We start from the raw sequence: 51,289 nt of genomic DNA on the forward strand, positions 1-51,289 counted from the left end.
ATGTATCCCGTTTGGATCAAACTGGGTTCAAGAGGAGGAAATGGATAAAATGAGGAAGAAAAAAGAGGTTAAAGAACAAGGGTGAAGCCTGGGAAAGCCATTAAGTGGTGTAAGGAAACGTCCAAGTGCGCAGCGGAAACAAAAGGTTGGTGGGGGTCGGACGGAGTGAGACCAAACTGTACTATGTGTAGTGCACATGTGCTGATGTAAGTATTTCAAAGTTCCCATATATTCCCCCGAGTGGCTGTCGACTCCCAGAGCTCAGCAAGGCTCTGTGGGGCGTGAGTGAACACTCAGAGTGACGAGTGCAGCGGAAAAACGGGAGAGAGAGAGGAAAGAGGTGAGCCTGAAGGGAACCTAACAATCGCCTCCTAACACTGGGACCCTGCAGTCTGCTCGGGGTCATCCCAGACTGTCATGGCATTCCGAGGGCCACCAAATCTTCGAGTATGAGTGTGTGAGCCCTTCCGTACAGTCTAGGCTGTTTGTACTTTCAGGCAGCCGATACAGATTTGACAGTGTGACCTCGCTCAGCTGTTGTGTGTTGTCACGTTGGATCCTCTCAGTGTTGATAACTGGATGAGATAAACGCTGTAGAAAGAGGGGGAGCATTTGGCTCCTGAGAAACTTTGATGTAAATCCCCCAGGGGGTAGAAGCAGGGCCGCCCTGTCCATCGACACCTTCTTCCTCAGCCTGGTTTGGACAGCTGAGAGACGAAGAGGTGGAGGAGGAGGTGGAGGAGGCCAGGCTAACAGAGAGCCGTTTGTAGAGGCTGATCCCTGGTACAGGATGCTGTTTTGTTGATGTTTAGGTAACACCTGCTTCATTCATCATGGTGTGGTTAGACTCCACAAGACTCTTAAATTACCCTTTTCTCAAATTAGATCCCATGTCCCTCCTCTATCTGTTATTTACAGCCACATTACTATTCTAAGAAGTCAGAAGTACACACCTTGACATACACAAGTGGGAGGTCAGTTTTATCCCTTGCTTGAAGGCTGAGCCTTCATTTGTTGTTAATTAGTGCTTTAACTTAGTGTGATATCAATGTTTTCATACGTTCAATATGAGCAGCAGTTTATAACCTATTCAACCAATTCTTATCCAAAGTACTACTTAACACTACTTAAAAATAAAACCCCATAGAAGGATCATAAATCGAGGAAGTTGGATTTAGTTGTTTGCCAACAGTCCATTTTGCAAGATAAGATGAGGTTTTGGCAGGCAGTAGCTCAGCTAGGGACTTGGGTTGGAAACCGGAGGGTTGCCGGTTCAAGTCCCGGTACGTACCAAAGGATGGAAATTGGTCTGGTTGCTGGAGAGGTGCCAGGTTACTGCTCGAGTTCTGCTGAGGTGTTCTTGAACAAGACAACGAACCTCCAACAGCTCAGAGGCGCTCCCTTATAGAAGCCCCACTCTGACATCTCTCCATAAAGCATGTCCACCGTGTGTGTGTGTGTGTGTGTGTGTGTGTGTGTGTGTGTGTTTGTGTTTCTCTCAATAAGGGTGTAAACTTGAGTTTCCCCTTGTGAATTTATAAAGTATCTATATATCTTAAAAATAAAAATACAAGAAAACAAGTCATTTGCATTTTGACTTCGGTGTTGGCACTAATCCAGAGGTCTAGATCTGTTATGGGGAAACAACTAAACACCAAAAAGAAACCAAAAACTAAAGTTAACCCAAAAACCATAAGAACCCAAGCAACAAATACATAATATTTAAAATTCTCGGTACCTGCATTTTATTCATATAATAAGTTGTAAGTTGTACAGACTAAATGATTGATCAGTTTATCGGAGGAAACCTTCTACCAATGAATCTATCTGTAATTTAAAACAAACAAATCAAAATCCGTTTGGAAATCTTTACCCTACATATCATACTAATCACTCATGTTTAACAGTCCCTGTCTGAATTAACACATTGCCAAAAGAGGTACAGCTGTCAACACACGATTCCATTTTATAGCCAACAGTGAGTCTATATGTGCCACGCTGAGTAGACTTGAGGATTAGTGATGTATAGTTATGTAATATGAGCGGGCCCTGGGAATAATGTCGACATTTTGGACTTGTGAGAGACTCCAGCTGCATTCCCACACGTCACTACACAGACCTGCATGTTCCATAAACTGCAGTAGACACGATGGAGTAACCTGGCCCTGCTGTTGTTATGGAACACTGTAAACAAAGTCATGTTAGATGATCAGTTGCTAATGTGTCAAACTTTCACGTCATGCACTCCAGATAGAGATTTTAGTGATGATGTGCAGAAGAAGGAGAGCACATTTTCTCTTTATTTGAAAATTTCCATTATTTTCCTCCTCAGGATTTCAACCAACAGCATGTCCAGGTTTACATTTGACCTGTTATATAAACAGATCAGTGAGTTATCTTTGAAGTCGCATGTGGAGGTCAGATGATACAGTGAGGCCAACGGGAGTTTGGGGACCACCTCGCCATGCATTCCTCGGAGGCCCCTCTGACAGGTGATCTCTCTACAGGGCACTGCGGGTTTGTGTCATAACCACAGAGAGCCTGTGTGTGTGTCACAGTCGTAGATTTAGAAAAAGATCTGTCTACTGTTGTCGGTGTGTCGCTGGTTCTCCCAGCACCTGTCTCTGCTTTCCCTAACGCCTGTTGCGGTTTACCCCCCTCCCACTATAAGCACAAATGGCAATCCTCTAAGAGGCTGCCTAATGTTTGTGTTTTGTGATTTATAATGTAAATGAGTAAATTTTATTGTCACAATGGAAACTGAGGACCTGAGGAAGAAGAGATTGGGCTTATGCTGAAGTTAATGGGGATCAAAACAAGCAGACAAAACATCCTTTATTTTGTTTCTTTGTAATAGAACTCCACATGAGGGATGGAAATTTGTAATGATTTTCTCTGTTCTCTTTTTGAATACAACTTACAATGTGAAAAGCTTTGAGGGCTTTGCTGTCAAACCTAAATCAAATGCAACCAATTTTCTTTAACTTGTGCATCCAATGGTTGCCTCTTTTGACTGTTCTTGTTTTACGTAATCAATCACTAAAAGCCTTCATAAGTCCATGTCAATTCCAGGTTATAGCTCGTTCAACAACTGGAAGATGATGAAAAGGTATAAAACGCTCTGACCATATGAAACATTCTGGTACTGGTACTCTGGTACTTCAAATCTTCTCCCTAGGTCCTTTGGGTGGAGTTGAAAAACATTTTGGCACACATTCATAAGCAGCAGTTCCTATCAAAAGTTGTTAGCTGTACTTGAAACCTCCCACCCTTATAACAAAATCTTCATACATGAGAAAATACCTGTCCTGCTTTCTGCATGCTGTGGTCCTCGTGCGCGACTTCCTCCCCTCCTTTCTCTTTTCCTCCGCGCGCCAACTCTCCGAAAAGAGGGTGTTTCATCTTTGTCAGCTTTTACCAACCAGATGCAAACATCAGCAGGCGTTTTGTTTGGCGTTTCTTCAGAGTTCTTAGAGTTGGTCGTCTGCGGTTAAACACATCACACACTACTGGTCTTCCTCACTTGTGCGCGCTCCACGACGCGCGCCGGAGCAGAGGAGCACTGGCGCACTGGAGCACTGGAGCACTGGAGCAGAGAGACGCGCGAGGAGGGAAGAGCAGGCTGATGTTAAACTACAGGAAACAGCTTAGTTGATCTTAATGACTAAATGCTTCTTACTGCAGTTATATAGCCTTTATATATTTTTTTATGGAGACATGACCATTACGCGCTTGCTTGTTTTGTAGCCTTGATAAGTGATTGAGAACTGCACGTATAGCACGTTTTAGATACTTTACCTGTTTGGATTACCATCCCTGCCAAGTAATGACAGGTTAGCAGCTCAACTTTGGACTTAATGCATGCGTAACCACTTCTCTGCACCCGGCTGATTACTTATCATAATAACTGACTCTTTTACAATGATCACTGAAGGTCAGGTTTTAGCGCGACGCACTTGTCCACATACTGAATGTTTTTTTCTTTTGCGACCCTGACTTGATTTACAGATAACATCTGAATTTATTAAACCGGGATTACAGTGATGATATTCACAAGTGGGTTTTGATCGCAAGCCTACTTTTGGTCCACTTTAAAGCCATGACAAACCGGAACATGACTTGGGCAAAACTTTGCTGTGCGCTCTCTCGGGTCATCTAGTCAGAAAAGTGTTTAATCTTATGTAGTCTAAAGAAGATGTTAGGAAGTCCGTCCAACAACGGCGGTATCAGAATGCTGGTGCCCCCGGCTCAGAACGACGACAGGCGGGTAGAGTTCGTGGCTCTCACCGCTGTCCACACGGAGAGGAGCGAGCCGTCCACACCGGAGCGCGGACACCCGTCTCACCGCACAGGGCTCCTGGGCACCCCGCTGCCCGGCCCGCCGGGACCGAGAGCCAACTCGTCCGCTTCGAGCAAACGCTACAGAAAGTTGCAGAACTGTCTCTACAACGTGCTAGAAAGACCAAGAGGATGCGCTTTCATCTACCACGCGTTCATGTGAGTAAAACTGTATAATAGCCTATACTGGACTGCACGTTTCTTTTCATGTAACAACTATTTTAACATCTCTTAAATCGAGAGAGTGAAGCCATATGTTACCAGACATGCTTCATTGGACTTGTTTCCAGTCATGTGATTTGATCAGTTAGGCTACATGCCAGCAGTCAGTTGATGAATTGTCCAATTAACCATGCAAAGTTGCATATGCAGCAGTTAGCAGGGTCCTATGCCATGCATCATCACAACAGGGGTCTTGTGTTCAATTTACACCTGACTCTATCTGATTAGATCAGCAGGAGGACCCAGAATGTTTAATTGAATTTGTCCATCTCCAGTGAGGGTGATTGACACTTTTAAAAATCTAAATACACTCGTAAACAATTACTTTCATGTGTGTATTTCTCTGCTTGACTCAGGGATTTACGTTTGTTGTAAGTTTGCAATGACACACATTGCAAACTTACAACATCAATTTTCATGTGATGTGTGGTTAAAATGTATTGACTGGACTTGTTTGTTACAGCATTTTTTTTCTAGTTTAACTAAATAATCCAAATGTAAACAGCCAGCACCCAAATAAATATCCAAATAAAGGATAATCTCACCAATGAAACCTATGCACTGAATCTAGCACTCACACTAAAGCAACTCCCCCGCTGTACTGTAGAAAGTATTTTGTCAGAGCTTTAAAGTACCCCTCCGTCCATATGCTCTATAATGTAAACAACATGTAAACACTGGAAAAGTGTGAGGTAACAGGACGCTGTGGCTGTTTATAATGTGACCGACTGACAGCAGAGGACTTACATGTGAAACATTCAGCACTCATCTGTCCAAACCAAATTGTACTATATTTCATGTGGTTGAAAATGCATGTGTTTCAGATTTAAAATTAACCTCATTCATAACTAACAAAGCACAGGAGTGCTCTAAAGTGTCTCTTTAAAAGTCAAAGTTCACTTAGAAAATATTTGCCAGTTCACAAGAGTGTCAGTATATTTCCAGACATTTTCAAGGACAGCCATGCACCAGCAGCTGTTTTCCAGTTGTGCCAGTGGACAGAGCACACTTGTGAGTGCTCCTTGGACCGGGCTGTGCTTTCCCCTGTCATCGTTAAAACAAGTACAGCAGTGTCCCTGCATGCCGGTGCCATAAAGTGTGTATAACAGAGGGAAATCCCGCCGCAGAGCCACGACTCAAATGTCTTCCCGTCCTTCAGCGGCTGCACATCCTTGACTTCGGATTGGCTAGTCTCACTTCTTCTCTTTTGAGGTTCTTCCTTCCCCATTACCACAGGATCACAGACATGTCTTTGCAGCTCATGCAGAACTACATGTCATGCACCTCCTCCACCCTGTTCTTCCTATTAAGAGCAATGGCCTTTGCAGGGTAGATGTGGGTGACATTCTCCCTGACATTACTGGCTGGCAGCTCTGCCACTATTGTTGTATCTCTGTCAGAGAAGGCAGAGCAGGCACTCTGAGGTGCCCAGATCAAGTTTCAGATGCCCCAAAGACGGAGCTGGACCTACTTTAGAAGTGAGCCGCGTCTTGACTCTCCTTTTTATATGGGCGGTCTTAACATTATTACAAAATAAAAGAGCCTCAAAATGTGCTTGGCTTTTGAAAATTCCTTGTCCTGTGTCGTGATATATGTTGGGTGAACATATGTCTAGCAGGTTGCATCGTTCCCATGATCACCCTGAGCTGTGCGTTTGTTTTGACTAATTTCATGTGCGGGGCTCACCATGCTGAGAGCTGCACCTCGTGAGGGAAATTCATTGTGTGATGAAGCTCAATTAAAGTGATGCTGATCTATTGTAATTAAATGAAACAGTACACTGCTGTGTAGGGAGCCATGCTAACCTCCCTTGATCCTTTAATTAGTCCTGTGTTGTAGCGGGGGGACACTGAAACAGATGCGTCGTTTCTAGAAAGTCTGTACGCAGGTGTTTTAGAGAGTGGGGGGGATAAGGGAAGCTCCCTTCTGAAATACCTCTCAATAAAAGCTCACTTTCGTCCCATAAAACTCTGTAATTGTTTTTGTTGCTGCACATGAGAGGCATCCCTTTAAATGGGTGTTTCTCTGTATGATAAAAGGTTTTGGGAGACTTTAACATCCTGCCTTCTAAAGGGTTCCTGTTACATTATTGTAATCTGTTTGAATGTGGACTCTCTTCTGTGGATGAGAAAACATCCTCACACACTCTCTCCTGCCTGGAACAGCTGTATGCTAATTCCCATCCTTTCCTCGCATCAACTGTAAGCCTGGCATTAGTTTCAGCAAGAGAACAGACTCTCTTTCTTAACTAACGAGAAAAGGGAGGGAAGGAAGCAACAACAAAATAGACAACAATGATGTTCCTGGAAACTTGCGTAAATCTGTAATAAAGTTTTAGCTACAAAAATTCCTCCCCAACCTCATTGGTTGCTTAGAGGCATCACCTCGGGTTTGAGCGTTAGCACAGACACTGCTTTAAACGGTGCATGGCCTGTTTAAAAATGTGAAGTGGCCCTTGTCTTGTAATGGTGCCCTCACACACTGACGGCAAAAGTGCAAGACTTTATTGTTAGATTTGAATCCCCTCTCTTTCTTCCACCTGAAGTAAAACGGTATTGCAAGTATGAGAACGGGTCTAAGTTTTCAAGCACCACAATTCAGAAAGAAAGTTTGGGTTTGAGAAGGCCACCCATTGTAATGTAACAGCTGTATACATGTTGTCTGCAAAGAGCATCTGTGTGATATTTTATTACATCTTTGGGTAGGAATCCAACTACTGTCATTTGTATTTTTTTGTATATAAAATGTAAATTTAAAAGTCATAATATCCTCTGACAGGTATACGGAAAAGAGTGGTCGTCATTGTCTTCTATCTCGCTTTGTCCGAACAACAGTAAAAGAAAAAAGGAAGTTAGTTTACATCATACAAAACACATTTTTTTAATTATTTAACCTCAATGTATTAATTGCTATCAAATAGTTGAAATGTCCTTCTCTGACCATAGAAAAAATGGTTCATTAAGGAATCATGTCAGCTCTATTAATACACCTGTCATCTGTGCATGTTTGTGTTTTTTTATGCATATGGAGTGTCTGTGTGTTAACCTGCTCTTTGACCGTAGTGGATGACCAACTACATGCAGGGGGATTGGTTACAGTGTTTCCCCTCACCTTTGACCCCTCACCCATTTCCACCATTGGCAGTGCCTCATATAGACCATCACATGAGGCCGCCTGTTTTTAACGTAGTAATTCATCCCCGCAGGAGTTCCTTTGGGGCCGTGGAGTTTGAGTCTAAAATCAGGCTGCCAGTCTCAGATCAGGCCGTTCTATAACTTTTACTGTTGCTGTGGAAATGAATGTAGTTGGTGTAGGTGGTGTAGGTGCTGTTCTCCATCTCAGTCCGGAGCTCAATGAAAAATACAGTGAATAGTGCATGTGGACGGACAGAAAAAGCAGTCAAGCCGGAGCACTGGCCAGCCAGAGTGATTGATTGGTTCTAAGGAGGTTGAAATTATACCGGTCATGTATTATATATGTCTTACAAAAGAGGAGCAGAGCTGTGAAGAAAAGTTATACAGAGTACTAGGACGAGAGCTGGAGCTTTACCATCTGTTTTAATGTGCTAAAGAGAAATGTAGAAATGTAGTTTGTCTCTGTGCTTAAAACGTTTGAAATGTAAATTGTTTTGAGAGTGTCAAGTATAGCTTCATTGGCTCTGCAAATATTAAATAGAATCAAAACTTAATGTAATGCATTGAAACTAATTGTGTCGTCATGGTCACCCTATTCAGTATATGAAAACAGATCTTTAAAGTCATTTGGACGAGATATGTCTAAGAGAATGGTTTACGATGCCATTGTGATGTCATCAACGTTATCTCAGCAGTTGTCTTCACTAAACATCATTTGTATCTTCCTTTAAAAAAAATCTTATGATTTGGTTTGGTTGGTTCGGACACTGAACTTTCTTTCAATTAATTTCATAACTTCTATTGATTGTGACGTTACACACGTTGTGACTTGTTACAGGGTCAGTGGCAACTCTGTCTTTCCAATTCCAATGCCAGGAGCGCTTGTTCTTGAGTGATTGTGATTACCCATAAGATTAATGTTTTTGTGTAGAGAAACAACGCAGGTTAGGGCGGGCGATAACACATTTATTGAGGATAAGGCAACGTTTGGTCACAATGGTTACTGTGCTAACCCTGCATGTGCTCAAGGTTTAGGAATGATTTTGATAGTGGCTGCAAAAAAGAAGTGCCTCTCGCATAAAAATCACATTCTTTGTTGAATCTGCCGTAAACCTCCTCTGTGCGGATTTTTTACATCATAATTCTGAAACTCATCAGACTTCCTCCTTTCATGTCAAAGATAGAGCACAATTAAAACCTTTGTCACTTACTCATTAACATATCTCATGTTGGGACAATGATTTTTTTGTATCTAAGAAGGACAGTCTTTAAAAAATGAAGCTGTAAAGTTACTGGAAGGTGCATTCTTAAGTGTTCATGGAGCGTAACTTATCAAGGCTGCTGCTGCAATCATTTTGGCCATTCTGCTTTGAACTTTTCCAGTGAGTTCACAACCTTAATGCATAATACTTCATGCTTTAAATAAACGCTCATTAGTCTTACAGGGAATTACTTCTTCCTACTTTCCCCCTTCATTCTGAAACAGTTTAACCCATTTACAAAAACAACTTCCCTGCGATGTGGGATTCCCTTCACTGAAACTTTGATGGCACAGGCCCCTGTGATGGTGTTCCTTTATGAGAGCTTGTGTCTAAAGCCACATTATTTATAGGCGTGGAGGGAGATACCCACAACAGGACTCACAGCCTAATGCTCTCCATAACCCCATAGCTGATGGTTTGGGCTACGAGATTAACCTTTCTGACATTATTAAACTCATTTAGCTCAGAGATCTTGTTGATTTTATGTGTCCCCCTTCATCTGTCTATCCTTGCATTTTTCCTCCCTCTGAACCCAGTTTCAACCAGCTTATCTGCTTTCACACCTAGGTCATAGAAACAGTCTGGTCTGCTTTTCTAGGTTCCAACCATGCGATACAAAATCCACTAAAATCACCCTCACGCCCCCTCCTGCATTCACCACAAAAAAAACCCTGACGTGTTTGTCGTTGGACCTTTTTTTATTATTGATGCTCTAAGTAATGAAAATCAGAAAATAGCTCTTTGTTTTGTGGTTTGCTTTTTTATTTAGCACATGAATGGGTTTTTATTGATGACTCAGTAAGAGAAAGAAGGGGGGAAGTGGCACCATAATGCAGTGAAGGGAGAAAGCCACTCTGCACTTTGTGTTGGGTTTTTAACCTTCTCAGGACTGCAGATCGGATGCTTGTTGTTCATTTACTGCTGCTGTTTTTTTTTTAATCAGTTCCCCCCAGCAGGTTGTGTAAATTCTGCTCCATTAAGAATCTTTTATGGTTCATGTGCCTTCACTCATCTGTCACTCTCTTCCTCTCCTCTTCTCCATCATTCACCCCCCACCCCCCCTTTTTCTTCCTGAGTGGGAATATCATCTCTCACTTGCTGCACCGCCTGCTATAATTGACTTCCCCTCCCTCACTGTCTCTCCATCTGATCCTCTGTCTTCCTCTTAGTCCTGATTGGCTGGTCTGCTATGTGTAAGAGTATTTAAGATCAGCTATGCGTTTCCTAGTTATAAACAGATATTGTCAATAAAATAATAATAAAATCAAACAGTTCAAATAAAACGTATCAAATGAATAAGATTTACTGAGTAGTGAATTGTTAGGACATTTAACTGTGAACTATTTTGCTGATTAATTAATCACATCTGTCATGTCTCCAGGAAAGAAAAAAAAAAATCTTACACATATTTCTTTATTTTTTGTAACATGATCATTTATGGCTTTTCTTTCTTTTTATATGATTGTATTCATGTTTTAGTTTGGCATGACAGGGAAACTATGGAGTTTTTTTTTCTGAGATTGACTTAATCCCTCCTTTAATATACAGATGGAAACCTGGTTAGGAAGGGATGATAGGAAGGATATAATGTAATATACTGTATAGATACATGCATGCATACATACATACGCACGCACGCACGCGCACACGCACACACACACACACACACACACACACACACACACACACACACGCGCACACACACACACACACACACACACACACACACACACATACATACTCCTTTTAAAAGTCTTCATGTTTGTCTCCCCTCCCGTGGCATGTCATGTTCAACCTTCAGGTCTCAGGACTCTCTTTTGTTGGCCTGCCACATTCTACAGCCCCTACACATCCTTGCCTCTTCCTTGCATTGGCTTTATTTCCCAAAGTATGGTTTGCTGTCGGCTAACACTACGATGTGACACAGAGGACAAGCAGAAAAAGGAGTAAGGAGTACGTGGGTGCCTGAATTTGGAGGAATGAGAATGATAACGTGATACTCTATTGATCCCTGTTGGAAATGTTTCTTTCCGCTTGTCTCTACAACAGAAGCACATAGAGATCCAGTATCTGGCTCAAGGGCAGGTTTAGCGGGGCGAATGGTTTCTAATGGTGGATTGCAGGATAGCCTCTTTAAGCCATCAAGAAGAGTAAAGGATGAGCTTCCAGAAAAAGCTAATTAATATGTAAAGAATAATCCCTTTTTTGAGGTGCTTATTGTTTTATGTCCTGTAAGAAGGGAAGGGATTTTTGTGTGTGTGTATCAAGGAGAGTACAGGAATGATTTGGAGAGAAAGTAGAGTAGAGGTTAGCTGCTGTATTAATTTCTCCTTTCGGGGCAAATTGTGTCTCATGGGGAAGCGCACTGTCTGTCCTGGGATGGCATGACGAGAATCAAGTTTCCTCCTCTGCAGATCCAGCCCTGCTCCCACTGCTTCCTTTCACCCTTTAGGACACATATTTGCCCACACGCCAATATCATGAGGGAGAAAATCAAACTATGTTGTTTATGTACTCGTTTGTGCAGAGAATGTAAAAAAAGCTGAAGGTCAAAATGGCTCTTTTTGTTTATCCTTTTGACAGGTGATCAGTACGATTTTATCTGCAGTTTATCCGTGTTTGTGTGGGGTTAATGTCGTTGAAGCTGGACAGAAACACCGATGCTCTTGGCTGTGAGGGTTGGTGAGTTATTCCAAGAGTTTATTTTGACTAGTCAAGAACTCCAGACCTGCTTTCACAGCCAGGAAAATCAATATGCAACCTCCCCAGTCCCCTCTCTGTTATATCTTATTCTTACAACTCACTTCTCTCTGCAATACAGAGCATTGGTTGTTTCTGTAGAGGTGGACAGACTGTAGTTGTAATACAGAAGCTGTATTCCCTGTGTTCTCAGGAGACATTGTTTAAGACGTTCATCTGAGCTGCTGATACTGTTTAAAAAAAAAGAGAGGTTCTTATACAGAAATGCTTTAATAGACAAGTTATTGACTGCTTTACACTTTTCCTCTTACACATTTTTTTTGCCTTAATTAATGTATTTTCTCATAGCAAATACAAGGAAATTCACTGGACAAGATTTTAACACATGCAATCAGTCAATCGATCAATCAATCTTTATTTGAACAGCACCAATTCATAACAAATGTTTTCTCAAGACACATTACAAAGACCTTACTCATTGTCCTATTATCTACAAAGACCCAACATTAATCCATCATGAGCATGCACTCGAATGTTATTTATTTAAAGTTGATTAAAGCTAAGTTATATTATTGCTTACTTTCAACCCCTATAAACCTTTCTGCCTGGCTGTTCTGTGGGATTTCTCTTGAAACACTTTACAGTGCTTTGGGTCTCACACTACCCTGCTTTGAATCAATGTAACACTGCACTCTTAAAGCCCTGCAACCTGGCATGGACAGTTAGGACTTAAGAGATGATAAAGTCTGACTCTGGTCAAAATCCTTTTGAAAGCAAGTTTGCAACCTCCCTCCCTCTGACAAAGATGGCTGCTCCATTAAACTCACCTATTTAAGTTTTGGTTCAAATGCAACAGCAGAGAATTGTTCTCAGCTTAGATACATGGTCACAATGTCTACCAATTGAGTGATTTTCTCAAGCGATCACAATTGATTGCTTCCTGAGTGTCCTTCATTTACATCCAGCTTTCACTAGTCTGTTCCTCTACAAAAAGTTTCAGAAATTCAACGAATGGTGTAAACAGGGTACATGTGTTGATCAAGGTTTAAAAGCCACAAGGCAAAGCAGAAAATAAATCAATACCTATTGTCTTTCCATTATCTCTTAGCCGCACACTTGAGGTTAACCCTTAATGAATACCTGCAGCTTGCAGGGCCAATTATCAGCTGATGCTTTAATGTGGAAACCCACTGAATCAAACCGCTGAGAAGGAAATTATTATGTTGATCACTGTATTAAAAGATCATTCATGATGAATTGAAAGGGCAATCTTTAAACCTCCGATATGACCATTTTAAGATTTGGAAATTGCTGTATTGACAAAACCAGGTTAAAACAGTTCAAAATAATGTAACTTTAATTATTATTCAGTATTGCTGTATTCCAATATTCCCTGGATTGTGTTTTAAAATAGTAAGAAGGCTTTTATCTGACCTTTGTTTGTTAATGAGCAGGTAGTCCATCTCTCTATTCTTAGCGGATAAAAGTGGACGTAGGCTTAGCAAGTTGGCAGACGTCCCTCTCCACAGAAACAATTTCCAGCTCCTCCTGTGGTATCTTGAGGTGTTCCTGGATGACTAGCCGAGGTCTCCTCCTCTAGCTCACATTCCCTGAAAACTTCAAAAGAGAGGCACTTGGGAGGCATCATACTCAGTAACTCACCTTCACCCACACTGACTCTGAGTCTTTCTCTGCAAGATAATTAGTTTCTAATTCCATGAGTCAATCTGCAATTCCAAAGATCAGCATCCCAAGGTTTCCTTCAATCTCTGTAACCCCTACAATGTTGCATTATTGAACTTGTTATAAGGGTAAATGCTCGTAAATAACGTCTTTAACTAATCTAAGCCACTCTGAAATAAGAGCAACTAATGGCTTAAACCAACTACCATATAACAAATAATGTGAACAGAAAAAAATGCAAATTCAGAAGTTTCTCAGCATCGACTGAACATTTAATTCAGTCATTGACATTTCTTCATAATTTGACAACTCTAAAATAATTTCTAATTTGTTGTTTTAACCATAAACTGTAGGTTATGGTAACTCATTTGGCTTATTATTCCAACATTCACATTAAAAGAGGCAATAAATGAAACAGTTGATATGGAGCAATCCTCAACAAAGGTATATGTTATTATATTACTTTTCATTACTTTTCATTTATATTGTGATATAGATATTTAATCAATTTGTATTTGGCTAATCCAGCATAAGAAATACCTGAAAAAATCAGTGTACTTGATCAAATTATATTATTGCAAAAATCCCTCTCATCACCTTAGTCCCACTGATTCATTTGAAGTGTTTTCCTACAAAGGCCTTACTTACATGGGGAGCTATCTAAGAAATAACTTCCTGGAAAGATCTCTGACAGCAGACATACAGCAGATTTCTGGTATATGTGTTTTGTCATATTGCACAAACCTAATTGTCAGAAGGGAATAAAGTTATCTTAGGTCGGAAAGCTTTAAATATCAATGAAATTGAACTTAATATAGTCCTAGTTCAAACAGGTGATCCACAGTGCATGTTTCCCCAGACTCATTGATGTGTTTAGGTCCAGCCCCAACCAGCTTCTGTGTATTGGACTGTACTGCTCTGGATTATTATTTTTCCCCTGTTTGATTTTGTGTGCTAACTTTATGCCACATGCACGAGAGTGCAATAGATAAAGTTTTCAGGATGTCTCAGCAGGCGTGTGAAGTGTTTTTTTGGAGTACTTTATCGAAAGCCTCTTTACATCTTACTTGCCTTTCTGTGCAAACCATGTCCCTGTCTTCTCTCTCTGTTTTCTAATCTCTGCATGCTGTGTGTCTCTCGTCTCTCTGGACTCTGGGATAGCCCACATGTCTCCTTGTCTCTTTCCTGTTGTCCCTGCCTGGCTGCACCCACAAGCAAGGCCCATCTTCAGGGGTTGTTAAGCTCATTTTAATTTATAACGGCAGTCACTATAAACATGTGAGGAAGCAGCACCATGGTGATGGCGCTCAAACACAATCACAACGTGGGACAGTATTTATAAGGTCTGCCCTGCATGCAGAGAGTGCTTTGCAACGTGTGTATATATAAGTGAGCTTGTGTGTGTGTGTGTGTGTGTGTGTGTGTGTGTGTGTGTGTCATTACGCCTGTGTCGCACTGTCAGAAAAGGTCTTGAGCGGCATGTGCTCAATCGCAAAATGTGTGCGCAATCATGCAGGTTTAGGTTTATGGTGATTGTGGGTGTGTGCGTGCATCTTTAATGCCTGGCCAGTTGCAGTGTTAGCAGAGCACAAACAATAATCAAATGTTAACGACGAAGCCATAATTCTGCAGGCTGCCTGCCACTCTTGTGAGATTATTTCCCCCCTCCTGCTCTAAATGTCTTATTTGCACAATTCCTTCAGGTCATTGTCATTGTGTCTTTCCTCTGCAATGGATACAATTGACATTCCTGTTGCTGTGATCTTCTTTTCTGCTCTCTTATCTTTGTTAATTTCCATCGGAACATTTTGCTTTCTCTGTCTCTTAGCTGCACCTATCTGTTTTTCTTCTATGTCTCTTTCCATGTGGTATTTATTTCCTATGATAGACCTTTTCACATCTTTATTTATTATTACCTGCTGATTACATTTACATGAAGCGATTTCTTCTCAACAGGGTTGTTGTTTGAGAAGCTTTGTCCATCTTTTCTTAGTCTGCCAAGAGCTTGTGCTGCTTTTATGCTGCCAATCAAACTGATTCACTCCCTTCTTACTTAATGGTTCTTTGTGATTAAAAAGTTTTCAGTTTATGTCGAATCATGTTTTCCTGTAGAAAGTGCAGAAATGTATTATCGTCAAGAATGAAATATTTTAGATCTGTTCAAAATGAAGCTGCTTACGCTGCTCCACGCACACATAAACAGTAAACACACCATTCATCTCATATGGAAACATCAACCATGTCCACCCTGCAACAGTGTGTGTATGCGTTTGCGTGTGTGTGTGTGTGGGCCCTCTCGTCTCTTCTCTTGGCCCTTAGATTAAAGCAATGTCAGCAAGTGTGGATGAGACCTTACAGATAATACCTCATCTCTGTCTTTTCCATTCTGGCTCTTCCAGTCTTGCCGTCCTCCCGTCTGTCCGATACATTATTCAGTCACCTCTTTCTGTCTCTTGTCCACTATTTTTTCTCATTATCTATCTCCATGTCTGCCTGATACTCACTCCTTGTGGTTATTGCGACTCCCTTGTTCCTATTTCTATCTCTGACTGAACTATATATAAATATTCTCTCTCTCTCTCTCTCTCTCTCTCTCTCTCTTCCTTCATATCTCACTCATTGCTACTTCTCAGTGGTCAATCGATTATCTTTTCCTGCCTATGCCAGCAGACCTTGTGGTGTCCTGTGATGGCCAGACAGCATCCTGTGACCTACACATGCACCTTAGAAAGCACCAATAAAACTGAAGACAGAATTCTGAGATTATTGCCCAAACTGTGTCCGTCAGCCCTCCATAACCACAGATGATGAAACTATGTAGCCAAAGCAATATGTAGTTAACATATATTGTATTGCCTTTTGCAGGACTGTGATGAATGCACATGGAATCACTGCTTTATGGCCTTAGAGGTGTCAGATTGATAATGATAACACAAATGTGGTCATACACTATGTGTGAACTGGTTTGTCTCAAGCATCCCTACGCTGTTATTGTCGGAAGGAGGGTTAAAAGAGAGATGGGAAAGACAGTCACAAGAAAGAATGTCAACAAGAAGAAGATCTAAGAGGTCTAGGCAGTGAGCGAGCTGAATAAGGGTGGATGTAGTCTGAGATTCAGCAGAGGGATGAATAATTCAAAAGAGTATTATCTCTCTGCTCTCATCCACCTTTCTCCTCCTCAACCTGTCACCTAATTGGTTATAATGAGTTAAAGAGGGGGAGAGGGTGTGTCTGAGAGGCCCACAAGTGGTCCACGGTTTTCCTGGCTCTGCTTCAGCTACACTAAAGAGGAGGAGGAGGAGGAGGAGGAGATACAACAAGTAAAGAATCTAGGATTAAAAAGGGGGAAGTGGACGTTAAGAGATAAGAAAAGGCTAAACTTAAGATCAAATGTTGAAGTCTGCAGCTTCATGTGGGAGTGACTGAGCTATGTCAGAGCGTTCAGTCCGGTAACATGAAGGAGGAATTGGTATGAGGACAGAGTTGTACACTTAATGAAAGCTAAAATAAAATAACTACTCTAGAGTCTGTGCAAAGATGAAATAACTATGACCGAAAACTTTAGCAAGCTTTGAAAACATACTTCCTGTGCTGTATTCAATAAATGAATAACAGTTTTTTCGGAGTGATCTAGTTGTGCTGTGTTTACGGTAAGTGGAAGTACCAGTATATTAGGACCTACTAAACTTTAGCCTACTAAGAAAGTCAGCTTTGATCTTTTGCCAGCTGTGTCGGGCCGTGATGTTGCCCATTGTGTAAGAAGTTAAAACTTTATCAGTGTTGGCGAACTTGTGTGTTATGTTTGTGTGGATGATGGTGTTGTTTCCTTCGCTGTCCAGGTGATGTAAGCTTTTCCCACCTGGCTCTGGACTCTGTCTCAAAATGACACAAAGCATAACACAAAGACAGTTGCGCAAAGAATCACAGAGACAGACACACAAACATTTATTCTGACAGGGAGGGATAGCAGCACTGACACTGGACAGTGCAGCCCCTTGACTCAAATCACAGCAGAGATAACATTAACAGACAGATAGTAAGGCCACTCCCCCACCAACGGTGGCATCACCATCAAAGAAGGAACCCCAGCCTTCGGGACAGGGGTCGCTACCTTGGTTACCAAGTGACAACTGACTGGAACAAATGCATTTTTTTCAGCAGGGAAATGTCTGTAGCTAATCAGATGTCTCCTTCCTATTCAGCCAATCACAGTAGCGTAGATTCAAGAGTATGTTTTAATGTGATCACTTTAGCGTTACACCTGCACAGACAGTGATGGATGGACATCTGGCCATGTTAACTTGTGACAGTGACCGCTAGTCTGTCATCAGAATGACGTTGAATGTGTGTTGATACATAACCACGCGCAGTCATATAGCCATGTCATATAACCACGATAAACAACTTTCCATATATAGTACGACAATCACAGAGAATATTTGTACTGGTCAGATTAAAGATGACTTAATCAGATTGTCTGATAGCTAGGCTAATCGCTTTATGCGCAGATGTAACGCTAAAGTGATCACATTAAAACATACCCTTGAATCAATGCTATACTGTGATTGGCTGAATAGGAAGGAGACATCTGATTGGCTACATACGAAATGTATGTAGCCAATCAGATGCTGAAAAAAATGCTCAGAAAAAGCAGCTTCAGAGCAACAATGCAAAGATTTGATTTGGTAAACAAACCTTTAAAAAAAAAAACACTGATACATTCATCTTAAATGGCTGAATCTGATCTAACAACAAAGCTAAAATTAGTTGGTTAGTTTTGAGTTTGCTAAAATCAGATTTGTGTCATAGAGCTCTGTCATCTTTACACAAAAAAAAAACAAAGGAAATTGTCAGGAAAACTTTTTCCATGTTGTTGGACTTGAATAAGAGGACATTTGGTTTAAAAAAAAAAAAGGAAACTGAATACATGATAGAGAAGCCTATCAGTCTAAAAAATCCATCATTATTTATTGTCCACTAATATTCTTTTGGGCTTAAGAGTTATCTCAAAATATGTTGCATTTCCCCCCACATATTGCACAAACAGCATCACATGGCTATTCAGAAAGGACTGTAGGTAGATCTTTTTTGCACTGTGCTTTAAATGTCCTCAACCCTAGGTATTAGTTACGGTGGCCTTAGCATTACTGCGACCATTGTGTCCTCTGTAAATCCTGTCAGCTCCTCCTCGAGATCCGCTGACCACCAGGGTTGTGTGTGACCCTGGCTCACTTTCTCACACCCTGCACTTCAAACTGCTTGGCCAATCCCATTACCCTGGGTTCAAATGTTACAGTCACCGCTTTCTTTTTTGTTGTTTCTCAATCCTGCAGAGATGCCCTTGACCCTCTGTAATCCATCACTGGAGATCCCTGCTGCCATGGTTACGAGGTTAGACCTGTCACAGAGTAATGATGATTGGCCTGAAATTCAGTCGTACTCCTGGTCAAGGAGGGGGATGTAACAGAGTGTGGTGTGTACATGTGATTTAGATCGTGGGGAGTTTCACTTCCAATTAACCTCTGGCAAGTCACATGGTGGGGTCATGACTTCTACTTGGGTGTCTTCTGGTTGATTTCTGAAACTTTTTCAGTGTGAAATACTCTGAAACGAACAGGAAGACATTCAGAAATCCCAAGAATTCTCTCTGTCTCTCATTTGTTATCAACAACGATCTATCCCCAACCTCCTGCCATGCGCATCCGAGCTGTGTGAAGGTTAACTTGCTCACTGGTTCAATGGTGAAATGTCAGCGTTTTACAAGCACTCTGGTACACCTAGTAAGGGGTTTTAGACTCCTTGCTAATTGGTTAGCTGCTGCTAACAATGCCACTGCTAAATGTCAGAGCTCTCTCAGCACTACGTTACAACCCTGGATGCATCTTCAGGCTCTGTTAGGAACAGTTCACTGAAGACAAGTCCACACATATGTTGCAAAGAGCAGGAATATAAAAAAACCCCAAAACCCTCAGTGTGTTGGGCTGAAGTAAAAGGTTATGCGCGCGTGTCCATGGGTTGGTGCCTACACCAGATAATCGGCTCATTTAGCTCTTTACAATGTTGGCCATTTCTTCACACTTATTGGACGACTGATGTAAATACACTGTGCCTATAATTCTCACAGCTTCACTCAAACTGCCTCTTCTTCCTTAATTACATACATTTTCTATAACTTATGTAGATCAGTTGACACTGAATTGTCACTGAACCCATCTATTATTCCCGCCTAGTTAAAGCTGCAACAATCACCAAGAAATTGCCTTCAGTTACTATTAATCAAGTACTCGTTAAACAACACACACACACACACACACACACACACACACACACACACACACACACACACACACACACACACACACACACACACACACACACACACACACACACACACACACACACACATAGTGAATTTAGAGCCTTTCCCTGTGGTTATATTCTCAGTTTGTTAACTCACTGGTGGTGAGACACAGGAAACCAGCAGTGTCAAGTAGCTCCCCTTTTAATAACAATACACTTATTTCATACATACATCATTTATGTATCCCCAAAGAGATAAATATGAAGGTCAACTATATGAAGAAACAACAAACATTCTGCTTAATGAGCAAAAATCTATTTAGTAATAGAATAAAAGCTTTTGTCTTTTTAGTTCAATGAGGCTGAAATGAAAGACTGAGGTTACTGGAGGAGAAACAGTTACAGCAACACCTGAAATAACAGGTCTACGTTGTGTTACGAGTGTACACGTAAACAGAAACCATGTTCTTATTCTTGCATATATACACTGTAAGCTGCTGCCGTCTTATTGAGCTTATTCATAAAGGTTTCCCACAAATAAGTGAAAGATATTTTATCTGCCTACTTACTTTTCTTGCAACATTTTCTTTGGTTACTCACTGACTGATGTTCTGCTTTCAAAGACAACTGTAACTTGTTTCAAGAAAACGTTAAATGACCAAGTGGAGTTCAAGGTCAGGTACTTTCCCCCAAAATGTACAGGTGTGTGATTATTATAAGCCCTGCTAGTTGGTCATTGTTCTTAGCATCCAGGCAGATCAATGATGAGTTCCCAACAAATCAACACTTTCAGACACTCTCTCTCTCAAATGCATTCATGGTGTCACTGCAGTGAGAATAGTGAAATCCTTTTATATGTGTTTATTGGAAAGCAGTTTGCCCAACAGAGGGAAGGGTAGTTTGTGCTTGTTGGTTTTCTGTCCTCTTTGTGGATGAATTAGTCTAAAAGTATTGCTATTTGATTGAGGCTTGAGGTTATTTTAAAATAACGGGCACAACCTCTTCAGAAAGAAACATTACATAGTGTCACTGGAGAATTGACTTTCACATCATTTAGCTTTGTTCTCTAGAAAACTTAAATGTATCCTGTATTGGACTAAGGGGCTTAGGAATCATTTAATCTTCACAGCTGATTATGAGACTGCAGGAATTTCATGTTGCTACACTTAATGCATTGTGAGTGATACTAAAAAGTCACAATGTGCAGTTTCAGGGCATTTCTGTGAAACAGAGAACAAGGGGGAAAACATCAAAAGAGCAAAAGTGCATTTGGTGTACCTGCTCTTATTTACAACAACAGGAAACGTTTCAATGAATCGAACACGGGGAACAAAGGACTTGATGGTGATATGATGTAACTTTGGCTGACAAAATATGTGTGTCACTGTTTCTGCTACCAGGACTGACATTCTCCAGTGAGGAAAGTGTATCAGTCTAATTGGCACTTTGTTTGAAATGTATAATCTGTGGACCCTCAATGGAACAGCAAGGGGCTCTTCAGTGTGTGTGTAGTGGACTGTGTGTGGCAATTGTGCGTGTGAAGGTTTTCTGTATGTGATAAAACAAATGATTTTGTATTTAGGTTTCCGTTGGTGCCGCTTGTGATACAAACTGCCAGGTTGCAACTTTTGTATGTGACTAATAATCATTGCATGTCACTGTTTCTCTCCATCATGTAAATAATTGATTCACATGTAATATTCCTGAAAGTCGGGCATTCAGAGGAGAACATTTTTACACACACACACACACACTCTCATGTCAGGTCGCTCCCTCCCCCCTTCCTCATGACCAGAGCCTCTGAATTGCTCCGTCAGCTTCTTTCCTTGTGACAAAGCACTTCTCATCTCTTATTTGTGTTTTTTGTTTTTTTTGTTCCTGCCTTGAAAAGTTTGTAGTCCCAGAAGAAGAAGGAGCAGGAGTAGAAGGAGAAAGGAGGAGGAGGAAGGCAGAGACCTGCCTGTTCTGATCAGTGCTGCGCTGTGCTCTGCAGCCTACCTGTGCATATTTCGCCTGCAGTCGCTATTTAAAGGCTGAGAAATGCTATTAATATCTTTCTACTGTTTCCACCTTTCCCTCTCTTTTTCTCCTCTCCCTCCTTTCTCTTTCTCCCCCACTCACGACTCTCACACTCCACCCTCTCCCTCACTAACGTACATATTTGCTCCTGTTACCTCTCTCCTGACAGGGCTCAATACTTCCTCCCTTCTTTTGCTTATTTGTAAGCCCCACGTTGTTGTTGGCATTGTGTGAGGAGTTGTGTGTTTGCTATTGACTTTCACTTTTCTAGACAGTTAAGTAGTACAATGCTTCTACATATGAAGGACACAGGTTCACACGTCTGTCAGCCTCTGCTACAAAAAACATCCCATGTTCTATTTTTGTTTTTTTTCATGTGTATTTGAGCAGCTCTATAGGTTTCCTAGTGAATGTCCTTGTGGAAGGTGTCCCTGTTCAATGATTGGACTCTGTGTGTGTGTGTGTGTGTGTGTGTGTGTGTGGTCTCTTTGTATTTGTGAGTTTGTTTAACTGTTGTGTGTGTGTACACACAATTTTCTGAAAGCTATCGTCAGCCGCATTGATCACTTCTGGCTCCATACACACACCTGCACTTACATGCACATTATTCCCGAGTACAGGTATAGGTATAGGTATGGTCACATGACCCCTGGATCCATTCACTTTCTCTCTTCTCCTCACTCGTTTATCTTTTACATCAACACACATCATTCCTCACAATGTTCTACATCAGTTTCCTCTTATTTTTTTGATACTGCATCCTCCCTCTTCGTCTTCTTCATCGCCCTCTCTTCTCCCTCCACTTGCACTGTTGTGTGTAACTGATAGCTGCTTTATCACATAGCAGTTATTCAATCAAAAGTGCACTTCAGGTCCGCTTCTCTCTGACAGGCATGCTGACTGGGACGGAGCAGAGAGCGCTAACCACATAAACACTTCCAGAAAAACACACAGTATAACACAGCATTACTATATCTCTTATTTGTTTATTAGCACTGGTAATACCTATTTATCTTTCTAATATTTTTACAGTCCAGTCAGAGTAATGTGATATCTCCCTCTTCACTTATGTATGCTTACAGGAAAAGTGCAGTAAAAGCACCCTGCCTCCCCTCCATTAGATGCAATCTGGTTGCCCTGAAGGCTGCTGTGCATTCATTTGTTGTCTGGCCCAGCAGAAGCCTGACGGCCCTCTGGAGCTTTACCGGCTGGGAGCCAAAGTGTATGCACTCTATACACAGAAGCTTGTGCTGCGTAACAGTGATCAGTCACAGTGTACAGATACCAAACCGAGATAAATTCTATGGATAAATATGCAGAGATTTATGTGTTTAGTTTCTTAGCTGCTTTTCTTGTATTTGTGTAGTTTGTTCTTTCTTTCTGTCTTTCTTTCTTTCCTTTTTTTCTTAATTTCCCTCTCTTCTGTTCTTTCCTTGTTCCTTTTCCTTTTTATTCTCTTCTGTTTTTCTCCATATCTTTCTTCATCTCTTTATTGCTGTCTTTGTTTCTTTTTTTTCTGTTTCTTTTTGAAGTTTTGATGTTAAACTTCTTACTTAATTTGAATTTTTCTTTCTTTCTTTCTTTCTTTCTTTCATTCTTTCTTTCTTTCTTTCTCTCTTTCTTTCTCTCTTACAATGTCCCCCTGTGCTTGCAGTTTTCTTGATTCTCCACAGTGTCCATGAGACAAATTGCACTTGGTCGGCTTTTGGAGAACAGTCAGATATTGTGTGTACATTATAGCAGAGCATGCAATATTCTTTGTAAAAGTTCTGGGGCAATTACTTATGCAGACAGCCTCACAGCTCCTGTGCAGCCGACGCACATAGATTAGATGATACATTAGATCAAAAGGGCCTTTGTGATTGGCTACTTGACATGTAGTGCATCTTTACATTAGCGTCTTGATCTATGAGTATAAAGAGCCTGTACTGTCTGGAAACATGTCCAGGCTGTGACATAACCGCAAGGCCATCTGCGCACCCAGCATGGTTATTTTTTAACTCAAAAAATATGCTCTGTTATTTTTATTTTTCCTTACATATAAGAAGAAAATATTTTCTTTAATCAGTCTGGGTTGAGCCGTGTCCTTAGGAGACTAATCCTTTAGATTTGGTTAACTGAGACTGCTGTTTTGCTGTTAATTGATTCTTTCCCTGAAAGTAAAGAGAGACAGTGGATGGTGGTACTTGGGTGGATAGTGGATGGGACAGAGGGAGAGTGCTCTCAGGAATAATATGACCATGTGATCCATATCAACACCAGAGAGTATTTGGTATAGGTAGTATTAAACATTCATGTATGGCTTTGGCAGATATTGAGGCCTGCTTGTGGCTTGTGGTCTGGACGAGAGGAGGTTTTCATGGGTTTGTTACGCGACACTCAGTAAATTCTACATTTTGATTACGCAAACAGGCTGCATAGACAGATATGGTGAGTTGTTGTTGGCAGTCACTCATTGCAGTGTTTTTTGAGATACTGTATGTGAGTGATAGTATTATATTCAGATAAATGCAGAGTTGCTTTCAGAACCTTTTTATAAGGAAATGTTGTGTTTGCATTTTGTAAAAGCAAAGCTGTCGATCCAGCGATCCGTGCTGGAGCATTTTTCCTGTCATAAAGCACCAAGTCAATGAAAAGAATCCACCTGAGATGCTGCCCCAACTAATCGCCTCCTTATGGAGACGCACACAGCGCTTTGAGTTAATTGAGGGGGAAAAGACAGACAGTTTAGTCAGCACATTACTCTGGTGATGAACGATCCAAAATGCTTTGTTTGATCCATCTGGGTATTTTTTCAAACTTTGCTGTGGCTGAAACACAAACTCTCCTGCGTGCATGCATCAGTGGGCTGAGATGTATACAGCAGTAATTTGGGGGTGTCTGTTTATTCACGCTTGATCCACCTTGTATTTAAATTTGCTGCGTCTCTCCTTCTGGAAACCCACGACTGGGCAGACAGACGAAACAAAAACAGTCAGGGAGGATGCTCATTTTCTGACTCCACTCACTCAAGGTGACAAAAGAGTGACCTGTATGAGCGTGATAAGGAGGAAAGACCTCTACAAAAAGATGTTTGCCCAATCTTGTTGCCAACCTTTGATTTATTATTCCTAGCCCTCTGGGTTTTCTCTACTTTCAACATCTTAATTGCAACCAACTTTCAATTTCTTTATGCTTTCATTTAGTTTTTCATCCATTCATTCTCACATTATTTTGAACTTTCCTTTTCCTTGCTAACTAATTTTCCTAACTATGTGATTCATTTGTTTTAGTAACATGATTCTTCAAGATATTACACGGGAGTGAAGGTTGCTGAGAGGTGTGTTCAGTAAAGTCAGTCTAATTTAGTAGGTAGCCTGCTGCTGACTTTTAAGGGGAGATTATACAAATCAGCAATCATTTGGATGGTTATTCCCCTCTTACATACAAACATTTGGATTTTTTAAAAAGTTAAACTTTTGAATTTATTGGTACTATCAGGAAAATCAGTCAACTGGTAGGTTGCAGGACATAATCGCGAATCATTTCCACCATCATTTTCGCAGCATTTCTTCTTCTACACAAAAATTTGTCTGTTTATTATGAGATGCGAGAAGATTATCATCATTGGTCCCCCATTGGGCGAGATCGTCCTCAACAATGTAGGTGACAGTGGGTGATGGAATCCACAGTGGGGAGGCTACTGAAAAGATATTTTACACCTTCTCGAAAAATTGAAACTAAAACCACTAATTTCACTCCAGGTTCACAATTGAGGCATTGAATCAGTCTTGTGCTGCTTGTGTTAGATTTGTTATCAGATAAAAGGAATGTACTCTATTGCCTATAGGGGTCTAACTGAAACAGACCATTGACCACCCGCAACATTCACCACAATGTTAAATGTTAGCAGAATTCTTCTGGTTCGATTGTGAACACATTTGTATTTCACTGCATGCCACATTCCTGAACATGGAGACATGGTGTGTACATGACTGCTTCATCTCATGGTGCGCTCATGTGATCCCTGATGAACTGATGATAGCAGTTACATGCTTGGCATATTGATATGATGTTTTCAAACCCAATGAAATCATCTGTCTGACCCAGCAGTTACCATCTCCACCTGATGGTGAAATGCTAAATGCTCATTAATGCACATACATAAGCAGTTTTCACAAATTCATACTAACATTCATGCTAACATTCATCAACATCCAACACGTGAGGTTGGTGCCTTGCTCAAGGGAACCTAGGCAGTGCTTAGGAAGTGAGCTGGCACCTCTCCAGTTACCAGACCAATTTCCAGACTTGGTCTGCACCAGGACTTGAACCGACAACCCTCCGGTTCCCAACCAAAGTCCCTACAGACTGAGCTACTGTTGCCCCAAATTATCACATTTTTCCAACAACTTCTGCATTAAATATTCAACTTGTTCATTATGCAGTATTACAATTTAGCTTTTTCAGCAAGCAGCATTCGTTGTTCAATTTCTTCTGAAATTGCATTCTCTAGTTTCTGATGTTATGTTGATGAAAGAGTCTAAAAACTCCTATGAACTTTCCAGAATTTGCAGCCACAGCTGTATGCCTCTGCTCCCATTTTTGTTTAGCAGCTTTTAAATTTGGACCCTTAAAGTGCATTTAATTTCACACAAATGATCCATGGTGTGAGACTTGCTTATCGCATTACTAATCAAAGAGAAGGGGCACCATTGTGTGAGACCACGAGTATTTCAACAAGTGTTGTGTAACTGTGGATTCTGATATGTAGACCAGCTGGGCCAGCAGCTGCCACCTGGATAATCCTGCCCTGCTGTTTTCTATTTTCATGGCACAGAGGGCATGTTGGTGTGTGTTCTCACTTTTGTTTCTGTCCATGCTCTTATTATTTAAGTGTGTATGTTGTCATACAATAATTATCTGGTTTCATATTTAATGGGCTTTGTTTTTTGTCACCGAGTTTCATTACATATGTCATACACAAGGGTTATTTTTATGACAATTACCTTCCAGTTAGGTTGGTCAATTTACTTTGGTAACCTCTGTCTGATCCGTTCAGCAGTTTTCATGCATATGACTCTATTATTTCTGTATTTTATTGTTGTCTATTTTTTTTTTACCATATCTTTATTCTTGACAAGAGGTTTTGGACACAATTTGAAAAACTCAAATCTTACCAACTTTTTTTTTGAGTGGATAGAGCTGTAAACAAACACATGTATATTCTTAAAGTAATTAAACAGAAAGTTAAAAATGTTACCAAGTTGAGTTTTTTCTGTGATCAAATGAAAGGAAACATATTAAATAGCTGTAGATATGCTTTTCCTAACGTGTGCGTTGTTTACAGTATGGAATTAAGTAAAATGTTTTTAACTGTTCATACTTTTGGACATGCAAGCTGAATTATCTGAACTATTATTATCTATATATAGTCTATATAATTATTTATATTATTATTTGTCTGATGTTATATGGTTTCTTGAAACCTTCTCTGTAGATGACATAAACACATCCTCCTCTTAAGATGGTGTTCTGCACATGTTATCCCATTCCTTATGTTTCTCAAGATAACTTCATAGTTGTAGAACAATCTTGTGTTGGTAGACTAAATTATTTGTTGAAGTTGTTCAAATGACTTGATGTTTTAAACACTTGGGGGATATACTGTATATCGATCATGTTTCCAATGACCTGGTTGCTCTGTATATGTTTCAGTTTCCTCCTGGTGTTCAGCTGTTTGGTGCTGTCCGTGTTCTCCACCATCCCCGACCACCAAAAGTTTGCGAACCAAGGCCTCTTCATCCTGGTATGACCCCTGCCCTCTCTGGCATGCTTAAACCCACACACACAAACACACATATAACCACTTCAGCATCCAGTTCCACTCGCTGACCTTCCGTACACAGAATCTGTGTATCCATATGTGCTTGCGTACATGTTGCTTTGTTGGCCAGTTGAAGCACAGACAGCCATGTAAGCAGGTGGAAGGATTCAGGTGTTGTTGACAGCACAGAAAATCACAGACATGATCCACTAATCCTAATAGCCATCATATAATCTCCCCTTCTTCCTCTGTGCTCCAGCTGCTTTAGTGAAAGGTAATGGACACTAGCTTTCTCCTTAGCCCCCCCCCCTTTGCTTCCCACCTTGCTCTCCCTTACGTGTTGTTTAATGGCCGCACTTTTGACTTTCACGTTCCCTCCATTCCCTCTTTGGATCAATCAGCCGCCCATTAGTGGGCAATCAGCCATTAGTGGACATTACTTACACGAACATCTGCGCTAATGACTGATTGGCTCAGTGCACCTTAAACTGTCGTGAAAGCAAGAAAGACAAGAGATAGACAGAATAAAGACAGAGTGGCCTGTTAATAGGCTGTAATTGGTGTCATATTATTTTTTATAATTTGGGACCTTTTATTTAAGGTTTTGAACATGTAATTCACATAAAACTTTCAGCCTTCTTTTCTACTAACAAAGACGTTACAAGTATGACATGGCAGATAGTAACTTATAGAGGAAGGAACATTCAAGTCATGTAAAGAATTTGACTTATGAGTGTTTTCCATAAATTGAGATAAAAGTGTGTCTGATGTTTTCATAAAGAGAAGAAAAGATTGAAAAATCAACTTCACAACTTCTATTTCCAACACACATGACAAAGTGTACACTTTCAAACCCTTTAAACTAAGGAATTCAAATGATTATCTTTATTTATTTTTAAGATGTATTTTGGGGCTTTTTGCCTTTATTGATATAGGACAGTGGATAGAGTAGGGTATCTGGAGAGAGTGGGGAATGAGATGCAGGAGAGGAGCCACAGGTCGGACTTTGTTCTAGTTTATGTCTATGTCACACACCTTGTTGTTCAGTGTATGACTTATATTGCCCGTGGCTCACATGGTCTAAAAATGTGTGTATTTAACCAGATGGATGAAAGTGAAAAATACAATTTTTCATTTTCGGGGACTGTTCTTTTCAGAAATTGATTACCTATTTAAAGTTACTAATACATACAAAACTCTATGAATAAAAAATTGAAGTTTAACATTTTAAATAAAAGAATTATCCAGATGAAGGACACTCAATAATGTTGGAAAAAATGTTCTGGGCTAAGTTGTAAACACATAAAGATATTTAATTGACAAAATACTAGATCGATAGTTAAAAGAGGAATAAAAAGGTAAAAAAAGGTTCTTACTTATCTGGTGCATGACACTGTGTGTGCTTGTGTGTGTGTGTTTTGATTTGTAGGAGTTTGTGATGATCGTGGTGTTTGGGTTGGAGTACTTCATCAGGATCTGGGCGGCTGGCTGTTGTTGCAGATATCGGGGATGGCAGGGGCGGCTGAGATTTGCCAGGAAGCCCTTCTGTGTCATAGGTTAGTGTTGGTTTGTGTGTGTGTGTGTGTGTGTGTGTGTGTGTGTGTGTGTGTGTGTGTGTGTGTGTTTGTGTACACAGCACGCAAACCCGTGTCAAAGCCCTGCATGTGTTTGAAATGGTATCACCTTGTAATGAATGTTCTTCATCTCTTCTCTTGGTGTTTTCTCTCCACAGACTTCATAGTATTTGTGGCTTCCCTGGCAGTGATAGCAGCCGGTACGCAGGGGAACATCTTTGCCACGTCAGCCCTGCGCAGCATGCGATTTCTGCAGATCTTGCGTATGGTTCGTATGGACCGACGGGGAGGCACCTGGAAACTTCTGGGCTCAGTTGTTTACGCTCACAGCAAGGTTGGGACAACTCACGGCTAAAAATAGTAACTTTTACTACAAAAACAACCTTTTTCTGGTTTACATCTCAAAAAAACTCACAGTCTGGTAACCTGTGCAGATATTATACAGAATACTGCAAAAACTCACATCATACCTCATATGTAGTCGAAAATATGTCTTACACTTAATATACTGTATCAAATGCCCCATTCACCTGACACCCAGATAAACATCGTATTTCAAGATATTACAAGCGAATAAATAAGGTCTTAACTGCTTGCAATGAGTAAAAATAGCTGCCAGAAAAAAATGCACTTGTTAAGTTTCTTGAAATGAGATCATTATCTTACTTTAAAAGATGTAACAAGTACATTTTGATATTGATCTCATTTCAAGATTTCAAGGTTTAACGGTGGGGAGAGTTATTCAAAGAATGGAAATAGTGGTTACTGATACGATAAATAACTTCATAATTCTCTGTTTTGTGGAGTATGTGGGTAGATCTATTTGATAACCAGCTGTTACTTAATAACATTTTCTGCCCTCAAACACTGAACTCATTTTTAGCTCCTACAATTAGTTTTTGTGCTGACCCAAACACCACACACCCGCTGGTCCACACCAGAACTCAGTAAGACAACATTGATGAAGATGAATTGATGTATCAGCTGTCTAAGCAGAACTGCACAGCCAAGTCAAATTTGAAGCCAAATGTGATGATGGGAAATTGAGTCAATAATGATGATAGTGATATGGTAATGACAGCAGGGACTGTGTTGTTAAAGATGCTGTTGTTACTGCTGACAGGTGTGATTGATACCTCTTCTCTGTCTCACTCTCTCACAGGAGCTGATTACAGCGTGGTACATCGGTTTCCTGGTCCTGATCTTTGCCTCCTTTCTAGTTTACCTGGCAGAGAAAGACATCAACTCAGACTTCAACACCTATGCAGACTCCCTCTGGTGGGGGACTGTGAGTACTACAGTGCATACTACACACAGCGTCTTAGTGGCTTCACAAATAATATTTGTCAAAATTGACAATTTGTTGAGATTTAAGCATTTGTGATGCCCATGCAGAGAGATTTCCTATTGGTTTTGCTTTATATGATCATAGTTGTAGAAAAACCGACTTGAATTATGAGGAGAAAGAGGAAAAGTATGATGTGCAATAAGGATCCCTAATCCAAAACACCACTGTTATGTGGCCTGCACTTTAATGATCTAACCTAATCATTGCTGACAGGGAACATCAAAGATACAACATTTAGCAGTAGGAAAGGAGCTTATTTACACAAGATCAACTTATTAACAGTAAAATGATTTTAAAAAGTAACTCTCAACACAAGAGGAAATAGTTCTGTAGAATTTTAAAGTACACAAATCTAAAGAGTTGTGCCATTATTTTGTACCCAAAGTTTATACAAGTTAAATTATTTTTGTAAACCACAAAGAGCTGTTAAATCCTCTCATCAAAGAAACTACCCTTAAAACAACATACCTGGCAGTACACGGGAGTTGCTTACATCCATTCGTTTGTTTTATTCTGAAGGTGTAGGTGTTCATTCAAAATATTTTGAAAGGTGTAGTGTGTGCTCTCTAAAATAACCCTTGTGTTTTTTTTGGCTTTTAGATAAAGAACTGCACATAATATTGTTTTTTCTCCCATCAAGATTACTCTAACCACTATCGGCTACGGTGATAAGACCCCTCGTACCTGGCAAGGACGGCTCCTAGCTGCCGGCTTTGCTCTGCTGGGAGTTTCCTTCTTTGCCCTGCCCGCTGTAAGTCTCCCACATGTTTACATCTTTATATTTACTCACAACCCTGTTTATGGCGCCGCTCAGCCCCAGTCATCTCTCTTTGATTTGCCCTCTGACCCTCAGGGAATTCTGGGATCAGGCTTTGCTTTGAAGGTTCAGGAGCAGCACCGACAGAAGCACTTTGAGAAGAGGAGGATGCCTGCTGCCAACCTGATACAGGTAACGAGTCATAGAGGCTCTTTTAATATGAAATAGGAACTTAAGTGGAAGGTCAGGTCAGGTCAGGGGTTAACTTTTACTTTGTGTCTTTCTTTAGGCTGCATGGCGTCTCTACTCCACAGATGCCAAACACTCCTATCTAACAGCTACATGGTACTTCTATGACAGCATGCTGCCTTCGTTCAGGTAGGATTTCCCATGAGTCCAGCACTCTGTGGATTCAACCTTAAGATTTCTGTGGTTGTCTTTGGTCCTTTGTTTAATGTGTTATGAATGCAGACAGAGATTCCAGAGGAGCACCATAAAATAGTGAACTGTTCCTGCTCATACATTGAATTTGTCAGAAAAAACCCCCACAAATTAAAAAAACAAATTGACCATCGAGAACCATTTACACTTTAAAATAAATAAAAGGAACAGTGTTTCCTCTCACGTTAAGACATTATTTGAAAATGCCCTTTTCAATTTATTTGCCACCACTTTTCAAATATATTTTCATTCATTTTGTTCTCACAGTGGTTTCTTATAATTTGTATTTATGTATTAATTTGACTAATTTGTATTTTGCTTGAAAGGAGGGGAACATGTGAAACACAAAAAAAGAAAAGTGTAAACTTTCACATTGCATTTTATAAATGATCACATTTTCACTCAAGTATCCCTCTTCTTTGAAGTGTTTGGACCATTATTTTGGCCTTTTTGTGAGTTTTCTCTTTTTTTTGTTCATTTGTCATGTTTTTATTTTTATTTTTGCACGTGGGGGTGTCAGAGAACTGACGCTCCTGTTCAGTCATCTCCAGCGACAACGTAACAACAAGAAGGTTCTCCACAACTCCTACCACGCGCTGCTGTCTGGGCTGCGGCCCTACAGCTCCCCCTACCTTTCGGGGGACAGGTACGCACCTCCACCTCTCTCACAGCCTCACACTACATCCAGACAGGTGGCTGAAAGTCCACCTCCCCTTACAGTCAGACACGCAAACACTATCAAAAGAGTAAACGCAGGACATAATACTTCCCTCAATCTGACAGAGCTTTCTACACGGACATGTGTGTGTGTGTGTGTGTGTGTGTGTGTGTGTGTGTGTGTGTGTGTAACAATGTGTTACTAATGCTGATCTGAGACCACTGTGTTGCAGGCCCCCCCACTGCTTCTCTGCATCTTTGTCTGCTCAGTTCATACACACGCCATCTTCACCGCCTCCCACTGTTCACTCACTGGTTGCCTCTATCTTTCTCCTTCTTTCTTTCCCTTTCTGCCCATTGTGTCTTTTCAATGCCATCCATCCTCCATCCTTCATCTGTTCTCAGGAAGGCAGAGACTCCATGCAGGTTTGTTCCTCTAGTCAAGAGCTGTGCTTGTTGATATAAAAAAGTGTAGTAGAAGTTAGAGCAGTCTTGCTGCGTTTCTTCATATGTTTCTAAGCTTGAAGCCAGGTCTACAAAGAGACTACTGGACTTTTGCATGCAGAAGATAAAAGGAGCATTGGATACGAGTTCATATGGTTGAAATGTCTTTGATTTAAGGAGCTCCTGTCACACCGTGATGTTTAATGGGCTGTTTGGATGAATATACTCAAGTTAAACCTCCACCTTTGCATGATCCTACAAACCCACCTCTTCTCACGTCACACTGTCTCCATAATCCAAATCTGCCTCTCCAAATTCAATTGACCAATTTTAGGTAAGAAAAGAAAATCAAAATGAGGGCTTTTTGGACTATTGAGATGTCACACCTCGCCCTCCCCCCCTTTTATTTTACTACGTTATTCTTACGGGCTTACCATGTACCCAGGACTTCTCATCCTCCTTCCCCTCAAACCCTTCTTCCACTTCCTCTCCTCCCCTCACCCTCTTTCCCTCTGCCTTGTGTGTCTCCTCAGTCAACTGCTTTCTAAAAAACGGGGTCTCTTCCGGATTCATGGTGGCCGCAAGCAGAGGTATCCACGGCAACGATCCTGTGCACGGGGCACGCTAAAAACATCATCAAAACAATAACAACACTCCTACTGGTCATTAAACCCAAACAACCTGCTCATCTTTCCTGAAACACTCAGAATTTGTGGACTGGTGCAACAGCTTGCTGACATCTTCTTTTACGGAGGCATTAAAAAAGAATTAACCTTTTTACAAAACAAACTTTTCTGTAGTAGCAGTTCAGCCATATTCTACATTCTCTCATAAAATCATTGAGCAAGCCGTCAACTCTTCTCCACAAATCTTTTAGTGTTTCCTTTACAGTGACATTTTCTCCACATCATTTCTAAAATGATGGAGGATCTAGTTCTGATCTTACTTTGTCTGCTTGAACGTCATGATAAACCATAATGCAGAAAACACAAAACAAGTCAATATGGTTTATTGCTATGACTAAAGTACATTTTTCTTTTAAGCCAGTCATGAATGTTTCATCAAACTTCTTTGATGAAATGATGAAATAAAATATCCACTCAACAACTTTCCCTCAATCGGAACAGAATAAAAAAAACACACACAAGTTGGTTTTATGTTTTCAATTCACTTGTTTTTCCTCATTTATAATGTCTTCTTGGAGAGGTTTAAATGATTCAGCATGCTCTCCCATGTCTTAAAAGTCATATAACCTTTTTGACAAAATCAGTGTGTTTGTGCTGTATGTTTAAAAGGTTTTTAAGTGCGAACATGTTTCAGTTGGCATGCTATATTCTTCCAATGATTTGGACGGCTTCAGTAAGATTTATGGTCCTGAGTGCATCCAAATCGTTCACAAGAGCATGCAGAAGTCTTTCACTCCACCTTCCTCACGTTCTCCAGTCTACCTGAAGCATTTCAGCTTGCTTGTTATGAAATGCTATTTTCCACCAACCTCCCTTAACTATTTAAATTTTAATTTAAATAGCCGGCTGTAACTCACGAACAAAACAAAGAGTATATCATCGTAAAGAAATATGGGGGTGAACGACTGGCCTGGAATTGATGTGTGGTGCATGATGTTTGCATTTCCTTATGGATCCGTGACAGTGTGTAACATGTCAGTGACTGCAGAGCAGGAGTGCTACCCAGAGCATGCTATAACAGAAGCGTTAAGGCGAGAATGGCCGCCAAATAGCTCTCCTCCCGCAAATAGACGACCTCACATACCAGCCTGCCTTTGGTAGTGGTGAGTGGTACGGAGCACTAAATGAGGATCCTTTTGTGCGGCTGCGCTTTGAAGCCGATATTTCGATGCTTATTTACTCTGCTGAAGGGATTAAGGAAGCGTGTCTTTTCATTCTGATGGCGGGTGGAACATTTTTTTTTTCTGCCATCCCAGCACTGCTACAAGACTTGAATCAGGTTTCAGTCATATTTTGCTGATTCAGGTGCTACGATAGGCACATTAAATAAGCAAATCCCCAGGGCAGAATCAGTCTTTAGAAGTATATTGAGTGTTCCTTGTGGTCAAACTGCATGCATGATAAGTCAGCTAGTCTGCTTCGCTGAGCAGCAAAAACAAGAATGTTTGTGTCTCTGTTTTGTCTGTTGGCGGTTGTTGTAAAAGGCCATATTCTGTATTTTGTGTTGATTAACTAACAAACTCTTTTCTAACAAGCTCAAGCTGCCCTTTGCCACATCTCTAAACTCCCAGGATAACACAGCTTAGTTTGCCATGGAGGTCAAACGCATGGACTTTTTGATTATATAAAAAAATGTTGCCTACCATGATCCGCAAAGATGACTCTGCCTTCAGATGTTTGACTCATTTATCTCCACTGTCAGCAGTAAAATGGGATTCCGGGATCGGATCAGGATGAACAATTCCAGATCGTCCCAAACCCTTAAGAACAAGACGTCTCCACTGCCCCCGGGCTCAGGTGTCCGCCGCTCTCCCAGCCAGGAGAACGTCCAAGAGGCCACCAGCCCGGGGAAGGTCCAGAAGAGCTGGAGCTTTAACGACCGCACACGTTTCCGCACCTCGCTTCGACTCAAACCACGCCCACCTGTCGATGGTAGGAGAAACAAACGCACTCGAATACTGTCACACTCATGGATTGTCCAGCATCTTAGTTTGTCTCTCTCTGTCTGGGCCCAGTGGATGGTGTCGGTGAGGACAGTGTGGAGGACAAACCATATTGTGACGTGGCCATGGAAGACGTAATCCCTGCAGTGAAGACTCTCATACGCGCTGTCAGGTGAGTCCTGCTATTAAACAGACTACTAGATACCCTTACAGTGGACCTCTTTACTCATATGTACTAATATGTCCATCCTTCTCCAACCCTGGATTGGTTAAAACCAGGGCTGTCAGTGTTAACGAGTTAGGCGCGGTGTGATTAAGGTCTGAGATTAATGCATTCATTGAGCTCACAAATGACTAATTTCACTTAAAAAAAAAAACCTCCCTGACAGCTCAGCTGACAAAAGTGAAACGCATCTTGTGTCAAATGGAATCTAATCACCAGTAAATCAAAAAAGCATACAGTTGCAGCTAATCCGACTGATGTCAGTGGTCAACCGCATCACCAGCAGAACGGGTTCTCTCCGGGTACTCAAGCTCCTCCCACTGTCCAAAGACTTGCTCCTTACGTTTGTGTCTTTAAACTGTCCCTTGGTGTGAATGTGAACATGAATGTCAGCCCTGTGATTGACTGGTGACCTGTCCAGGGTGTATCCCACCTTTGCCAAATGACAGCTGGGGTGGGGGGGGGTGAGGGGTAGTCCAGCTCCCCTGGGATAAGCAGTATAAATAACTGATGGATAGATTCATCTTGTTTTGAGTTACAAAAAGTGATGTTGTGCTGTCTGATAAGAAATGCAACCTTTGTAAAACTACATTTGACCTTCTCACTTGTCTTTGATACTACACTGTGAACGTTGTCAGTCCTTGTCTTGTCTTACCTTATGTGCACTGAAAAGACTATAGACAGTTGCATTTAACTGAAGTCATTTCAACCTTTGCAAAAATAAAAAGAGAGTGAAGTCTTAAACTGTTAATGTGCATATATATGTGCTGGTTTTGCAAGATTATGACTACCTAATCAGTGAACGTCATTTCATTAAAGAACTCTAAAAAAGTCAAGGAAAATTATATTCACTAGAACATTTCAACAACTTCTCAATAAAATAATGGTATATTTTTGTGTTTGTGTCCAAAACGTTTTGATTTTTGAAGCAGCATTTAAATCTTTAACAATACTTTCATAATTCATCAGATTGCTGTTTTAGGCAAAACATCAGCGAATACTGCTCATAACTGTCTTCTCATGTGGGCTGCTTTACAAACAGATGAGGATAGTTGACTTTATTGTAAAGCAACGTTTCATCAATTTAAATTTCTTTGTGGTCTGTTAAAAAACTGCGCATGCATAATGAAATGTACTTCTTCAAAATTCTAGATTAGGAAACTTAAAGCAAAGTGTTATGAGCTTGGTTAGGGAAATGTTAGCTTTGTAACATTCATCATTCCAGTTATGGGCATTTCTTCTGAGTCATTAACAATAAAAACAGATTAATTTTTACTGCATTTCAAAACAAAAGCACATTTTCTTTATAAAGGCCACATGTCACGTCGAAAAGGCCTGCTTCTGAAAGCGCAGGGTCCCTTAGTGTTTTTGTGTTTTTATTTGATATTTTAATGCAATAACTCACATCTAAGATCTGAGATCATCAGCCAAACATTTTTTCTGTGCATACATGCTTACATTAGCTGGTATACTTGCAAGGCACTTACTTTACATGGCATCTCATCACTAACACTCACCAGACCTGCTGTGCTGCAGGTCACTGATTGAATAAGGTCATTTTGAGTTATGCCAGATAAACAGCTCAGGATCTTACATGGTATTTACAGCCTGCATTAGCGGGTATTTGGCTGCTCGTCCATCTATGCCGTGTGCATATTCAGCTGACAGAGCAGTAATATTCACTCAGGGGAGGAAATTGAGACCAAGTCATTTCCCGTGAGTGACCTTGTCGCTCAGCTCGTGCAGGCCAGTCATGTGAAAGGTGACTTGATAGGGTAGCCTTTTTGTACACTCAAGCACACACACTTGCACACACAAATCCTACACAGACAGACGATCACAGTACATTATGACAAATGATATGGTGCAGTTCAAACAAGGACAACTGTTATAACAGTTGATGAAAAGCACTACAGATATTGATATTGACTGCTGTCATTGTGTCCTCTCGCCTTGTAAATGTTAGACTTTGCTTTGATGTAATGTCACTGTGGTATGTCAGTGTCAGGTGTTCGAACACAACATGTGCTTAGAGACACTTGAAATGAATGGGCACTGCCTTCTTTCGCTTACAGTTCTAGAAGAAGACAAGAAACAATGCATAACCCATGAACAGTGTGTGTGAGGTAAAGCTCTGTAGGCAAATTATAACAATTAGTAATTAATCATGATGTGTAACAAACAAAACACACACATCCCTCTGTTTCACAAATGTCTAGATACCCCCAGAGAGTTTCCAACAATATGTTGAATCAGACACATAACATATGCACAACCTAGACACACACAAACAAAAGCACACTTAAGCACACACACACACACACACACACACACACACACACACACACACACACACACACACACACACACACACACACACACACACACACACACACACACACACACGAAAAAGCTACAGCTGAAATACAGTTTTTCACTGATGGTGGCAGAAAAATCTACAACTGCAAGCGAACATCTGGTGTTGGGGCCCGGCTGGTCTCCAGAGAGGTGTGATGAGAGCGGATTATAAAGGATCTCTATTTGGTCCCTGATGTCAGAGCTGCTCCTTTCACAGCATTTCTGACGTTAGCATGATGCATAATGTGTCATATGCACTCTGTAGAGCTTCTGAATGAAGTGTGTGTGCATGTGACAGGAAATACACTGCAAAAAAGTCATTCTTGGCAAGTGTACACATCAAGCAAATAAAACTTTTCACATTTATTATAAATCACATTCATCCGACAGGTCGAGATAAAGAAGATATGAAAATTGAAATAAGTACAAATATCTGCTAATGCAGCAAGCGAATACTAATTGTTAAGTATCTTGAAATGAGATGTGCTAACTCACTTAGAAAGTAGAGATTGTGAGGCATTTAGGTGGCTGACTTCTAAAATTTCACTCCATTTTGAAAGCATCATCCTGTGTTCGGTTCCATCAGCGGATCATTATCTGTAAACTGAAACCCCTTTTTTTCACTTCCCATGTTAGATGTCCGTGTCAGCACTGTTTCTTTCATATAAGTCCAGAATACCCCAAAAAGTCTTTAATTATCTTCAAATTGTTTACTTTTTACTACATTAGGATACTAAGTTAAAGTGGTCAGTAAACTCAGTGTGTCTTAGAGACATTAATTATACACTGAAAACACTTTTTTAAATATTCACAAGTGTTTTCACCTAATCCTGTATGATTCACTTAGACGTCATCACTTATTACTATTTGTTCTTTTCAATCTATCCTTATTTGTTGCATTTCGTTTTTTTTCTTCATAATCTTTACACAAATATAAAATATCATGACTAGGAGTATTGCTATTATTAAATTGATAAATACATTTTCTTATGCTGAAGGTTTTATCTGTTTTAATAAACAGCAGTTGCATATTTCCAGGTCTTTAATACAGCATCAAAAATAAAATGATGTCTGATATCATTATACTGCTGTTTAAGAGGGTATTAAATGACCCCGTCTTAGGTTGCACTCGACTCAGCAGAACTCTGACCTTAGCTGCTCTGTGCCGCTGCAGACAAGGGAAATGAGGGAGTACCTATAGAAAGCACAGGTATGCATACAGCAGGTGCTTCACCACACACACTCACACTCACGCACACACACACACACACACACACACACACACACACACACACACACACACACACACACACACACACACACACACACACACACACACACACACACACACACACACGTCCACAGTTTCACACATGCACACTCGTGCAGCATCTAGGCCAGGTTTACAACTGATGTCTGTATAGCACAGAGTATTAGTGCTGATTCTTCCCTTTGTAGAGATGCATGTGGTTTATCAGTGCCTGGCTGCATCTTTTTATGTTCAGAGGGAGAGGAAGAGACAGCGAGGGATGAAGTAGAAGAAGATGAAGAAGAAGAGCGGAGGCCTGATCATTTTCATATTAATCCAAAACTGCTCAGAAAGCTCACATTTTCTCCCTTGGACAAAAATCCTGCTTTATTAAATCACTTGTACATGCTTATTTTTATTAATAATCATTTCTTCTTAAGTCATCGTCATACTGTAGGCAAAATATTTCTCCAAAGAATGATTAAATGTTCTGTATATTGCAGCTTGTGCATTATATTTTGTTTGCTTAGCAGGTAATAGCATACTCTGGCAAAGCACCAGACTTGCCCCTGCAGTTGCCCACTCTACCTGGCCCACCTAGGATTAGTGTCAGCATAACAGTCATTTTTAAAAGGTCTCAGATAAAACCTTGCTGTCGTCGACTATTAGGTTTCCACCTTTGCTGAATTGCAATAAAATATTTGGACTAGCTGTGCAAGTATTTTTGGGCCACGGATGACACTTCTCGTTCCTGCCATCATCGCTACGTTTTTTAAGCCTCCTTGTTCCCAACATAAGGATGGTAGCATACATTTCAGTGAGCAGTGCCAGCTGTCCTGTACCTCTGCCAGTGACTTTCTTTCTGGCGTGTGTGTGTGGGGTGCACTCAAATCTGACCATGTATTTTGAAAGCTGCTCCATTGACAGAGAAAAAGAGTCAGCATTTCAAGGAAATCCTTGGAGGATACAAATCAAAAGTCCACCCCCCACCCTTTATCCCGTTTCCCCAACCTTTTCTTGCACCCACACCTGAGACCCACCCTGGCGGAAAAAAAAATCTGCATCTACCTGCAAAATTAGAAAAGGACTCCTGCAAAAAAATACCCCAAACGCAGGAGTCATCAAGAAACAGAGAGTGCTGCGTGAGAAGGAAGAGTGCGCTGATGGCTGCTAGGCCACCAGCTGCAAACCTGCATCTCCTCCTCCTCCTCCTCCTCCTCCTCCTCCTGCTCTCTCTCTCCGCTGCTCCTTCAACTCACACCTTCTCTTCTTCTTTGTTGCAGCAAGTTGTCTCTGCACAAAACTGTTTGTAGCTGCTGTAGTGCAAGCGCTGCAGACCTCAACAAAGGTTATTTTAGAAAATGACCCGCTGTGTCTAAGTTCAAATGTCACTTTGCTCCTGCTTGTCCCGGGTGTGTGCGTAGTTGTGTTGGTGTGCACATGCTTCTCACTATAAGAGTGTGTAGGGGAATGCTATAGTGTTAGTATAGTTTTGTTTTTTTGTGTGAATGTGTGCAACGTTTATCTCAGAACAGCTGAGTGTTTCTGATCTTTCGCTTCCCAGACCTTTGATCTTTGAGCAAAAATAGACAGGAATCATTGTGGACTCAGTGGTCTGGTTTTTTGGGATAGGACTTACTTAAAAAAAATGTAGGACAATAAACTTCTCCATTGTCCTCACACTCTCTCTCTCTCTCTATCCACTGTCTCCATCATCCTGATTTGTTGAGAAATCCATCAACAATTGAGATGACAGCTTGACTCTCTGTATTTTGTCTGGCTTACATGTGATGTTTCTGTATGTTCTGCAGAGTCGGCATCTCTGAGCTTCTAAACGCATAAGTGATAAGAGGGGGAATTGAATGACCCGCCAAGAACAGACACACACGCACACACACACACACGCACACGCACACGCACGCACACGCACACGCGCACACACACACACACACACACACACACACACACACACACACACACACACACACACACACACACACACAAACTTTCTTCTTTGTCCTTTCCATTATCTCCTGCACATCCTGCTCCCCCACCAGCCAAACGTCCAAACAGGACACAGGGTGTTGTCAGTGATGTGTTCAGCAGCGCTGGGTCGACATTCCTCCTTGTGATTCCTCCACACATTTGGATGTGGGTGTGGATGAGTGAGAGCGGCTGTGGAGCAAAGGTAGCACCAACACGGCTGCTGTACTGACAAAGTAGCAAAAAAGCAGGGAAACCTCTACAGATTTCTGTGTGTTTGTGTGTGTGTGTTGCCTTTTACTATCTGTGGGTTTGTGCTAATTGCTGATACAGCAGCATGTAAATGTCTCCTGGAGATGTTGTCATCACCACAATATATCCACATGGTTTAGTACAAGCGTCTCTTCTCTCTTTATGGGGCTGTTTGTGAACGATAAGGTCACTCTGGCTGCAATTAATCTTCTTATTCTCAGGGTGTCCCCGGATTGTTCGATAGCTGTCCTGCCCCTGCTTTTTTCTAAAGGTTTACAGTACGCCCATGTGTGCGTGTGGTGTGTGAGGCTCATTGTGGGGATTAACAGCGAGTCTGGTTTGTGTGTGTGTGTGTTTGTGTAGGATCCTGAAGTTCCTTGTGGCCAAGAGGAAGTTTAAGGAGACGCTGCGCCCGTATGATGTGAAGGACGTCATAGAGCAGTACTCTGCAGGACACCTGGACATGCTGGGACGTATTAAAAGCCTGCAGATGAGGTGTGTGCTGCTCTGTTGATGAAAACTGCCTCTTTGTGGAGAAAAAAGTCTGAGTTAGAATAATGGTTTTATGTGTTTAGGCAAGAACTGAAGGGTCCCTTGCTGGATCTTTCCATGAGTAATTGTTGTTTTTATTCTCATTATAATATTGGTTTACTTCACTTTCTTGTTGGCCTTCAGAGCTACCTGTGCCTTCCAGTAAAATGTTTGACATTTTGGAAAATACACAGAATTCTTTATCTGTTTTTTTTAGGCTTGTTCATATTCATTGTAATGTGTTGTTTTTGTAAAAAAAAAAGGGTCGACCAGATAATTGGGCGAGGAGCCGTCCAGCCTGATAAGAAGGCTCGTCCTGAAAAGGGAGAGAAGACACCGCCAGAACTGGACCCACTGGATGAGCTGAGCATGATGGGCCGTGTAGTCAAGGTGGAGAAACAGGTAACAGAGTCTGATCTGAGAGGTGTTCTCTAAATGGATTGCATTCGTTTACCGGTAATCTAGTAGATCAGGCAAAAAGCGGCTCGAAAGAACAATGGAAGCGCAAATGTCACGGGTGTGGGAAAACAAGGAGGTGGACCCAAGTGCAGAATAAACTCATAAAACTATTTATTTAAACAAAAAGACAAAAACTTCCTATCAAAATGTCCAAACTGATAAAATCCAAAAACTGATAAGCACTTAAAAACACTAGGAAACATTGACACTCCAACATACGACAAACAACACTGGCAACTTACAACAATGATCTGACAACACGAGGGAAGGAACACAGAGTGAGACTAATAACACAGGTGAAGACAATGAGGGTAATCAACACGGAGGAAAACACACAGAGGCAGGAATACAATACAAGAAACACTGAGGACAACTACAAACTAAATCATGAAACACTAAAGACACACATAACTCAAGAATGTAACATTACCACTAAGAAACACAAGGATAAGAAACTACAAAAGGAAACAGGAAACACTAAAGACTAAACTATGAAACATAAGACAAAAACACACAAGGGAAACAAGCCACACTTGGATGGACAGGAGAAATTAAAACATGGAAACCTAAACGCTGAAATACAAAATGAAATGAGACCAAATCATGACAGCAAAAAGCAGCAGGACAGAATGCCATTAAGTGTTTGGAAGAGAAAGTTGCTGTACAACTTTTCTTTTTGTAAAACTTCCAAGAGGGTTTGATTAACAAAGTCACAAATGAAGAGGTGTTGCAATGCTACTAGAAAAACATACAGTATATATACATTTATTTGGACAGAAAACAGTCTTTAGGTGTCATGAAAAACAGGATAAAAGACAATGCCAGAGAAAAATCACACATTCCTACCTGTATTTGTGTGTGTGTGTTTGTTCAGGTCCAGTCTATAGAGAACAAGCTGGACCTCCTTCTCAACTTCTACTCCCAGTGCCTAAAGAAAGGCTCCTCCAACTTCACGCTGTCCTCCCTCCTGGACCCGGACCTGACATCCGACTACCACAGCCCCACGGACCAAAGAGACCTCTTCCCCTCCGCAAACACACTCAACATCTCCATGTCAGAGAGCGGAAACTTGGAAGGACATTGACCTGAGCAGTCTTTGGGGCTGTTCGAATACAAACCCTTTACAGAACGTCCTCCTGCAGCTGAGGCCTCAAATGTCTGCTCTTCACTTGATTTCATATCAGTCTGGGATATGTCTTTTTTCTTTTCATACCTCCTCTCTCTACCAGAGTGAATGTGTTGCCAGAGCTGATACAGAAAGAGGCCACTAGAGGGCTTCACCTGTGAAGGAGCCTCAGCCAAAGCGGACCTCACACAAGCCTCTCAACTGAACATGAGAAGACATTAAAGACTTGAACCACTACTGAACCACTTTCACCCACCAACCTCAATATATCATTATAATGTGTATTTACATATATATATATATGTTTATATGTATATATGTATATTTATATATATATATATTTATATGTATGTATATATATATATATATAGATATGGAAACCTTTGGCTGTGGCTTTTTGTAATTTTTGAAGAACATCTTCCCCCATTGTCATTTATTTTTTTCTTGGCTGCTTGAATGAACTGACTAAGAATTGCCCACTTTGTGATGTGAATGATGAAATGGGTTCCTTGCTCAACTGTGCATTCGTACTGTAAAATAAGAATTTTAAAGAAAGTGCAGAAGAATCCCTCAACATGGGCATCTGCCCCCTCAGACTTGGACAGGCAGACTGGACACACACACACACACACACACCTCAAATGCAAGCAGGAAAAATGTGTTGAAGTGCGCGATGTGTACAGTGTTTTGTCTTTGGTCTCATCTTTTATGTTTCCAACAAGCCCACATGCAAAAAAAAAGGGATGCTATTCCCCGTTTGCCCATTCATTTGAGTCCTATTTATTTAGGATATAATAGAGTTAAATGTACTTTCACAGGTCCAAAATCCCTTCTTCGCTTTGTTTAAAGGCTACTTTTGCTTTTTAGTACTTCAGTAACCTTTTCATAAAGACACCCATTAAGCCTCTCTGTCTTGCAGCCTGTCCTCCAGATTTGCATGTCCCATGAACTAGTTCTATAGATAAAACCTTACTGATCCTTAGTCAGAATTTAGACATTTAGAGATCCAGCCTAATATTCATCACAACCTTTCTCTTAGTCTACTGCAGTCACCACCTGTAGAGACTCCTCGGCCAGTTTTGTGCAATTTTGATACCATAAAAAAAACTGTAAAGCGTCCTGGTCTAATGCATGAACTCCAGGCCTTTGTCCTCATGAATGCAAAAGTCTTAGGAAGTGGATCCAGTCTTACAGCTTCAAAAAATTTGCAAGGATTCGACTATCCTTTCCGGTCCTTTTTAATCAAATTTGTGGTTCTTTCCTCAAGATTCTTGATGCAAATCTGTGCTTTTGGACAAAACTGGAGAGTGCAAAATGCACAAACACACACACAAAATACACATTGAAAGCAATTGCTTTACTTAAGTTCTTTGGCACTTGATATAAATGACATGTTTTTGTCTTTGTTTTGATTGTTTACTGTAATTCTGTTCATGCACTCAATTCTGTGTAACCTATGATAGTAAAAATGTTTTTTATGATAGATGGTTTATGAATGATTTTGGTTATTAAAGTGAATGTAGGATTATAAATAATATATTTAAATAAGTCAAATATGATCTTTTAATAAATGTAGTATTTTTTGTCAAGTTGAATCATGGTTGATGACACAACTTTAACCACACACAGCTGATCCGACTCACACAAAGAGATGTCTGTTTTTAATGTCAGCAACAAATCATTGTGCTGCATTTGGCCAGAGAAAACATTTCTTCTGCCCCTGCAAGTGATTCATTTAATTGAATCAGTCAAGCCAGTTGACTCAGGAGCTCCACTTTTCCATTATAATCAGAACTAAACTTCATAGCTCAGTCTATTTAGATATATGTATGATCAGACTCTCTTGTTACCATAGTGAACAAAATATCACTAGAGAGTTGGCATTATGTCATTTCTGAATGTTTTCCAAACAAAATAATAGATGGCTTTGGCCTAAATTATAGAAGAGATGCTTACTAATCAGAGGCATTATTAGATATGATGTCATTGTCATTTGAAATGTCGAACTTCATCAAAATGTATGGCAGTTTGCATGTTGTTGTCAGTGTTGGCCCCAGTATTATAGGAATAAAACAACGTTAGGATGTCTCCTGTAAAAGTCTCGAGTCAAAACATGAAAGAAAATGACCTGTGCCTTCTATTTCCTCATTCTAAAATGTTTAGTTCACAGAATATCCATGCTTTTTTTGATCTTTTCTAGATCTAAAATCAAAAATTGTTTTAAAACGTGATTTCTAAGGTACAAGTCTTAAATGAATGCTGCAATCTTTGATATTTTCTGAGAATATTCTCTATGTTCTGTGACTCTACCGGGACCTCCTTGCATCAACACCCTCACTGTACCTAAACACCAGGAGGCATGAACATCTGTTAGCTCTGCGGGCATGTGTGTCCCTTCATAAGCATGTCACCTTAGAGAAATATGGCTTCCATACAACTACCTCTAGGGGGAGCTAGTCTAGAAACCCAAGTATGAAACCCAGTAACTGATTGTCTCACCGACTGAATGCTACAGTATGCATGCCTCGATGTGCACGTTCTCCTCTTCTCGCTGTTAATCTTCATGATGTCCATCCATCATTCACTGACTTGCTGCCATTTTGACATTCCAGCTCGTTGCCCTTTAACCGCTCTTGTAGGTTTTTTAAATAGTTGTTAAAATGAAACAAAAACTGATCAAAGCAATAAGCAAACCCAGCAGAGTCTTCCAATTTTAAGTCATTTAGCCGTTGAATAACTTTGGAGCTTATCTTGTTTTCTAGTCTAATGTACACCTGTATTGGATCTTTAAAGAGATATGAAATATGTGTCTGCAGTTAGAAATAGCTCAAATTACTAACTTATTAATTTATTTGTTTTAATAAAGCTCTTTGGACTGTATGCTGGCTTTTGTCTCTTTTTTGATTTAGCATTATAAGTGTTGTCATGAGCATATTGTTTGACATTTACAAAAATTATAATTCATTTTACTTCTATTGGTGGAACTCAGTCAGAAAATTCAAAATATTTGGACATACCCAAAATAATAAAAAGGTAAAGTGGTTCATAAAGAAAAAAGGTAAAATGAAAAGTTTAAATAATCAAAGAGTGAGAAGTGGAACAAAAAGGAATGATGTAATCTGATATTGAACTTTTATTGCCTTTTTGTGTTCAGCAGCATTAAACTAAAGCATTGATGTTAGGTGTTTAATGTAGGCCTGTTATGGACACTCACACTTACCACTCATTGGACCTTTCTCAAACAGCTTCCTACATCCTCTTCGCTCAAATGCATGGTCTGCAGTGAGTTTGCAGTGAAGCTGACTTAACAGGTGAAACGCCTACCTGCCATTGTCTGTCATGGAAAAATCTATGAACAGGAACATGCTGTGTTATCACCCGCACAAACCTAAAAGCCTTAAAATAAAAAAAACATTTTTGTCAATGCTCGATCCCTGAACCTCTGGGAGGCTGCAGTCATAGCCACTATACCACCATTCTTTTATCTTGCAAGTTGAAAGTGAAAGTATTTCCTTGAAAGTGTAGTGTCTAGTCGGCGGTGGTCTAGATCAAGGGTTCACAAACTTTTCAGCTCACGTCCCCTAAAATACACCTACTGTCCCTGAAGGTGAATGAGGCATATAATGTAGCGCATCGCACCGCCACGCACCGCCACGCCACGCCACACAAACTCACTAATAGGCCTATCTTAACACTGTGTACAAAAAGAACACAAAATAATAAAATAGCCTCAAAGGCATTAAATTATTATAAATAGTAATTTTATTGCAAGAAAGACTAGAATCAGAATACAAGTAAATACCATCATGTACGGGTATATAAACTCGATAAATAGACACACAGGTTTGTGCATCTTTATGTGTAAATAGCAGCAGACACCTACATCCCTATCTGACGTTTTGTTGATACAAAAAAAGATTTCCAAAAGGAGTCTAGTAAGTTCTACATGGGACAGTTTTCCCCATGTATCTGTTCTTTGCTATCACAGTGAGAAATCCCCGACACCAAAGCAGTGATAAAACAAAGTCACATGTCTTTTGAAGGGGTCAATAATCAAATAGGCAAATGTCTGCTCCTCCTTCTGCCCTCCAGGGTAACAACATCCAGAGTCATCCTAAGAGAAAAATATAAAATGTGTGCAAATAATGAGAAGAACTATGACTCCTTTCCATGTGAAAGATAAACACAAAGTGTGACATTCTTGTAAATCTGGAACGACAGCTCATATGTAGATCTCCTAATATAGAGCTTCTACACAGCAGCATGATCATTATGTTTTCCTAATGGTGTGGTTGGTAAGGTACCATTAAAAAAAGTCTTAAATGCATAACTTACAGCTAATTCAATAAAAGGAAAAGTTTATGTCTTACACTCTATGGTGACCAAGTTACACTGTGAATGAATCAATATAAGTGCAGAGGTTTGGTAAACAAATTAAATATTTATATACAAGATATATTACAATTGCTTTGTATCATTAGCCAATCAGAAGTAGTCATTGTTTTACTTGTGAATGTTACTCATTTTACTGAATGATGTTATTTTTGTTTGTTATGGTCTGGTCTTTGACGCTGTCTTAGCCAAGACTCCCCTTGTAAATGAGATGTTTGTATCTCAATAGGATAACTCTGGATGAAATAAAGGTTAAAATAATAATAATGTTTTTCTCTGACTCTGTAAGTCAATCCTTAAACATGTTTGTATATGCATAAAAGGTGACAAAAACAGACATTCAAGCAGTTACTCACAAGGGCACAGACTTTGAGGACTGTGGAGATGACACTGATTTTCTGAGACTCTGGATCCTTCTGAACACTAAGCATTAAAGGGTACAAATAAAATATTATAACAAATAATAAAAACAGTGATTATAAGGTCAACCTATTGGATACTTCAAGCCCAACGATAAAGATGCTCACGTTCTACCTACCTGATCAGATCTTTGTAGATTCGCTTTGTGGTGCTGATGTATGAATCTATGACGTCCTCGTACTGACAGAGCTCTCCTCCTAAACACAGGTGCTTGAAGAGTCGAAACAGGAACTCCCCTCGCTCCTCTCTCCCGACTACATAGTAGTGCTCAGAGTCTTCCTCCTGCAACATCTGGAGGAACAGATAAAGATATGATCTCACTCAATGTCAAAACAACAACAAAGACAAAAAAATAAAGGAGACATGATTCAGACAGTCGAGCAAAAAAGAGAGAGTGACCTTTCTAAGTTCATCATAGTCGGGGTAGACATCATGAAAGCATTTAACTATAAATCCAGAGGGCTTCAGTATCCCACAGAGGTAGATGGGGTCAAACAGGTCCATGGAGACTTGAGTACATGTCACAGGCTCCACAGAGACACACACTACTTCCTTTTCTGAAACACACATACCTTTCACATTTAACTGATATAATGTAAAGGAGATGAGATCAATTTCTTACTATTAGTAGTTTAAGTCATACCCAGTGGCACCCAGGCTCCATCCTTTATGTTCTTTAAACTGGAAAACACATCTGGATCTTTGAAGAAACACTGCATACAGAGTGATGACAATGCTTTTTAAATATTTTATCAAAATACAAAACCAGTAATTAATCTTTTCTTTCATTCTCTGCAAAATAAATAAATATATACAAATAATGAACTAAATCTATTTTCAGGGTAGGAAAAAGTAATAAAATTATCACTGAGAATGATGAAAGTCATATTTATGTGATTATAAGAGACTATAGTCTGCCCTATGGATACAAGCTAATAGCCTTCTTTAAATTCATTCTGAGTAACAACGTTATCTATTATTAGGGGGTTTTACCTGTGCGAACTTGTCACTGTTGTAAGGGTTAAATGTCTGGTCAAAGCTGTAGCACTGAGCGGAAATCCTCCCAAACATGGACCTAAAAAGAACAAACACAAGCATCCGTTATCTAGACGACCTGAAGATAACCAACACCACAGCTAACACAGGTATACCAGAAAAGTTGTCAAATATGTCGCCAACTATTTACGGTTACCATTTCATTAACAGTGCTGAAATGTCTTTGTCCTGTAGGAAGGAGGGAATCTTTAAGGGAAGAGGAGTAAAATAAAAAGTTTGCTCAAACTTCTCTCCTGCCATATTTATTCTCCCCGTAGCTGCTGCAAAACGAAGAGGACTCGCTCCTGTTTCGAATAAAGTAGCAAGTGTATAGGCCTAGCCAACCAGCGACAGTTTGGTCCGGTTTTACAGAACGGTGACGGAGTGGTCTATCTTACTGTTTCTAACATCTCAGAAGATCCGTGTACTCGTTGCCTGGACAACGACGAACGCTGCCAGTTCCGACCATAGACTGAAGACGAACACTTTCCCTTTCTTTCCTTTTCTTTTTAAAAGCTAACCAATGCTAGCATTCGCGTCCAATGTCTGTCTGTCCAATTTTGCATTTTATTTAAGTATCCTCCTGTTTCTTTATTCTATTTTATAGGGCCTATAGGAATACAAGTTTACCCAATGCTGGCGAGACGTCTGCACGGCCGCCAGAGTGCAGCCTTGTCCTGCAACACACTTCAACTGGGCTCAGGCTGCTTATACCTCAATACGTTTTTGCCTCTTTTCTCCCTTTCTTTTCACCTCAATGTGTCGTCTCCGTGATGACCCTATTCATGGCTGTCCTCTTGCTCTTGTACATTTAGATAGACCTATCCTGTCAAAGATAATCAGCATCTCTGCTAAAGTATAATGACATTTGAGCCAAGAAATAAGGCCTTCTGTATTTTATTGACCTTGCAAACAGCCAGAAATCTTAACTCAAGGTCAACTAACCTGCTGTGCATGGCAGATGAAAACCATTTGACAAGGTTCAGAGTTCAAACATACCAGACCATAGAAGTAATCAGAGAAAAATGCCATCAGAAGTGATCAAATCCAGTCGAGCTGATGAAACTGTGTAGCCTACCTAGAAAATAGCATAAAAAGTGAGTTAGTAAAGTGACAGCTGCTTGGAGATGATTTATCAGGAGTAATTTGTATTTTGCTTTTATTTCTACACAGAAATCCCTTCATGTGTTTCTATTATAATAATTCACTATATGAATAGTTAATTTGCTTCTAAGTGGTTGTTTTTAAAGCCCTACGGTGAAACACAGATTGATCTCCAGACATTTTGATAGACATTGGCTTTATATATTTACCACAAATGACAAAATGCTACATTGTGTTATTCAATATGGCAGGACCACTTGAGCAGTGGGAGCAAAAAGAGCAAAGTCCCTTTTATGAGCAACCAAACATTTAGGCTACATTAACACTTCCTCTGACATAGCATCTGAGTGCATTGTGCTTCTGAAGCTTCATACCTGTTTAGGGTGATTGCCTTTGTATGATCCATAGTTACTGTATGTTTACTCCCATACAACTAATACAGGTTCTGCCTTTTACGCCTTGTTACTCTCGATAGATCCCGACAAATATTTTGTTTCATCCTGAATCAAATGGTCATTTCATTCCCAACATTCCAGGATGGTTGAGGATGTGGGACCCTTTGATCCAGATTCCAGTACAGGACATCCGGACCCTCATATTCCCCATAAGGAAGTAAGTATATCTAGAATGGAGACACCCTAAAGTTATTAAATCATGCTGTGTTGTATTTTTATTTTGTTCACAATGCCTATATATTTATGCTCATATAATTAAAATATGAGACAACAGGTTATCTGTTTGGATTCTTATTTCTAACATTTTGTAATGCTGTAAAATATAATGTGTATTTTTTTTCCAACTTTAAAGTTCATGTTAAGTCATGCAGCTTAAAAAAAAAAAAAA

General features: G+C 40.4%; 2 protein-coding genes across 9 annotated transcripts; one reads left to right on the plus strand and one right to left on the minus strand.

The window, feature by feature from the left end:
* The first annotated feature begins 3,571 nt into the window (after nt 1-3,571).
* On the plus strand, nt 3,572-45,084 carry LOC132991272 (potassium voltage-gated channel subfamily KQT member 4). Of its 8 annotated transcripts, XM_061059961.1 has the most exons (16): nt 3,572-4,497; nt 27,356-27,446; nt 28,894-29,020; nt 29,197-29,372; nt 30,201-30,326; nt 31,027-31,137; nt 31,240-31,335; nt 31,433-31,521; nt 32,105-32,230; nt 32,647-32,667; nt 33,219-33,275; nt 35,074-35,303; nt 35,387-35,486; nt 41,743-41,874; nt 42,174-42,312; nt 43,244-45,084. In XM_061059961.1, exons 1-16 carry the CDS (start codon nt 4,196-4,198, stop codon nt 43,451-43,453), a joined length of 2,133 nt encoding a protein of 710 aa, XP_060915944.1. In that variant the 5' UTR covers nt 3,572-4,195; the 3' UTR covers nt 43,454-45,084. The 8 variants fall into 8 exon arrangements, with proteins under 8 accessions (XP_060915944.1, XP_060915946.1, XP_060915945.1 ...); XM_061059963.1 differs by lacking the exon at nt 33,219-33,275; XM_061059962.1 differs by lacking the exon at nt 32,647-32,667.
* Nucleotides 45,085-47,242: 2,158 nt separating this feature from the next.
* Nucleotides 47,243-50,010, minus strand: cfap300 (cilia and flagella associated protein 300). The gene is made up of 7 exons (XM_061060018.1): nt 49,500-50,010; nt 49,301-49,382; nt 48,951-49,020; nt 48,707-48,864; nt 48,426-48,598; nt 48,244-48,310; nt 47,243-47,609 (listed from the first exon to the last, which is right to left on the minus strand). The coding sequence occupies exons 1-7, from the start codon at nt 49,601-49,603 to the stop codon at nt 47,478-47,480; spliced, it is 786 nt and encodes a 261-aa protein (XP_060916001.1). The 5' UTR covers nt 49,604-50,010; the 3' UTR covers nt 47,243-47,477.
* Nucleotides 50,011-51,289: the final 1,279 nt, after the last annotated feature.

The sequence above is a fragment of the Labrus mixtus genome, chromosome 16 (assembly GCF_963584025.1).
Source record: "Labrus mixtus chromosome 16, fLabMix1.1, whole genome shotgun sequence".
NCBI lineage: Eukaryota > Metazoa > Chordata > Actinopteri > Labriformes > Labridae > Labrus > Labrus mixtus.

Bases quoted from the DNA above. Each gene is read 5' to 3' on its own strand.
- LOC132991272 (XM_061059961.1), top strand. From the start codon at position 4,196: ATGTTAGGAAGTCCGTCCAACAACGGCGGTATCAGAATGCTGGTGCCC. The intron at 30,327-31,026 runs GTGAGTACTACA...TCTCCCATCAAG, and splicing joins ACTCCCTCTGGTGGGGGACT to ATTACTCTAACCACTATCGG. The intron at 31,336-31,432 runs GTAACGAGTCAT...GTCTTTCTTTAG, and splicing joins CTGCTGCCAACCTGATACAG to GCTGCATGGCGTCTCTACTC.
- cfap300 (XM_061060018.1), bottom strand. From the start codon at position 49,603: ATGGCAGGAGAGAAGTTTGAGCAAACTTTTTATTTTACTCCTCTTCCC. The intron at 48,599-48,706 runs GTCACTCTCTCT...CTGTTCCTCCAG, and splicing joins ACTATGATGAACTTAGAAAG to ATGTTGCAGGAGGAAGACTC. The intron at 48,311-48,425 runs GTAGGTAGAACG...TTTAATGCTTAG, and splicing joins ATCTACAAAGATCTGATCAG to TGTTCAGAAGGATCCAGAGT.